Source organism: Nesoenas mayeri, assembly GCF_963082525.1.
Source record: "Nesoenas mayeri genome assembly, chromosome: 9".
NCBI classification, from domain to species: Eukaryota; Metazoa; Chordata; class Aves; order Columbiformes; family Columbidae; genus Nesoenas; species Nesoenas mayeri.
The window spans coordinates 17,489,954-17,562,042 of NC_137557.1; positions in this window are offsets into that span (position 1 = coordinate 17,489,954).

Here is a 72,089-nt window from a genome sequence, read left to right on the forward strand (position 1 = left end):
TAAAAACAATTCAAGCTCCCTTTTCTGCATTCTGCATGGCAGCTCTTCCACAAGTTAAAGTCTCGAGTAAAGCTCCTCTGTGCTAATGGGCATTGGCTCTGCCAAAAAAGATACCAGCCACATTTTCAGAGATATGAGCAGTACGCTGATGGGGTTAGTATCGTTATCGAGGATCAGATACAAGATTAGTATCATTATCAAAATCAGCCTACCAATACCATTTCCTCCACTTAAAATCCTCCAGTCTAGCAGAGGATGTTGACCTTTATATCAAAAAATGTCAAGCGGCCTATTTATTAGAAAGCTTCAAATTAGATGCCCTAGAAAGAGAAAGCTTTTCCAGAAGCAGCTCTCACCCTTTTCAGCAGGGAGGTGGCCCACGAGCTGCAAAATGCACCGGTGGGTTGGGAAGGCAGCTCCAGGCTCGGGTAAAATAAGTCTGCTTGATTGAAGGAGATGTACTAATCGATCGGGCAGCGCAGCCATGAGGTGTTGTACAATTCCTGCCGAGGACTGAGAGATCCATCCATCATCACAGCTGGCTACGCGGGCAGCAGAGCTTTAAAAGCTCGGTCTTTTTAATGACGCTGTCCCAGGGTAGGAGACGAGGCTTGTGATGGAGTTTGCAATGGAGCAGCATCACACTGGGTTGGGGACGGGATCGTGGTGCTGGGAAATGGGTTTCCCTGCACCCTGCGCATGAGCCACCATCCTTCTGCTTGGGGACCAAGTGAGACTAACTGCCAAAGATCGTAGAATCACAGAATCACCTTGGCTGGAAAAGACCCTCCAGATCAGTGATTCCCCCAGCCCTGGCACTACCCTATGGCCCTGAGAATCACAGAACCCCAGAATGTCAGGGGTTGGAAGGGACCTGGAAAGCTCATCCAGTGCAATCCTCCCATGGAGCAGGAACATCCAGATGAGGTTACACAGGAAGGTGTCCCGGCGGGTTGGAATGTCTGCAGAGAAGGAGACTCCACAACCCCCCTGGGCAGCCTGGGCCAGGCTCTGCCACCCTCACCCCCAACAAGTTGCTTCTCAAATTTAAGTGGAACCTCCTGTGTTCCAGTTTGCACCCATTGCCCCTTGTTCTATCACTGGTTGTCACCCAGAAGAGCCTGGCTCCATCCTCCTGACACTCCCCCTTTCCATATTGATCCCCAGGAATGAGTCCCCCCTCAGTCTCCTCTTGTCCAGCTCCAGAGCCCCAGCTCCCTCAGCCTTTCCTCACACGGGAGATGCTCCACTCCCTTCAGCATCTTGGTGGCTCTCATGTCCGTCTGTCCAACTCTCCAGGGATGGTGACTCCAGCACTGCCCTGGGCAGCCTGTTCCAATGCCCCACAGCCCTTTGGGGAAGAAATTGTTCCCCACATCCAACCTCAACCTCCCCTGGCACAACTTGAGGCCATTTCCTCTGCTCCTGGCGCTTGTTCCTGGGGAGCAGAGCCCGACCCCCCTGGCTCCAAGCTCCTTTCAGGCGGTTTAGAGATCAGAAGGTCTCCCCTCAGCTCCTGTTCTCCAGGCTAATCGGATATTTTCACTCAAGGGATCTCTCATTGAACTCGGCCCCAACGTCCTGCACTGCTCAGCAAAACTCCCACCAGAGTCAAAAAGAACATAAAATAAAACCAGCTGCTCTCTGCTGTCACAGCCTAAGTGCATTAATGTCTTTTTATCTACGTGGGGGCACTGTGGCCGACCCCTGTTTCCATGCAATTGGTGTTAATAAAAATCTCTCTCTCTGCAGAAGTGACAAGGGAAAGATACACTTCAATTGGCATGTTTTATCTGAATTGAAACTTGAGTGCAAGTTTCATCTTTCATAAAAACCCCTGCTGGTAACTCTCATCCGTGACTCTCCTCCAAGACCAGCTTTGGGGCTGATTATTCCCAAAGAAAATGCCCAGGAAACATCTATATAAGGCAGCCCCCAGCTCTGGCTTACAATCAACAAGTCATCTTTCAAACACTTCTTTCAGCCAGTTTAGGTTATTTTTCACTGTAAAATTAAAAGCAAAAAACGTCTGGAGACAAACTATTAAATAGAGCACATGGGAAATAAGTACAGAACACATCTCAAGTCTTGGCATAAAAAAACTGATGGGTTTAAATTGAGGCAGGCATCGCTGAGAGGCAGTAAGTTCAAGTTGGACCTGAGGAAATTAAAGCAGCTGCTAAATCCTTCTTTTGAAGGAGCGTGGACCTTCTAGACAAGCCTGAATGGCCACGTGAGGTCCTCAAGGCACACAGAAATCCTTCTGGAATTATTAATATTTCAGTGGATCGTCTCAGGACCAAGTGTAGACCCAGCTTTAGTAATTGTGTTCCCAACAGCTCCTCTATTTCCCCAGCTCAACCTCCTGCCTCAATCTTTTCTTATTTAATCCTGCTTACATTTTCCTTAGTGCTCTTAAAATGTTTATAGGGTGTTCTATTCAGTTTCGCACCACTCCTGCCTCTTCCCTATAAATGGCTCACCCCATTTTTAATTGATATTAACCATTTTGCCAGCAGCTCCTTCTCTAAGCACGCTGCTATCAGGAACAACTGTATCTGCCCACACCAAATGAGAACACATGATGAATGTGCTTCATCACTCAGGGCAGAAAAAGTGATAGGAATGCGAAGAGACAGTAAATAAGCAAAGCATCCACGGAGCATTTCAAGAGTAAATCAAGTTACAGAAACAATTAAAGGAAATGGAGAATTTGTCTGCAATTACTAGTCATATTGCTTCTCCCATCCATACAGTCAGTTATGCGGCATCAAAATGAAGAACTGACTTACGTTTCTAAAGTTCCAACGTTTCAGCACTGAGAGCAGATTTTTTCCAACTGGGAGAACAGGTGTAAATCTCCCTCTTTTCTTCCCCATTTAGCCAGCTCTACTGGGAGGGAACTCAGCTGTCATTTCAACATTAGATTCAAAAATGGGGCAGAATTGAGGCTACAATGGTTGAAACTGAGCCAAGACTTACCCATCCATGGACCAGAGAGCAAAAAAATGCCCCTTCCACCCCCGCCCTGCTCAGCAAACCACAACTGAAAGAATTAATTTGCCATAAGTTCGAGTTGTAGCAGGTAAACTCCAGTCTACATTAAAGCAATGACAATAATGATTTCTTGATCTGTTCTATTCCAGCCGAACGCACAAACCATAGACTGCCGCCTTGCTATCGAAAAAATCTACAATATTGACTGGAACTGTCTAATTGATCGCGGAAAGCAAGTGATTATAGACTGGGAAAGGCGGCGGGTGATTTGTGTTAAGCTTCACAATTAATCTAATTAATAATCCTCAATTAATTTATTGCTATTTTTCAATAGGTAAAAAGGGGAGGCGTGACCGCTGCAGATCAAAGCACAGCCCAGCAGCTCTGACAAAACCAGGGTGACACCTGCAGCTTGTCACCGCTGTCCCAAAACCCTCCTGTGGGCATCAGGCAAAGGAGCAGCCCCCTCAGAGACACTCCTGACAATAAATACACTTTAAAGTCCTGATGCAGAGGGACAGAAGGACACGTCTCCCCTGCAAGGTATTGGAGCGTGGAAGCCCAGCAGGGTCTCACCTTCAATTCGGAGAATGCCCTTGCAATGCTCTCCAGCTTGCTCAATGTTGTACGCTCGGAGCTGCCGCATCCCTTCCTAGCCACTTCGGGAAACCAAACCCTGCAGCAGAGGTTCTTGTAATGAAAACACAGATTTTTGCAGGGTGTGTTGGACCTCTCTCTCCATAGATGGGCCAGGATACTTTTTTCAGGAAGCATTTGTTGTGGAATTGAGATCATAGAGCAGTTCGGCTTGAGGGGACATTCCCAGCTCCCCCAGTGCGCCCCCTGCCATGAGCAGGGACATCTGCACCAGCTCAGGTTGCTCAGAGCCCCGTCCAGCCTGGCCTGGGATGTCTCCAGGGATGGTTCATCCACCACCTCTCTGCCCAACCTGGGCCAGGCTCTCACCACCCTCAGGGACAACAATTTCTTCCTCATGTCCAGCCTGAATCTCCCTCCTTTAGTTTAAAACCATCACCCCTTGTCCCATCACAACAGGCCCTGCTGAAAATTCTGTCCTCATCTTTCTTATCAGCCCCTTTTAAGTACAGAAAGGCGAAAACAAGCTTTCTCTAGATGAACACCCCAACTCTCTCAGCCTGTCCCACAGCCTCGGACCATTTCTGTGGCCAAAGATGTCTCCAGAGATGGAGAATCCTCACCCAGCGCAGGCTGCGGGAAGGGTCTGATCCCCACGACACGCATCAAGACCCCGCTCCCTCTCTCCCTTTTTAAGGATTTTTAAAGAGCAAGAATAAACTGAGTTTCTTTCACTGCAGCCAGGATGAAAATAATGATTTACACGAGTCAGAAACTGCCTCAAGAGGAGCCCAAGCCCAGGTTCAATTAAGCCCTTCTTAGCACCAGCTCATCCTCACTCTCACCTCCTTTCCTACCTTGCAAACTCCCTGTGGTCACCACGGTCCAAGCCTCAGGGTGGTAACACAAGGGCTCACATCGCTGCCTCGTTATTCTAATCACCTCATTAGGCACCTCATATTTACTCCACCATGAGCTCTGCCTGAGGACAGAGCAACTCACCGCCCCAGGGCAGGAAGGGGAAGACCCTTCTGGAGATACTGCTGTGCAAAGAGAGCCCTGAGAAAGGAAAAAGAGAAGCCAAAAGTGGCTAAAAACCAGTGAGATTAGAGGAAATGATGCAGGATGCTTATGGGAGACACGTGGCAGTGCCAGGCTTTGCCTGGAGCTTCCCCTTCCTACTAAAAGACGAGTAGGGAAGCAGATACTGTTGCTGTTCTGCAACATCAGGGGAGGTCTTTTATGTATTTCCCTCTCAAAAGTCAGACAAAAGGTCAGCAATTCCTAAAATAAGCAAAAACACACAAAAACTCCCCATAATAGTAAGAGAAGAAACTGATGCAGGGATTGTGCTGTTCCAGCTTGAACCAGGCAAACTTCAGCTCATCTGAACGTCCCAAACAGCTTTTAACTTAAAGAGAATATTTTAAACATCCCAGATTTGCTGGGTTTGAGTCTTTCTGTTTCAGTCAAGTGAGAAAATTCGTTTTTAAAGATAATTCCCTGGCAAAAGCAGGTTTTCAGCGGCAAGCTCCTGAAATGAACAACTCTTTGGCAGGTTTCCTCTGAAGAGAAAAGGGCGTTATGTATTTTTTCATTGAAGTGGATGGGATCTGTCTGCTTTCCTGATGCAAAAGATCGGTGTTTCTGGACAAGCTCTGAGCTGGTGTGGAGGTTGGTTATAACCTGCCCAGCTCCAGCGAGGAAATTAGATGAGGAGCCCAAAACTCGTTGTGCTGCTGCCCGCTTAACCAACTGGGATGTAATGGAGCTTCCCCCAATCCGAGATTCAGAATGAAATCAAGAAAAAAAAATCAGTTTTATCTTAAATTGTGATGGTGCAAGATCATTTCAGAGTTGGACACTGTGCATTTCCACAGAGCCATTTGGAGTCATAGGAATGGTAGTTTGGGATTGTCAGACTATGGTTCATTTAAAGCAAAGAATTGACTCAAAACAAAGCTCTTCCATGTGGATTTGCTCCAGTTGCCTTTTTTTTAAACTGTAAGCTACAAAAGGAAAATTACAGCAATTGCTATGCCTGTGTAACCAGCACTGCAGTGGAAAATTCCCACCCGGTTCTGGACCCAAACAGAGAGCAGGTCCTGCAAACTGCATTTAAGAACCAAATGGATTTTCCTATGAGTTATCAGGAAGCACTAATGAAATACCCTCTTCTGGAATAAAAGAAACCCCACCCTGCTAACTCCCAGAGAAGGTCCCAGCGTTAAAAGGCTTCATTAATGCCAGAGCTTTGCCCTGCCAGACAAGAGCCCTGGTGTCCTACCACTGCAGTGTTGTCTCTGAAAGTGCTTCATTCCATATGCTTCAGAGGAGAGAAGAGGGGAAAAAAAATAATTAAAAGGCTCTTAATGCATCTGGCCAATTAAATAAAGCTGTAAATGGTGAGGAAATAATTCCTTCCTGACCCCTGCAGCAATCAGCTGCTGACCTGAAGCATGAGAATTGATTAGCCTTATCTTCCTGCAGCATGTATAACTACAAATGTTATTACTGGCCATAAAAATCACCCAGCCCTTTATGGAACCCACTGGTGGCATTTGGCTCCGTGACCTCCCAAACCATGAATTTTGCAAGTTGGAAGGAACACCCCGATGGCGGGAGATGCCCCGTTCTGCTTCCCTGGGAAAGTGGGGCTGGGGGAGATGGTTTCTGATGTACTTCCCCAGTTTGCCCCTGTCCAGCCCCCAATAAATTCTCAAGTTGTGCCAGAGGAGGTTGAGGTTGGATGTGGGGAACAATTTCTTCCCCAAAGGGCTGTGGGGCATTGGAACAAGCTGCCCAGGGCAGTGCTGGAGTCACCATCCCTGGAGGGTTGGACAGATGGAGATGAGGTTCTCAGGACATGGGGCAGTGCCAGGGCTGGGGGAACAGCTGGACTCAATGATCCTGAGGGTTTCTTCCAACCAAAGTAATTTTATGGTATTTGTCTCAAAAAACCCTTCTCCAGAACTCCTACAGATCACATTTCCAGCAGCCGGTTATGGCTCCTGTGTTGAAAGAAATCCGTACTGAGTGCTGCTGGAAGGATGGGACAGCACCTTGAGCTCAGCCAGCACTTCAGGATAAAGAAGTTGAATAGCAAGCAGGGTTTTACTGCTCCTGGCAGTCCTGGCTTAGCAAGTCGGGGAGCCAGGACCCAGGGCCTGGATCTGGCACTTTCTGCATCAGAATCATGGGACACGGGGTAGTGCCAGGGGTGGGTATGGCTGGACTTGATGAGCTTGAGGGTCTTTTCCAACCAAAATAATTCTATGGAATTCAGTAATGCGCAGGATTTAAGTGCTCCCAAGGAGAAGACAAGGCTTACAGCAAGGCTGGTGTCACTGCTCACCGCCGATGGCCATCGAGCAGAGCCCAGGCTTCGCCTCGTCTCCTCTCACTCCATTAATAACGTGCCTGTCAGCACCAGGATAAGGGAAACTTCTCACATTTTCCTCAGAGACAGCAAAGCCCCCGGGGTGGGATCTACCCTTGTTTTCCTCAGCAAGAAAACCCGATCCCCCTGACGCAGGTGCTCACTCAGCATCTGCCCTGGAGCAGAGTCCTCTGGCCAAACGCCACCTGCACAAGCTGGAGCGTCACCTTCTGAGCTGATCGATAAGTCATTGCTGGCTCTCTCACAGCACAGAGCAGCGTCTCCATCTGTTGTGCCTCCCTCTGCTCCCTCCCTCGACCTTTTGCACCCAACTAATCACGTGTGGTCTCCAGAAGATCTGGGGAGCAAACTGCCAGGGGACATTAGGAAGAGAGGACAACTCAGCTCCTTCAAGAGCTGAAGCTGTATTATCTGGTGACCCAAACCAGTAGCGACAGCGCTGATGTGGCTGCTGGTACGTTCAGAAAACCTGAGCAAAGAGCAGCACTTGGTGGCTTTGGTACCCAAAGAGCATGGAGGGTATCTAAGTGGAGATGCTGGAGATTTAGCCCAAAGCTGCAGCCTCTGATAAGTCTTTGCACAGTTCAACTTCTCAAGCCCATTAGAGTGCAGACATCTCCTGTGTCCCAGACAAACCCTGAGGATACAGGCACTTGGAAAGTTTTCATGTGATGGAAATGGAATTTCTTACAGGCATGACACAGAAGGCCCCATCACATTTCAACCATCACTACAGCCCTGCAAGAATGAGAAACAGGGAGTGTTAATGAGTGCTACCAAAACTGATGATGCTCTGAGGACCAAATTGCATTTGCTCTGCATCGAGAAGGGAGTCAAGGAGGAAGCACAGAATCAGGAAATCATTTTGGTTGGGAAAGACCCTCGAGATCATCGAGTCCAACCATAACCCAGCCCTGGCACTGCCCCATGTCCTGAGAACCTAACATCTCTGTCTGTCCAACCCTCCAGGGATGGTGACTCCAGCACTGCCCTGGGCAGCCTGTTCCAATGCCCCACAGCCCTTTGGGGAAGAAATTGTTCCCCACATCCAACCTCAACCTCCCCTGGCACAACTTGAGGCTGTTTCCTCTTGTCCTATCACTTGTTACTTTTGCTCCATGCCAAGGAACATTCCCCCAACACCGACGTTCCACTACCCCCTCAAGCAGCAGAGCCCTCTCTAAAGTCACTTGGATATTGAGCTTCACGCCTCCTGTTCTGAGGAGCGAATTTACATTCATAACCTCAAAATAAAACATTAAAAAAAAAAAAAAACACAAGCAAAAGCAACAGAGGCGAGAGAAGACAAAGGCAAGGTAGAAGGGAAGGGGGACAAAAGGGAACGGGCAGCTGCGCACTTCAGATCCAGACCTGCTTGAACTCCGCTCGCCTGGAAACTCATTTCTTTTGATGACAGCCCCAATTAGCGTGTGGCTGGCTGGCAGGCCAGGCCACGGGGAGCCGGTCTCTATGGAGAGGGGGGAAGATTTCATTCACCTGCACGGCTGGCAAAAGCCTGATGTGCTTAAATCTTTTAGACAGCTGCCTGTGGTCATATTTAACATCACTGCCACATGACTAGAGCTGTGAGAGGTGGTGTCTTGACTCGAGTCGGTGTGAATATGCAGCATCCTGGCAGGATTCTGCTCCGGCTCTTCCCTCGTTGGCTCAGGAGAGGGCAGAGGCCACGAGGTGCCACGAATTTGCAACAGAAGGCAGGACTTGCACGAGCCACAGGTTTTTTGGGGATTTCTGCAATGGCCATGGGTGACATGGGTGGCACTGCAAGGGCCACACTGATCCTCCAGAGCCTTGCTCGTCCTTATGAAGGGGAGGAGGAACAGAAATAGGATTTGCCATCCGTTTTAAGAAGCCTGAAATAGAAACAATCACCTGTATTTTGCTGGTTGCATCCTTCATACCCAGTACCAAGCTCCCCCAGCTTCTGGGCAGGGACACGTCACATCAGGGTCATGTGCGATGGGAACTCTGCAATGCGTGTGGCAGGAGCAGAAGGGTGAGAAGAGCGGGATAAAGAGAGCAAAGAGATGGCAGGGAAGGGATGGGAAAGGAAGGATAAAAAAGAAGTGAACACACAAGGTGGGGAGGGCTACCCAGATCCATCAGAGGAACGTCTCGCCAGCTGCTCCCCGCCTTCACCCCGAGCTCCGCAGCAGCTTTGCAGCTAAGTCTGACAACAAATACCCACCGTACCAAAGAGATTAGCAGTGATCAAACAAGTGGGAGGGAGGGAAGGGCTAAATGGAGAACCACAGGGCTGAGCAGGGGGCTCAGCTCCGGGATGCCGGTGGTTCCTCCACATCCCATCCTAGGCATGGTCCCCCTCCGGTTCACATGTCAGGACCAGGACGATGGATTCTAACAAAGCATCTGATTAAAACTTTTTAATCACTTCCACAAGCTCTAGATTTCAGCTTGTTTTAACCATGTGTGGCTGCACTTGTGAAAGCTTTGACTTACTGGTTGCACTGTCTAGGGTGAAAATAGACATGATCTTGTTCACAAATGTATCACCTGATAAATGCTTCTGCATACCTTTAGCTGCCTAAAATGATCCTTAAAAAGAGCGCTACGCTCATCTAGAAAACCAGAAGATTCAGTAATGAGGTGGCTCTGAGAAAGTCCTGAACAAGTCACGCTAACAAATGAGATGCTATGGTCGGAGTTAAATATCATAAATAACCTTAACTCTGCCCTCCATTTTCAAGCAAAAATCAAAACACGAGACAAGGCTACAAGTACACCGAGATGTTTTCAGGAAGCACGCAGGCTTTGAAAAGCGGCATATGGGTAACAGTACCATTGAACAAAACATAATGAATCTCCCTTATTAAATCTCTGCCTGCAAAATCCACTGCACAAAACACAGAGCCAAGCCTCCTTATTCAGTCTCCCCTTAGTTTAAATCCATCATCCGAACCAAGGCAAAGCTCCAGGACATACAGCTCAAATAAACTCAAGTGTTTCTGGAACATCCAGGACAAGCAGTTTTTGGGATGCTGAGTTACAAACCAAGTTAGGAATATGTCCTGGCAATTAAATAAAACGCTTTTCTTGACTCTTTAATAAGATGCACCTTAAAATAAACAAAAAGAAGAAGAAAAAACCCTAAAAACCTGTTGCTGCATAAGCAGCTAAAACTGGACTGGATGAGTAAGTTCAATTATAGTTAATTACTTAAAGTTCTGTTCATGTTTCTACATCTCGCCCTCACCGATGCCACACAAGTGCAGCCTGAGCATCAAACGGCATGACTGACATCTGTCAATCACGACACCTTCTCTCGCATTCCCGCCCTGACCTCCCCTTTCCACCTCTCCCCACACACAGAGGAGGGAAACCACGCAATGCAGTTTTCTTTCACTGGGATTTTCATTTAAGGGCGTTACTCTTTTACTTTCTAGTCTTCTAAACCGATACTTGACTTAAAAAGGGGGGAAGGTATCACACTTGCATTCAAGGAAAAGCCAAAACGTAGCACTCACATTCTGAACATGGAATTTTTGCATGATGCCACCTTGAGTTCTTGTTGTTCTATCAGTAAATACCATCAAGGGAATAAAACCACCTGAGGCTGAACAAAAGGGCTCCAGAGCAACACGTAACTCACTTTTTAGCAGAGTTGGGTGAGCCCATGGAGAAAGATCCAATAGTCACTTGACTTCATGCTGGAATCCACCAGACCACTTTTTATGACCCACCTGTGCGCATTTCCAAGCAGGGAGATGTAACTGCAAACACATTAAAAGCGCTGCCAGGGATCTTTTGCGCTGTGAATTCTGTCCTAGTGTCCCTTGTATGGGACACAAGGTGCTGACCCAAGGCCAGACTGAAATCAGGTTTTGTGACAGGTCAACACCACGTCTGTGTCATGAGATCTGGATAATTCAACAGAGAGGAAACAAAATGTACGTCATTGGGTTAACCAGAAGATCTCAAACCCAAATTGTCATGAGCCTTTACCCCCTTGCACTTCACTGAACTTCCAACAGGTGAAGAGAATAAACAGCGCACAACTTAATCAGCCCATACTTTGGTTTCTTCTCTCTACGGCAAAGCTACAATGTGGCCAGCATACAGCAACCTGTTATTTTTTTCATTAAACCTAATTGATTCTAAGCAGGAAACGCTTTTTAATTTCCTTTAGCATTAGAAATAATGCTAGCCGCTATAAATGAAATGAAAAGACACTAGCCAAAATGCATTTTCAAATGTTCCCTAAATAGCAAACGACATTCAAATGGGATGCAGGCAGGATTGTAATTGGAAGCTGCAGAGGGTCCACTTTCAGGATTCATAATAATTGCCGTTTCGCTGAAAAGGTTCATGTAATAAAAGCCTTTGCAAATAAGGGCCGGCTTCTCCAAAACACGCGGCTAATTCTGGTCATTGCAGCAATACATAGTGCCCCAAAACTCCACGGACAGTGTCACCGCAGAGCTACAGCGGTAAAAGGCAGAAGGAATACAGCAGGGAAAGGTTCACCAAGGACAACAAATACGATATAATGGCTTCTTCATAAAAAACAGCCCAACGGGTTGGGGTGCTTCAGCCTAGGGAAGAGGCAGGCGAGGGGGATTTTAAAGAGGTTTACAAAGCCTTGAGTGCACTGGAAAGGTGGGGAAAACTTGTTAAACCATCTTGTCCAGCCCAGGAATGAGAGGAAAGTCAACAACCAGGTCCACAGCAAATCCACAGCAGCAGATGCCTGCAAAAAGATGGGGTGCAGAAAGTTTACAGGGGTGCAAGGTGAGGCTGGGTAAGTACCTAGAAAGAACATCCGGCAAGGGTTATTAGACAGACAGGTCATAGCAGACACAGAAAATAGCCTGAGCTGGAAATAATTAGAGCCCAAGAGAGCACTCAAGGAAAGTATCATAACTGCTCGCCTCTCCTGACTGTTCTCTAAGAAAGCAACTATGGCCAGTGGGTTTCTGCAGAGATTTTTGGTGGGGTTTTTAGGGTTTTTAGCAACGGCCTTTACTGGTTCCTCCTACAGCATGAGGTACCAACCTGACCAAGCCAACCCTCAACGCTCTCCTGGAGAAGAAAACGCACAGAAATGAAGCGATGTCAGGGGACAAGACATGGAAAAAGGGAGACAGAGGTGAACACAGATGTATGTAATTGGTCTTACAGCTCTAATCCAGGTTTTACTGATTTCAAGTGAGAGCTGAGCAGCTGTAGTTGGGCTGTTGTAGCTGTGATGGTGTCAGAAGGAAGGTGAAGTTCAAAGGCAAAGGTACCACCTTCAAGTAAGGTACCTGCTCGTGTGGGGAAAGCAGCCAGCCTTGAGGATGTGCAATCACCCTGTATCAAACTGAGAACAACTCTCAAGCATCCCAAAATCTCACCTATTTTGCCCTCACCTGACTACGTCACACTGGAACTTACAAAAGCTGCTACCTCTCCTTCCAAATCTGGCCTCCCCGAGTCTCAGTAAGACAGATGACACCCAAATAAGAATCAATAACCAGGCTGTGACTAAGGAAAGATGGACCGCATAGCAAATGGATACTGAAAAGGGCAAGTTCTAGGGAGGACTAATGATGGAGCGGGGGAGTTTGAGCAGAGAAGATGCTGCTTGGCTCTACATGTCTTCAGGAATGGAAAATTTCGGAGGGATGGCCATGTCAGGAGGAGCTGACGCAGTCAGGAATCCAGACGCCAGTGAAAATGCTCTCACACAACCCAAGTCCTTCTATTTTTCACCATCACAGGGTCGAGCAGCGGCAGGGACAGAGCCAGGAGCGCAGGAGATGGTGAGTTACAGAAACACGGACACTTCGCACTGTTCAAGGTTTGTGCCAGTAACAGACAGCTCGAGCAGAGACTGGAAAAAAGCCAAATCCACTCAAATCAAAGTCCCTGTCTAGCTCTCCTATAAAATCAAAACTCTTATTTTCTTCAATTATCGTCTCCCTGCATCCAGCCAGGTGGCCGTCGTACCCCAAAACCCATCCTTTCAGCCTTGCATCTCTATCGGGATGCAGGGGGAGACAATAAATACACTAAATACACCCTTTCCAACAGCAGCTGCACAGCTTGTGCTAAACACAGGGTGCTCGGAGTGATGTTACCTCCGAGGAGATGATCAAAAGAACCGCACTAATTTTGTAATTCACACCTGGGCCGCTAATGTGAAAGAGCCAGCAATAATCTCTCATGAAATATTACATTGTTTAAAGAGTTCCCAGTGAAATTCGCCCTTAATTGATTTTTGATCTGTGAAAAAACACTACGGAGAGAGAGAGAAGATATTAGTCATACTCCTGTTTTATCACTCCTGCGAGCACTTTTCTTCCTTTGTTTCCTTTGTCCCCAGAGGACCAGCGCGGCACTGAAGAAAGCAGCCTGGGAGATACTACAAAACCAATAAATAACACTCAAACGGGAATCCTGAACAGCACATCCTCCCAAATCATCCTGCAAAAGGTGAAGTGGCCTCCTGGGACGGCTCAGAAATGAGAGAACACAGGTTCAGTGTCCCGAGCAAACCCCACGGGCTGAGTCTTCTCCTCTCCCCAGGACCCAAACCAAGCACTTCTGCAGATGCACGTTTCATCTCAGAACATCACAGGGAACCTTGCACCAGAAATGAATGACATACAGCAAAAGCCGAACGTATCGACTGCAAAGCGTCGACAGAAATTCATTCCGGCATCGGCGTCCATGGCACAAACGGCTGCTGAAGCCAAGGAAACAGGTCGGTATCAACTCCCAAGTTAATTCACTGCAAAGCTCTTCCAAAAACCAGCAGCAAGCTGTCACAATGCAAATGACCAAACACTAAAGTATACCTAGAAAAAACAAAAGGAAATGCATCTATAAACACCACCAGAGACCAAAACTGCTGAGAGACAACTGTAAAACACCAGCTACTTGCTCAGATTTGAAGTAGCATTTACAGCAGCCAGAGCACCCATTAAAAATAAAGAATGTGCAAAGGTTTTCTTAAGAGCTGCTGCATGAAGCCACATCACAGATTTGTCAACCAAACAGGCTCTGTAACACCTTCTGCGGCAAACAAGTTGCGATGGGTGCGATAGCAGGTTTAAATCTGGGAGGCTGCTAAGTGAAGTGCAAGTCCCTGGACACGCTCAACATCTTGAGCACTAAAGCCTTTGATTTCGAAAATAAATAAATCAACACCCCCAGAATATTAAAGAATGAAGGGGCGAAGGGTCCTCCAGAATTATAGAAAAAAACAAGTAGTGTTAAATTAGTAAAAGAAGGATGACCCAGCTGACCGCAGTAAAGGATAAGGTGGTTTTTCCTCCTCTAAGTATGGTTGGTACAGCAGGAATCTACACAGTCCCACGCAGATTTAAAAGACCTTCAAAAATAAAGTTGTCTGGAAAACACAAAGCGCTGGTAGCACCCAGCAAGGAGCAAATGGGACATCCTTCACCTGCCATGCAGCTGGAAAGCGTGACTGGGGCTACAGCTCTACCAGATGGAATATCAAGAGCTGGGACGGTCACAGAGAACATCAAAGTTCTGGGATAATTCACTAGTTTTCCCATCTGCCTTCAGAGCTATTTTCCAGACTGGCACCCGTTTCTTCTCCAAGTCCTCCATCCCACATCCAAGGGAATTTGTCTCTCCAATTCACATCTGTCAGACATCAGCAAAGCGAGGTGAAAGCTTGGCAAAGCCACGCAATAACAAGGGAAAAGACCATTTAGCAAGTTACTCATTTGGATGAAACTCACTCCACCCATACCCAGATCAAATATTTAGCTTGGGGGAACTGGATCGGAACAGCAGCTGAGAGCTGGAGGGACGTCAGATGAACCCTGGTTCCTTTGAGACTCGGCAGAAATGGCTACGGCCGATCTCGCTTCACTTCTGACGTGGGATCTGGCCAGGCAGGATGGCTCGAGAGCAAAAACCTGATCCTATCTGCAGCTTCTGCACGGCAGCCCGGGCAAGGCTTGAGCTGCAGCCTAACAGAGCTGAGCCCAGCTCAGACAGCCAGAGCCCTCGGAAAGGAGCAGCTGCAGATGTTGCCAGAGCACCCAAGACACCGAGACAAACTGGCTTCCAGTCAGTGTTGCAAGTGCCTTTATCTGGACATGGCCAAGTCAAGACTCCCTCAGCACTGGCACATCCTAGCTTTTAAGACTGGTGCTTACTAGTTTAATTAATATTTTTATTGATTAATTATATTCAATTATATTTTTGGTTTTTCTTTTTAATGATAAAAAAGTACCCAAGCTCCCATGTTACTGGGAACGGTTCAAGACATTAAAAACTTACAGCAAATTTTATATGCAGCTATACTAGTTAACCTTGGATCCAGCAAAGCTCCAATATAATAAGGCAGTTCAAATTACTATCATCAGCGATATCCTTGGCAGGTGGGAAGACACTCCATACACAAAGGACCTTCAGTTACCTCTTCTGGAACTAGTCCCATCTGCACATCTTAAAAAGCACAGAATCATAGAATCATTTCAGTTGGAAGAGACCCTCAGGATCATCAAGTCCAACCATACCCTGACTCCAGCACTACCCCATGTCTCTGAGAACCTCGTCTAAACTCCTTTAAACCCCTCTGGGGATGGTGACTCCAGCACTGCCCTGGGCAGCCTGTTCCAATACCCCACAGCCCTTTGGGGAAGAAATTGTTCCCCACATCCAACCTCAACTTCCCCTGGTGCAACTTGAGGCCGTTTCCTCTGCTCCTGGCGCTTGTTCCTGGGGAGCAGAGCCCGACCGCCCTGGCTCCAAGCTCCTTTCAGGCAGTTCAGAGATCAGAAGGTCTCCCCTCAGCTCCTGTTCTCCAGCTGAACCCCCCAGGTCCCTCAGCCGCTCCCATCACACTTGTGCTCCAGCCCCTCACCAGCTCCGTTCTCTTCTCTGTACTCTCTCTAGTACCTCAATGTCCTTCTTATGATGAGGGGCCCAAAACTGAACAGAGTGTTTAAGGTGGGGCCTCACCAGTGCCGAGCACATTGGCACAATCACTTCTCTAGTCCTGCTGGCCACACTATTCCTGACACAAGCCAGGATGCTGGTGGCCTTTTTGGCTATCTGGGCACATGCTGGCTCATGTTCAAACACTGTCAATCAACACCCCCAGGTCCTTTTCCACCAGGCACTTTCCAGCCACTCTTCCCCAAGTAGAGTTCATGGGGTTGTCGTGACTCAAGTGTTGGACCCGGCACTTGGCCTTGTTGAATCTCATACAACTAGCCTCAGCCCAACAATCCAGTTGGGCCAGATTCCTCTGTACGGCCATCCTACCCTCCAGCACATCAACACTCCCACCCAACTTGGTGTCATCTGCAGACTTACTAAGGGTGCACTTGATCCCCTCATCCAGACCACTGATAAAGAGATTAAAGAGAACTGGCCCCAATACTGAGCCCTGGAGACACCACTTGTGACTGGCCAACAACTGGATTTGGCTCCGTCCACCACAGCTCTTTGGGCTTGTCCCTCCAGCCAGTTCTTCATCCACCACAGATACACCATCCAGGCCATGAGCTGCAGCTTCTCCAGGAGATGTTGTGGGACACGGTGTCAAAGGCTTTGCTGAAGTCTAAGAACACAACACCCACAGCCTTTCCCTCATCTACTAGGTGGCTCACCTGGTTGTAGAAGGGACATCAGGTTGGTCAAACAGGACCTGCATCTCTGCCATCAGGTGCCTGCCCCATCTCACAAGCACAGAAGCGAATGCACAAGGACACACAGTGATCCCAGCAAGGCCACCAAGCCCAGTGACAAAGACACGACCAGGAACCAGGTCGCCCAGATCCTACACTGCTCCATCCACTCCGCCTGGAGGTGGAGGCACTTGTTTTGCCATTTAAGGTATAATTTAGTGTACTTCTTACCTGATTCTTTTGAATATAACCATCTATGCTCTCAATTTATTTTTCTGCCTTGAAAATCTGCTCCTGACTAATTCCCATTCATCTGCCTAGTTCTGCTCATTCCTAGTACACTGTCATTTTTCTAACTGCAACGCATTCAGCTCCATCATCCCAGGCATTTTATTTGTGTGGTTCTGCTCTAACGGCCAGCTTAGCTGTTTCAAATTATGCCTTGCTTTCAGTTTTGCTTGAGTGTAAAAATGTCGTGTAAAAATGAACTACCCTCTGATGAAGGCTTTCAGACTTTCCATTTGAGGAACAGCATGCGGCTTTTTTTTTTTTCTCTTCTGGAAGCAATGGGAGAAGGATCAATCCAGCTTTTGTTTTACAGATTGCTACAATAGATAGCTTCCCCGTGGGGAGTGTTACAGAACTGTATTATGCTTATATAAAGGGTAATGACTAGGAACTTGGAGAACTCTACCCTTAGGAAGTGCTTGACGAGTGAGAACAGCGGGTGTGGAGGAAAGAAGAAAGCCTGAATGTCTTTCTGTCCTGACTTCCTCTTCTTTTTATGTTTGGAGACTCAACTCGGTGTCAGAAGCAAGGCGGCTCCTGCAGGTACATGAAAGCGGAAAGGTGTGAATGTGGCAAGAAAGAGAATCCAAATAAACAGGGGAAGCTGTTCATATCCGATCCCTGAGCAGGTGAAAGGGGATGCGTTCAGCACCAGGACGCTCTTTAGCTTGTAGAAATTACATGAGGGGTTGGATAAAGGAGGAAAGCGACAGCAAACACGCTTAAGGTGCAGCGGGAAAAGGCGGCTTCGTATTCCAGAGCCTCTGGTCACATCAGCAGCAAACAGAATAAAACACACAAAATGCTGTGAAAGCTCCACAAAGCCATTTTTGACCCACGTGGACTTCGAAATACAAAAGGTGTCATCTCTGTTCAGGTGGACCTGATGCTAAATGTGCCTTTGTGCTGCTAAACAGCCCAATGAACCCGCCACAGGAATAAACCTCAAAACAAGGTGCCCTTTGTTTTGTGTATGGTAGGCTCAGCTCAAAGCCTGGCTCAGAGCTGTAAGGGGGGATTGTCCCTAATTTGGGGTCACACCTGCCTGGATCATATCCATTCACTACGTTGGTGTGTGTTCAGATCCATGATGCCCAACTTTAGATGGCATTTCAGGCAACTGAAGTAAATGCAATTAAGTAAAAAGTAGCAAGAAGTTCTCTGAATGGAGACTTGTATGAAAAAACTGAGCAACACAAAAACCCCCTATGCGTTACACCAAACATTGCAAATACAACTGCAATACAAAAAGCAGCCTAATAAAGGGGCAAGAAGCTGCTTGGACGGTGCACATCCTTGCTGTGAACATGGACTGCAACAGCCCAAGGATAACATCTGCATCCCTTTCCAGGCTGAGTTTAACAAAATCAGCAGTTCACAAACAAGCAGGCAAAGAGATGGCGAAGCTGGACAGCAAAGACCTTCCCAAAGGAAGGAAACAAAGATGTAAATGAATACAGCCAAATTAAAATGACTCTACCAGTCACAACACCACGAAGACAATGCAAGTCATAAGCTGAATGGCCAGGCAAACTACAAGAGACTGAAATACTCAGCAGTACAGCTAGTGCAGGAGCTGCTACCTGAGCCTAAAATACAACTTGATCCATGAAGCTGCCACGCAAAAGCTGCAGGAAATGAATATAAAAGAAGATGCACATGCAGCAAGGAATGGAAAGAGGGAGTGACCTCCACAATCCCCACATCATCTCTGCAAGAGAGAATATCAAATGGTATTTGAAGGAGTGGGATGGCTCTCAAGCACACTACAATCACAACTGGGTAAGAGCAATATAGCAATACACTACAAAAGCAATATATAGAGGGAATACACTGTATTGAAAGAAAATCATTATGAGAGTAATAGTTATTTCTGGTCCAGAAAAGTCACCATCACGAAATAAACAGCATGGCAGAGGAGTCTTGCAAAACAAAAATTAAAATATTTGCATGCCACCGAACAAATTGAACCACATCCAAATACAAGCGACTGAGGAAATACTAATTCTTCTGGCCAAAGGACCCAGCAAAGCCCAGCTCTGGAAGCCGAGCACACTCAAACCGTGCACCTCGGAGCCGGGAAACTGCAGCCTTACCTGTCATCCCAATGCTGGCAGGCGGAGGTGAGGGGACGGGGACGCTCCAGAGATTCGGTCTCAGGGCAGGATCCCCAGTGCCACCAGCAAGCTGCACAGGATCCTCCATTTGATCTCCCATAGATGGTTTAAGGTCTGGACTAACTCCTGACTGCTGGCGACAGCCAGAAAGGGAGAGCTAAAACCGAGACAGAGCATCACACACAAGCAATTCCCATCTTCAGGTTACAACCCCATCCCACAAAGCAAGAGCAGAACAGCTGACACGCAAAGATATTAGAGCGACTCGGAGATTATTAAGACTTGTGAAGGATCTAATAAAACATCCTCCCAGTCCTGCTGTCCCCCAAAGGCGATGCCTGGACAAACACGCATTACAGCTGCATTAAGACAACACACCTGCGACATAAAACAAGCAGCTTTTTCCGAAATGCCACGATGTGAAGGAAGGTGAAATCAAACCACCTGATGGCAGGGAACAGGGGCCTAAGTCATCTCATATAAAACAGCTAACACCTGCGGTTATAATAATCCCTGGAACAAGTCTGTCTTGCTCTAGAGCCTGCATACAAAAAGAGACGCAATATATATTCAAAGTCAGTAAGGCTTCACGAAGGAAACCTCAAACCACTGCTGAGTGTGGTTTTTTTAAAGCCACAGTTTGTAGTCCAAATATCTCCTGTGCTTCCCACTCAATCTCAAACATTGGTGCTTTGCCACGTGCTGCAGAAAGAAGGGTTTTCTTCACAGGGATGCTGAGATCTTCACCCCAATAAGAAGTTCAGAAAACCGCCCCAAGGCATGAAAAGTATCAACGTGGGTTAGTGCCAGGGTTGGGTTATGGTTGGACTCGATGATGTTCAGGGTCTTTCCAACCAAAATGATTCTATGAAATATATACTGGCCTTGAGAGACCTTACAGCAAAGTAGGAAGGATCCTGGTACTAAGAACACACCTTATAATTAACCTCACCTCTTCAGCCTTCCAGAGAACCGTCCAATAGGGCTGCGGGAGGCTCTACAGAAAACACAGTGAAGCCGCTTGGCAGCAGGTTAATCCCACCACACGCTCCACATTACTTGCTGTGCTTTTGTACCATTTACCTGGGAAAGGAAACAGAGCCAGATCATTAACAGTGTGCAACAGCAAGAGTAGAAAACAGTAATTCGAATAGCTATCAATTAGCTAAAGGAAAGCAGGAGAAAAAGAACAGGGATGCAAGCCAGTGCTCCTGCTTGGGCCATGCAATATGTCTACATCCAGCATCTCTCACTCTTGTGTGACTCCGCACTGGGAAGAGTCACAAGAGATAAAGAAGACGTGTAAGTGACCATCAGTGTTACCGCAAAAAGCAGCCTCAGGTCCCAGAATTACAACCTGCCAGATCCTGGGAAAAACCACCTTTTTCCCTGGGACCAGGAACCCATGGGAAGCAAGCTGAGGTAGAACACACAAACTCCCACTCCTGAGACACCCCAAGCTACTCGTACGTTCTCCGTCACGATCCTAAGACAAAAGAAATTAGTAGTGGAAGCTGAAGCACAGGCGGTAAGAGCCAAGCAGAGGGAACAGAGGAAGAAGAACAGGTTGACAGGTCTCCCACAGATGCTGGCAGAGGCTGTCACAACCGACAGGTCCCACGTGTGACAATTTCCTTCCACCCCAGGGATAATGTTCCTGTCCCAACATCGCACCACCTGCAAGCGAGATGCTCTCCCTGCAAACACTGCAGGTGACAAGACACATGCTGCGAAGTGCAACTGGAGCGCCTCGCACAGATGGAGCACTTGGGGTTCCAGCTCCCACCTGCCGTGCCGCAGGAAAGCAACGGTGCTGGGACAGATGGCACAGGGCGCTGGGGTAAACCGGGACAGCGGGGGGACCAGCAGACTGTGGAGTTTCTGTATTTGACGATCAAGAGAACAAGACAAAACCTGTCAGGGATAGTTAAGCAACGTTGCTCTGTTTGGGGTGCGAGATGTTAAAAGCATCTTCTTAGAGAGAAATTCCACAGAGCCATGAAGGCAGCTGAGCTGTGATACCCCAATGGAAGGTGCACCCACCTCCCGCCCCAGACCTTCTCACCCATAAAGTAACAGAATAATTTTGACTGGAAAAGACTCTGATCGAGTCCAACCGTTCCCCCAACCCTGGCACTGCCCCATGTCCCTGAGAACCTCATGTCCGTCTGTCCAACCCTCCAGGGCTGGTGACTCCAGCACTGCCCTGGGCAGCCTGTTCCAATGCCCCACAGCCCTCTGGGGAAGAAATTGTTACCCGAATCTAACCTCAACCTCCCCTACACACCAGGTTCCTCAGCCGCTCCCATCACACTTGTGCTCCAGCCCCTCACCAGCTCCGTTCCCTTCTCTCAACTCGCTCCAGCACCTCAAGGCCTTTCTTGGTGTGAGGGGCCCAGAACTGCCCCCCGGATTCACGGTTTGGCCTCCCCAGTGGCCAGCACAGGGATGGTCACTGCCCTGGGCCTGCTGGCCACACTTGTACTGACACAAGCCAAGATGCTGGTGGCCTTTTTGGCCACCTGGGCACATGCTGGCTCATATTCATCCATGCACAGGAGCAAGATGTGATGATGGAGGTTGGTCCCAGCTGTTCCACTGCCCCAAGCCTGGCTGCTCATAGGGAGCAGCATAAGGAACCAGGGACGTCTCCATGCACGGAGCTGCAGGAAGAAACCCCCTGGCTGCTCCCATGGCCCAGATATGCCTGGACATAGATTTAGCAACATAACATTTCAGACCCTGGGTTTCCATGGCCAGGACTGGGACGGTGGTGGGGATGGTTATTCCCATTTGCAAGCACCGACCATGTGCTCACTGAAGCCAGAGCCACGTGAAGTCAATCAGAGGTGCTGCCAGCGCGGGCTGGAGTGGTTATTGATTTGCTACGTGACCTTGGCTAAGTCACTTAACCTCAGCTCCCTCATCTGTATATCGGGAATTATGGGACTTGCAGAGTGCCACAAATTCATCAGAGGGAACTACTTAAGAGCCCTATTATGATTTAATGGGATTTCCCACTTCAAAATTACTCCTGTGAGGATTGAAGCAGCTGGACTGGGATATTCATAACCCTGACTCCCTCTGTAAGTGCAGAGTATTTTTTTTTAATGATTTTCCCCCATAAAAACACCCATGTAAATCTTCTAGCTAGAAGCACACAGTCTAAGCGTGTCCAGGTTCAAGGCTTTTTACACTTATTTAAATGACTTTGGCCTCGTCAGTCATCTCTGCTAACGAGCCCATCTCCTTGCCCGATTCATACGGTTCCAAACACACGGAGCTCCACACAGCGAGCTGTTGTGCTAAGATGCTCAGCTGGGTTCTTATGGCATGAAGTCTGCTCAAATTAAGCTGCAAACCGTCACGTAACGGCTCCACGGAAGAAGCGAAAATCCAAGGGATCATCTTAAAAGCTAAAGGCAGCAGCAATGCGCTGGTTCTGCCCAGAGGGCCAGGTCCAAGGTCCAACTCACCTGTGGTGCAGTAACTGTGATCTCACCACCCATTACAAGGCTTCCATCGCTTCGTACTCATCTCAGAACCAAACCCACCTCCGAGCTGCATTACATGCCCCGGCCTGACATAAAACAGGGATTGACGCTTCCTAAGAACAACCAGTGCAATTCAAGAGACCTTGAGGACAAGGCAGGCTATGCCGTGAGAATCCGAAAACAAAAGGTTTCCCTATGGTGGATGCTTTCCCAGGGAAACTAAAACAAAAATAGACAGTGTTTGTACATTAGTACAACTAGTGCTTTATAAGCTGGCTCACAAACCAATACACAGCTGCATTCAAGACCACAGGACTAAATCTAAAGAGCTTTCCTACGCTGACTTGCTCTTCCAAGGGGAACTTAAACACTTCAGAGGCTGAGGAATACCTTCTTCTGTGCCGTCACACTCCCCTGCTCCTTCCTCACCCTTCCCCTCCTCACCCACACAGTCACTCGGTATTTATTCCCTTCTATTTTATTTGGATTTCCTCTAAGCACAGCCATTAATCTTCCCCACAGATGCCCAGCTCTGACAGCTGAGGTCTTGACACCTCCAGTGCCAGCAAAGGACATTCTCATACTTTTTTCTTGTTTTTTTCCTCCCCCTTTTCTCTTTTTAAAGCAACCCTTCATACCTCACCGGCCACGGGGTTTTGATGAGAAGGGTCATGCGAACTGGAGACAAGGGGGCTGTGGGGGTGGAAGGCGAGGGGAGAGGATGCGAGTCCCCCAAGGAACTCCCCACGTCCCACTGAAAAGGTCAGCGTGCTTTTGAGTCATCCGCGCTGCGCCCCAACACAAAAAAAATACACTCAACCCAGTGCAGAGATACTTGATAAAGAGTCTAATGAAGTGGAAAGAGTGTTGTAGGAGAAGAATAGTCCTCTCTCATCCTGACATCCCATGATGCTCCATCGAGTTGCTATGGAGACTTAAAAAAACAAGGGGGTTTTGTTGTCTTGAAGGGCCTTCTCCCTTCCCAGTAACCTTGACCTTTTCCAGGTCTGTGTGTTTGTGTGTGCATGTGTATGTATTTATAAAAAAAGAGATAAGGAATTCCATTTCTTCTTATCTGGTCATGGCTCACTGGCTGGCACTGATGCATGTGGGGGGCCGTCAGCTCGCCTCAGCGCGCAGACTTGGAGAGGATAAGAGCAAGAAAATACAGAGGGGAGCAGTTAATTAAGGCTGATGTTGCAAAGGACATTGTTTGCTGAATAACGAATTCCATATGCTGCAGAAACACAAGTGCAATTAAAGGTGTGAGAGATGAAGGGCAGGAGAAGAGCGACGGGTCACCTATTACCGTACAAAACGGCCCCACTGGCCCTCCAAAGCTCGGGGTTCAAGCAAATAAAACCCACCCTGTATTACAACCAGTGATTATTTCTCATCAACATGGCAGAGGTGTTGCTGCCAGTCTCCACAAGGTGATGAAGGGTTACCAGCAGCTGACAACTATTAGTGAGTGATGTGAGAGTCATTTAGACAGGTTGAACACGGCTTCACGCGATACCCAAAATATGATGAATATGGAGTTAAGCAGACAGTCTAATGTAGAATGATGATGCATGCAAAAAGTTAACGTTAATTCCCTCCCTGTTATCTAAAAAGGCTCCCTATTTTCAGCCAGCCCTAAAGTCAAACCAAGTGATGCTCGGAGATGGGGATGTCACTAGGAGCCACTGTTTGCATCCTCCATTGTCCCTCACAACACGTGTGTCCCACAGAGACACTCTCCACCCTCCCCATCTCCTTCTCAAGGGACAGGCGGACACCTAGTACTGTAGTTTGTGCCTTCAGTTTAGCTCCTCTCCTGGCTCAGAGGCCACCACAGATCCTGCTGCTTGCTCCCCATCCAACATCGCAAGCTTCCACATCCCATCGTGTCACAGCACAAGTGAGGAAAGAGGATAGAAAAACATTTTGTTTTCTAGGATAAAAGCCACAAAGCCTGGCTTAGAAAACTTCAGTATCAAGAGTGGAATGCAGACGTGAACTGTCCCCTGCCACACTGTCTACGACAGAAAGCCAGCCGATGGACTCTATGCAGAGAACACAACGTCCTCCAGGAGCAAGGCCTGGATTTGGATGGAGCGTTGCACAACCCCGTCTTTAACAAATGAGGCTAATTTGTGTCATAGAATCACAGAACCATTTTGGTTTGAAATGACCCTCAAGCTCATGGAGTCCAACCGTTCCCCCAACCCTGGCACTGCCCCATGTCCCTGAGAACCTCATGTCCATCTGTCCAACCCTCCAGGGATGGGGACTCCAGCACTGCCCTGGGCAGCCTGTTCCAATGCCCCACAGCCCTTTGGGGAAGAAATTGTTCCCCACATCCAACCTCAACCTCCCCTGGTGCAACTTGAGGCCGTTTCCTCTGCTCCTGGCGCTTGTTCCTGGGGAACAGAGCCCGACACCCCTGGCTCCAAGCTCCTTTCAGGCAGTTCAGAGATCAGGAGGTCTCCCTGCAGCTCCTGTTCTCCAGGCTGAACAGATAAGAGGATCGGAATTTGACACCACTTTGCACCTGTTTTGCCTGCGTTATAGACTAATGAGAATCTGATGTCTAGGATATCTTTGAACTCCTCTCAATTAAAAGCAACAGAAAGGTCCCAGGGTCAGAGTTTTAAATCCTTTGGGGATTTAGCCTCTGTCCCTAAGGAGATTTTGGTAAGGTTTACAGTCACCACTCACCCTGTGTCTATGCACCCCCTAAATTAACACAGCACTGACCCGAGCAAGACAAGAAATTAATCTAAATGAACTCTGCGATGAGTAACCTTGGCAGCTGTCTGCTCACCACCCTCCCAGCGTGGCTGAGCTTTCTCCACTTGTGACTTGAAGCAATTCTACTCCACCGGCTGGTGCCAACAGCTCACCACATCACCGCCCCAAGTGAGATCAGAGTACATAAGAAAAGAAAAATCATTAAAAAACATATTGGAAAATATTTCTCTTTTAGCTGCAAGTGCTGTCGATACAATCGCCTTTTCATTTTCTGCAAGTCCACGTGTGCACGTGTGTGTGTCTCTCGCCACAACCCATCTCTCAAGCTGACGATCTGAACGGTCGCCTGGGTTTGTTTGTCCATTCCCAGCCTGCCAAACCATCCTCAACCGTAAGATCCATCTCCTCCCGCTCAAGGCTGCATTGTTTTCATATCCTTGGAGATCAGATGTCTGTTCTCCCTTTTATCACTTGAGCCGCACGTGTTTTGATTGTAAACACCCTGATAACGCTCTTGTTAGCCCCTCGCAAGTGCAATAATAACGGATAGATAACATTTCCAGCCATGATACTTAGACTGTCATCCTACACTGAGATAACAAGGAGCAGCCAGCCTGTGAGTCTGTCTTACTCCGATAAGGATCTTGTCACCATAGATACAAAAAGGAGATAAACTTACTAAAATAATATCCTTGTTCATGTCACTTTGCTTGAGTTGGATAACACATAGTGCAATTCCTCTCCCTGCCCCGTGCCAAGGGTACTTACGGTTCCTACATCCCCATCACCAGTGGAACAAGCCCTTGATGTGTTCTGGGACAGGAATTCACATTTCTCACCTAGGTGAGAGCAGCCGACAGGTGTCATCTCGCAGCATCGCGTTTTGGGCACATCCAGTGAGAAAACGGCTGTGATTCCCAGCCAAACTGCACAACACCCCTAACATTTCTCCTAGAAAAGCGTCACCCATCGCAGCCCAAACTCAGGTTATCCATATGCACAGACCCGCTGCATCCTCGTTGCCAAAAACCCACCTGGCGCCAGCGCGGTCCAGCGCAGAAGCAGGTGACAACAGTCAGAGCTTGTCTTTGTACAGGAACGACAAGAGATGCTTGACATTTCTGCGCTGAAGCGTTTCTCAAACGGAGGGCAGCTTCGCAATCAAAATGAATACGTACGCAGAAAATAACGTCAAAGTTGCCAGGCTTACAAATTGGCAGCCGAGTGTTTCTCTAATAAAGGAAAACAAAATGCAATAAAATCAGAGCGGTTACTCAAGGAACACACCTAGCAATTCAAAACTGCCGTGCTTTTTTTGTTTGGTTGGGTTTTAGGCAAGTACTTCTAAATACTTAATAGAAGAACAAAAACATCCAAAGGAAATGTTTCTAAATTGACATTTTCTTTAAAAAGAAAGTGAAGTGCTTGTTGGTAGTCTACCCTATTTAGCTGTCTGACTACAAATGGCAACAGGCAACGCCGAAGCACCTGACATTTTAGTGGTGACTGGTCTGTATGGTCTTCCCATCGTAGAAAATATAAGGATTTATTCTCCTCATGGTAAGTATTGACCCTGGCTTTGCTTCACTGAATATTTACCTCTCAGGTCAATAAATCATCATGTTCATCTCAATAGAAGTCAGTATCTGCTTATTATTATATTAACCTTTACAAGGCAGCAAACAGTTGTTTTTCCCCCTATAATAAAATATTGCACAAATTGGATAACCAAGAAAGATTTCTTTGCGATGGCGTTTTTTTCACTACCGACATCTTTTGCTCCATCTCAGGCACGTAAAAAGAGCACACCTTTAACATATCGGGAAGATGACCTATTAGAGAGCAGTGTAGGGGAAAGGGACCTGGGGGTCCTGAGGACAGGAGGGTGACCATGAGCCAGCACTGGGCCCTTGTGGCCAGGAAGGCCAATGGTACCTGGGGTGGGTTAGAAGGGAGTGGTCAGTAGGTCAGAGAGGTTCTCCTGCCCCTCTGCTCTGCCCTGGGGAGACCACACCTGGAACATTGTGTCCAGTGGTGGCCCCTCAGTTCCAGCAGGACAGGGAACTGCTGGAGAGAGTCCAGCGCAGCCACCAAGATGCTGAAGGGAGTGGAGCATCTCCCGTGTGAGGAAAGGCTGAGGGAGCTGGGGCTCTGGAGCTGGACAAGAGGACACTGAGGGGGGACTCATTCATGGGGATCAATATGGAAAGGGGGAGTGTCAGGAGGATGGAGCCAGGCTCTTCTGGGTGACAACCAGTGAGAGGACAAGGGGCAATGGGTGCAAACTGGAACACAGGAGGTTCCACTTAAATTTGAGAAGAAACTTGTTGGGGGTGAGGGTGGCAGAGCCTGGCCCAGGCTGCCCAGGGGGGTTGTGGAGTCTCTTTCTCTGCAGACATTCCAACCCGCCTGGACACCTTCCTGTGTAACCTCATCTGGGTGTTCCTGCTCCATGGGGGATTGCACTGGATGAGCTTTCCAGGTCCCTTCTAACCCGTGACATTCTGGGATTCTTGGATTCTGTGAAGATAAACACATAGGTGTCTGTCTTCTGGCCAACGTGATGAAGTTGCTGCATCGCTGAGTTCTCGTGAGCAGCTACACATAGTCAAGCTTTTGCCCCACCCAGGCATTAGCATGAAGCTTTACAAAAGCACAAACTACAGAAAACATGGAGACCTAGCCAAAATTTGGGAAGAAAACAGCTATGTGAATTTGTGAGGAAGGATAGCTAGGCAGAAGGACAGATCAAAAGCACGAATGCAGAAGGAAAGATGCCTGACACGCAGGAAAAACGTGAATTTTCATTATGGAGAGAGACAAGGCTGAAGTTGAGCCCAGCCTCACTCACCAAAACGCTGGAATAGTGGGGAAAATATCAGGAGATACCTGGCGAGGCAGCACTCGCCTCCCTCCTGTCACAAACGTTTGTAGATTAAAGCATGGCGCTTCTTCACGAGGCCTCACATCCTGGCAAATTCATCCCTTCAATAAAAATTAACAACTTCCAAGGCTGCGTGTGAGATACGGCTACACATACGGTTGGCACATTTCCCTACATATTGCCTGAACTGCCACCATCTACCTTGCTGCTTTGTAAAGCAATTTCAGATACAGCTCCTTAGCTATTAAACTTACAATATAAAATATAATTCTCCTTTATGCCGTAAGCTCAAGAAAAGCTCCTTTAAATATGATATATGCACTTCTTCAGCGAAATCTAGATTTTTAACTGTGCTTGCTCCACATGAAGGTGCTGCCCACAGACACCATCCAGGATTCATACATAGAGGAAACTGAATAGCGTGCGTAGATTTATTATAAGTTTCATTAGAGCAGAATACAGTGGAATAAAATGTTCCATGAACGTGGTGCTCTGAGCAAACCTGCCCAAGGAAGGGTGGTTGGCCTTGGGTAGCAGCTGGGAGTGAGATGGGAAAGAGTTGAGAGGGAGAAATTTGGAGCATCTATGAAAAATGAGAAGGATATTGGGAAAGGGAGTAGAGCAGGAGCACAAAATCCTCCCCATAATCAGTACAAAATATCACTGGAACCTGCTGATTGCCTGTGGGTCCAAACGCCATGTTAAGCATCCCTCTCTTCATAAACACTCACTTCCAAAAGCTTCCAAGCAGCTGAACAAAACCAAACTCCAGCGATGATATGGGACACAGAAAAAAAGCTCCATTTAATGCTGCAGCAGGAAGGAAGCCTGGGACAGCAAATATAGAGCCCTAAGGGACAGAGACCACAGAAAACGGGAGGAAAGGACACTGTCTGGCATGGCATGAACACCTATGGCCAAGGAAAAGCTCCACCAGGAGAACCGAGATGAGCTTTCAGCAATACCAGAACTCCCTTGAAAGACTCTGGGTTTTTACAAATGAGCCTGTCACCTTCAAATCTGGGATAAACAGCTGGGGGTCACTATAAAATCCAGCTTAATCCAGGCAGATTCTGGAGCCCCATCAGCAAATGGCAGCTACAGAGAAAAAGCAGCCAAGAAATAACTGTTCTTCCCCTCCCACACCAGGGCAAAGCCTGGCTTTGGAGTAATCCCACTTCACCCAAGGTACTCAACTTTTCCAGCTAGGAAAACTCCTCCAGAGTAAAGGAGACGGGCTGAGTTTAGCCCAGCTCAGCTAAACTGAGACTAACTTGTGCGTCACCCACTGAGTAGGTGCTCCGAAATCCCAAGGTGAACAGCTCAGAGGGTGGAAGACACCTCTGCTCAAGGGCACGTTTAATTCTGATGGTGCTTTGCTGCAGAGGATCCCAAACCTTGGGAAGGCAGCGGGAGAGCAGCACACACTCCGCAGCAAGCGGGCTCACACCCAGTCCAAAAACTTTTGGCTCTTTTGGTCATGTTTTTCATGTGGTGGAATGGAAAGATTTCCTGCTGCGCTCTGGAAAGGGCAGAAACAATAACCTTTGCAATTAGCACTTGGCAGAACAAGCTCCTGTCCACAATAAATTAACAGAACCGATTAGGGGAGGAGGGGAGAAAAAACAATCGGATGCCGTAAGGTAAATCACGCTTCTCCCGGTGATGAGCAGAGGCTGTTGTGGAGCACGGTCACGCTGGGACATCCTGCTGCGTCCAAGGAAGAGAATCAAGCCTGGTCCCAGTCACAGGAGGGCAGGAAAATCAAAGCACACTGCTTTTTCAAGCCTCTCATATGAAATTTATTGCCTTGCTCTCACCTCACCCATAGCAACCACACCCCAACCACAACCCCAACAGAACAAGAAGAGTGATTTTTCAGCCCCTATCTAGTCAACATCCTCTGGTCCTCCACCCAACTCGAGCAGAAAATTGTATTTTACCTGAAAAAGGCATTTGGTCCGGCATCCCGTGGAACATCACTCTGATGCTCCATTTCGACTGGTTTGGACACGCCATGTGCTTCAGAAAGCAAGTGAGGAACCGTAAACCAGGCAAAATGATGAACGGCAGCTTGTCAAGATGGGGAGATGTGCCTGGTGTGGTGCAGCGGAGATCACTGTCAGACCTGCCTTTTGTCACCTCTTCATCAACCACCTGGAAAAAGAAGCAAAAGGCAAATAAGAAAAAGAAGGAAAGAGCAAATAACAGAACTGGCAGACCAGGTGAGATTAAGGAAGTGTTGCCATCACCGGGGAAGGAGAGGAACATAAAATAAATTAGGAGACAGGTTAGTAATCAGGGTAGAAAATAAAGAACAGCAAAGAAAAATGTCTGTCCAGACAGATTTACAGAGGGGATTCAAAACCATTCAAGCAACCAGAAATTCTGCTCTGCAAAGGCTTTTGGGATTTCAGATTTGTAGGTGTTGTTAAACAAAACCCAAAACTGTCCCCAGAAGAGAATGCCCAGGGTTATACGTGTCAGATGATTAGTTGCTGGGGATCTTTTCTGCCTGAAAAGGAAACTCTCAGAAAGTCAGAAGCTCATGAACATCACAATGGAGACCTAAGATCTGCCCCATGGACATCCCCACAACCACCCCATGGGAGTCCAGTCCCATTGCTCAAAGCCTGGGGATGGGTGACTGGTCTGATTTCATAACACAATACAAATTTCACCCCCAAGCTTCTTTTTTCCCCCTCAGCAGCCCTTTTTCCTTCAATGCAAGTTATATAAACACTCCATTCCCACAATGAGTGCTGTAAGAAAACATTAATTCTCATAAGAGCCCCTTGCATCCCTCTCCAGCCAGCAGCACGGGATGCTCAAAGGAGCCAAACAATGTATTCATGCACCCAGAAAAACATCCAAAGATTCTTAAGCAGACCCTGGAAGCGCATGCAAAGAAACCACGATGAGCAGCAGACTGGAAGCGTTGTTTTTAAAACCACGCTTAAACCGCAACACCGTGAGGTGCACTGACAGTTCACTGCAATCTATCTGGATGTGGACACAACACAAATGGCAAGATTTAAACAAGACAGACGCACACACCAACAGGAGTGGGAGGGCTGAACGTATACAGCTCTGGCATTCTAGTGCATATATATATATTTGTTTTCATTTAAGTACACGTGCCATATTAGATGGACCTGGAGATACTCAGAAGTCTCTGAAGACGACGTGATGAGCTCTCAGTGTGAAAGATTCACTCTGCCCCAAAATTATTCCTCGCTTTCTCCTGGTGTGTTAGAGCGACAGCACACTGGACTACAAATGAACACCCAGCCAGCCCTGGCCTTCTCCCAAGCCTTAAATTGTTTATAGCCCATTCCATCTCCACTTACAGCCTTGGGTCTGCTAATCAAATTGCATCTTCTTTCAATAGCTGGACATTTTTTTCCTTTTAAACACCAGCTTATCTAATCTGCACCATTTGCATTTGGTGATGTCTAGATGTGGTACAAGAAGCCAGTACACCAGATTTAATACAGCAAAGTGCTCTTTATCTAAAGCTCAGCATTTTTATTTTCTTTTAAGCATGGGTACGTACCTAAGTAGGGGTTTGTGAAAATTGTTTTGGATCATGTTCACTTCCCAGGAGCCAAAGACCGACACACCATCCCTTTGGGTCACTTGCAGGCTCCTGCAACTGTTTTCTCACTTATAAACACTTTTTCTCCTTCTAAGGCTTATTCATGCATCAGAGAACACCCCTTTTCCCCTTTGAGCAATTACTTAGCGCAAACCTTGGCTTTTAATTGCAAGATTAAAGAACGCATTGGAAAAGTTCTTAGAGAACGCAAGCTAAGTCTGCACCTTGTTCTCCAGCCCTCTGCACCTTGGTGGGACATGGCTGTGTCACCTCTCCATGTCCCAGCGCTGGTTAACATCACCCAGGAGATATTCAGACGTGTTCTGTTCAATATTCAACAGGATCCTCTGAAAGAATCACCCCAAACTGTATCAAAAAGCAGAAATCTGCTAGACCAGGGTCATCTCACAGGAATCCTACGGGGTTCGAATTTCTAATAGCGGCGCCACAGCTTTTGCGTCTTGGGTGTTCCGTGAACAGAAAATCCCATCCATGAGTCAGGATGAGGCCGAAATACAGATCTGAATCCGCTTCGTGTTATTTTACCCAATCATCAAACACAAAATGGAGGGGAAAACACCTCACATATACAACTTACCCACAGACTCATCTACCACAGCTAAAATAATGATGCCCCAAAGCCACCAGAACCTTCTGCTTGAGTCCCGTGATGGTAACGGGCAGGTCTCCTCCTCCTCCTTGGAGAGCTCATTCCGAGCTTCAATTAAAGCGCATTTCAATAGACTCAAAGCCAACAGGCTTCACAATTATTCCCTTTTCCTTTCTGCACGCGTTTGGTCACCGAGCCTTGTTTCTCTCTGCAGGGGAGTCTGCTCGCTAAACCTACTTGCTTATTTAAAACCCAGCAGCCTCAGCCCACTCCCATTTTGCCACCTGAGACCAAAAACCTGGAGTCCTCCAGTCATTAAAAGCAAGATGCAATTAGCGCCAACACCGACTGGCTCGCTCCCTCCTATTCCATGCCCGTGTCTGAAGCTCCTTCGCGAGCTCTAATGTGTGTTTAATGTGCAACTTAATTATTTGATTACAATGGCGTAATTATGTAATTGTAATGTATTGTGCGAGTTGGCTGGAAGGAGACGGGAGACATTTGCTGAGTGACGTGGGATAAATAGAACAACAACATCATCGAGGAAACAGAATAAATCTAATGAGATGATAATTTGGAGGAACAGTTAAGAAAACAGGCGCTTCGGAAAATTAAAAAGTAGCTGGAATTTTTTAAAAGATCTTTCTAATTAATTTATTCTTCCCTCCTGTCCCCTTTGTAATCAGTGAGCGATTTGCCTCCCATTGCCAAAGCGAGTGTGGCTGTGCCAAAGAGCAGAGCCAGGGCTGTCCTGTCCCTGTCACACTCGTCCCATGTCCCCGCTCCCAGCAGGACAACGGGAACACGCACCCAGGTTGTTCTGAGCTGCCCAGAGCCACGTGCAAGTCGAGGAAGCCAAATAACCTCCATGGAAATCGGGGCAGCTGCCGAGTGCTTCGCGGTGATTTACTGCCGAGCAGTAACTCAAGTAACCTGGATCCGCCCGCTGGGTCACGTCAGGGTGACAGACTCACTGTTTGACAGCTGGGCTTTGCATCAGAACGTTCAAATCTATGGCCTGCGCCCAAAAACGAGGAGAAAAATACGCTCGAGGTGAGTGGAAGACACAGGGGAGCTCATTGCAAGCACTGCAAACCACATCTTGGAGACAGACTTTGAGTCCAGCTTTGTAAGCTCTCTGGTTTCTCCTTCCAAAGACTAACAACCACCTTTTCCCCAGCAGCAAGCACATTCTTGAGGAGGCCACATCAATAAATAAGACTACCAGAAACCTGGACAACCCGCTCAGCGTACGGTCTGCCTGCAGCCTCCCCAATTTCTGTGGGAGACACAAGCCCATGGGGAGTTTTTCGGGGAGATCTCTGACCCTGTTTCCCGTCACTCATTAACTGGTAGCTGGCAGAAGGTTTGTCCCAGTAAAGCTTTCCATAGCAAGGGTTTCTCTGGTCACAGCTCAGCTTCTACAAGCGAGCGCTGGAGACTCGTGTACCCATCACTTGGCAGCTGCACACACAGCGCATATGCTGTTTTATAGGTGACACATTTATATACATTTCTATACAACCGGGGTTACACTCATGGCTATTTCAGCCAAGTTTTTCCTCTTGTTAAACCGCTTTCCCAAGCCAGACTTTGGTAAATGTGAATTCTGACCCGTTTCGGTTTGATCCTGTCAAACTCTCGAGTAAGTAACAACCGGAATCGTTCTGCTATTAGCAAAGCAAACAGAGGCAAGGGCAAGTACTGCTGATCTATCTGCCAGCTATCCAAACACTATTAACCGCGGAGCAAACCCTGCGATACACAAGTCAAAGCACCCCAGTAAAACCAAGCTCTTGTAAGGACGCCAGCCAGGGAGAGACCAACAGAACCCAAACAACCATAAGTATGTGCAGACCCAATCTGCCAAAAGTTGCATCGCTACCTCCTACGCAAGACCCCATTTCAGTCCAAGGCATCTATTTCTCCCTGGAGTCTACAGGTATCTTTACATCAGGATTAACTCCACGCTATTACAATTACAGTATAATCAAGCTTCCCTCCCCAATTTGGCCATGGAAAAAGCTGCAGGAGCTACTCGGAAAATTCTCCCCCAGGCTCCATCCCTTCCCAGAAACAGCATTTTGGAACGTGCCTCCTTTCTGAATCAAACACCACAACCCTCAAAAATGCTGCCCATCTCCTGACTTGCACCGAGACAATGAATTCTTTTCCATCCAAATAAGAAGTCAGCACTTTGAGACAACACTTCAGAATAAAAATGTTTGCTCGGCAGAGCCTGCTTTTTACAGAATGTCATCTGAAGCCAGAGTAAAAACATTTATGTTTTAAAAATTAGGAAGAAAATCAAGATTTGTATGCACTCTCAGCTTCCAAAGGAAAAGCCCACACATTCCATTGTGTTACTTTAGAATAAAAATGACAAGGAAACTTTCTGTGATTAAGATTTCTTGCCGTTTGGCTGACTACAATGTAAAAAAGGGACAGCAGACTGCCTTGGGCCCTCAAGGACTTCTAGAGCATCCCTCTAAAAAGCCATCTGGTCTATCGGCTTTAAAACCTCCCACGGAATCCTTTGCCATTACAGAAAAACACATTAACGTTTTGCTCCTGGAAACAACAACAAAAGAGGTGGTGTTTTGCAAACCTGGGTCCCCAGCAGCATCCATCACCCAGCACGTGAGGTCTGAAATCCCCCTCCTTGCACCAGAGTATTTGCATTTCCAAGTGTTTGCGAATTATTATGTTGCGTGAATGCTTGTCTAACTCTTCAGGGAGGCCGCACGGACACGTTGTATATTCAACAGACGTGCAATAAATGCAATTTAGCACCGCCTACCCACCTCCAAACACTCGGCTTCTTGCTCGCAGGGAAGAAAAAAAACTCCAAACAAAATGTTAATAATGCATCAGCGACGGTTTTGATTGTTATTAGATTTGCAGATTCGCTTGGGGTGGCACGACATTCATTACGCATACGCACACCCCAAGCAAGCCGCCATCCCAACGGTGATGGACAGATTGACGGGGAGGAGAAGGGCACAGGGGACAGAAGTGGGGTGACAGCTGCTGCCCGACACAAAAACAACAAAACTTGGGGTGCATGGGGATGAAGAGACTTGTTTTTTGAAAGGAATGAGCCTCGCACCCGTATGCTGGTTTAGAGTTTCCTTCTGTCATGGAAGGAAATCTGGATTAACGCTAATTAAAAGAGATTGAGAATATGATGGTTACAACTAAACATCATCATCTTTAGTGGTTAAATGCATACAGCATGTCCCAGTAATCTAATTAAGATCATATAACACAATATGAGCTACAGTCTAAAAATATGCGTCAAACACCCTGGATCTCCATCATCCGTCTTCACATCCTTCACACTTACCCAAAAACCATTAACGTTGGCATAGGACCTGTCGCAGGTTTTGGACAAAGTCTTTATCAGCACTGGAGGATCTGCAAGGCAAAGGGACCCAGATGCAATACATTGATTTTAGCTAAAGAGTTAATGGACCTCAAAGCCAGGGAAGAACAACAATATTATACCCTGGGAACACAAGTCAGGGAGTCTTTCCCATAGGGGTGATGGCGCTGGAGCCAAATATTTCAGAACCTTTCTGTAAAAGCATCAAACATTGCGGAGACTCCACTGCCTCTCTTGGGAAACGGTCCAGAACTCTACAAAGCCCATGAAAAAAGTTCCTCTAGGACAATTAGACACAGAGGTACCACCTCTGGACTCCTGTATAGGAGCTGGCATATTGTTTCTGGGTTGGATTTTCTATTGGTTCTCTCTCCTGTATATAGACCCCAATACAGGTGTCTTAGCCCATGCATGGCTATGAAACATTGATTTTTTTCCCCTTTCTCAGACAATTACTGTTGCTTTCTGGCCCTGACTGGTTGCATCCCATCCTCTTCTCCCTCCTTCACCAGTGTGAGATGAGCCCCTTGTCCTCTCCTCTGCCCAACCCACAGGTGAATAATTGAAAAAAACTCTGTTTCTTATAGACAACTAGCTTGCCATGTAAGCATTAAATATCAATTATACGAGAAGCCATGCAGAGCTTTAATTATAGTCATGAAAAATCATCCCATTAATCAAGTTTCTAATCAGCTAGTTTCTCGCAATAAGGTGGCGACTGTTATTTTATTGATTAACTCTTAACAAGCCACCGAGATAAATCAATTCTACATTTTTTTGCATATATCCCATTTTACAACAGGAAAAATTCTCAGCTTTATGAGGGATTTGGCCTGAGCGCAAAAATTAAGCTCTTTGCTGCTGCTTTTCCCTGGGGCTTCTTGGTCGTGGCCGGAAAGTGGGTTCCTTGCTCTGGCACCCACCATCCCAGCCCTGTCATGTTTCAAAGCCATGATTTAGGGGGCTGGGTCTGCTCCAGATCAAAAAGAGCTGCAAGAAATAAAGGGTGATATATGAAACAGAAAGCATTGCCTTTTGAGAGGAGATGAAAAGAGCTCGGCTCCCTTAGTGTGGCAAAACAAAAGCCAAGAAGGGACACGGCTGCGGTCTAGAAATACACGGAGAACCAGAGCGGGGAAAAAAGGAGGGAGGAAATAAGGGTGAAAAAGAGCCATTTGAGTCGAAGAACAAACAAGAACAAAGCAGCTGTGAATTCATATAAGCTGGAGTTTAGAAATACACGCTAAGAGGCTCAAAGCACAAAGACACTCTAACAGGCTTCCCTTGGGAGTCACTGGGCAACACCTAAACAAGGGGTCTGCAGAACTGGAGCTGCGGATGGAAGAGGCGTCATGGCAGGAACACAAGAGTCCGTCCTGCCTTCCAAGAGGCGTTGCTGGGACACACACCCAGGCCAGACATCAAGCCACTTGCTTAATTACTGCCTCTGCTGACTTCTCCCACTTACTGCTCCGCTCGACGTCAATTATTCAGCATCAGTTTGTAATAACCTATTAAAGGGGTACCGCTTTTCATCTGCATAAGCAGTTTCAGCCAACGCAGTCTGCTGAGACAGAGCATACACTGAATATTTAGTGAGTCTGACGGCGTTTTAGAAGCATGTGCTAGCGCACAATTGATGATCATGTGTTTCTCGTGTTTCCTGAAGCTCAAGACTAACACAGGACAGAACTGAACCCAAAGTTGATGGGAGCAGCATTTAAAATAAAAGGAAAATGCAGAGTGTTCCTAGGTTTAGATGTAGCTCCCAGAGAATCCTCTTTAGCAATAACAAAGTTTATACAGAACTGAAAAACTACATCCAAGCCCCTCAATCAGGAATAAGGGACAAGTATCTTGCTCCTCCTCCTTGGAAACGTGCAACAAGCTACTACATTAAGGTCCAAATGTGGCCTGACCCACAAGCTCAGTCACAACAAGCCACATGTCATCCCCACCCTGCTGTTCCAGCCTGGCAGGCGGCTGCGTTACAGCTTTAGGAGCTTGCTCAGGTTTCGGGGAGACCTGTTCCTTGTTTGGTTTGGCTACCAAGTACCCACCAACAGAGAGATTTGCGGACCTATGCATTTTTTTGGCTGCTGTGACCTCTCTTCCCACAAAATGCTAAATATCCCTGCAACTGGGGTGCACCAGGATCAGCTGATGCCGGAGTCCCCATGTGCCCTTTCCTCTGTGTCAGGGCTTTTTTCTTGGCTCTTGTTCAACACATCCCATGACTGCTTGTCACCAGCCCACTAAAGCATGCTACACTGGAAAGCTGCCCTGGGAGGAACACCCGGCAGCACACAGCTGGCTGGGCTTCCTGTGGCGTTACACAATCCATTTTCAGCTCCAATCATAGAATCACAGGATGGTTTGGTTTGAAGGGACGTTCCCAGCTCCCCCAGTGCCCCCCCTGCCATGAGCAGGGACATCTGCACCAGCTCAGGTTGCTCAGAGCCCCGTCCAGCCTGGCCTGGGATGTCTCCAGGGATGGTTCATCCACCACCTCTCTGTCCAACCTGGGCCAGGCTCTCACCACCCTCAGGGACAACAATTCCCCTTTATCCAGCCTGAATCTCCCTCCTTTAATTTAAAACCACCACCCTTTGTTCTATGAAATCTTACAGACTATTTTGGGACCTAACCCCTTGCCAGCAGTCTATATAAACCTAAAGAGGTCATGTACAGTTGGCAAAGAACATCCATAACCCTCACTCCATCTTCTCCCACCCTTACCGATTTCTTCCACGCCATTAGGCACTACGGTAATATTATATGTTATATATTACCCCAACATTAGCAGTAACACCCTGGACCAAAACTGAGGCGGCAGTTTTGCTGTTTGGGCAAACACAGTCAGAAGGCATATTTACATCAAAAAAGCAACTCCATACTAGTATGCACCCAAAACAACAACCCTGCCCTCTAATTTTATTTCTACCTGATACAAAATAGGAAATTTCTCCCTGCAGATACCTGGTAAGCTTTCAAGGAGCAAGGACAAATCTACACCTGTTTTTACCCAAGTCCTGCGTATGCTACAGAGCTCCCCCATGCACACACCTTCTGCACCAAACAACTTTCAATATACTTGATGAACTAGAAGGAAAAAACCACAAAACCACCCCAGAGCAAATTTTTCCCCGACCAGCACGAGCGCCTGATTCTGTACAGAATAATAAACGGCTCCGTTGTGCCATTTCCACCACTCACCCACCCCGGGGAAAGCTCGTTCAGCCTCGGAAACGCTTTCACGTGTGTGGGCTGGGGAGGAATCACCCAGCGGGGCATTAAACGGGGGGGCAGGTCTGTGGGGAGGACAATAGAGATGGGGAAAAGGGCTGAGAAAGCTCCCGAGTCCGCCAGGCATCATCACTCAGAGCTGGATAAAGGCAGAGCAACCGGCTGGCTGCACGCATCGGCACAGCAAGAGCCGCTTGATTTATTCTCCGCCGCGGCAATTATTTATTCATAAATAAAGCAAAACAAAAAAATAAAGGGAACGTGACCGGATGCCCGCTCAGAGGTGGCATTTTGGGAGGAAGGAAGGACCAAGGACCCACGCAGGATGCCTGACTCTTCTCCATCCCCCGCCTGCAACCATCACCTCCCATTTAATTATCTCAACTGGGAAAAAATAAGGTAGCAGAGAGAACAGGCACTGTTTTCTCAGTCCAAAGTCCAGCAGCAATCTCAGGCTCCCTGGGCATCGCCCTGTTCTTCATCCTTTGGGGAAAAAGCTGCATCCCGATGGGTTTTTCTTCACCAGCAAATGGAAAGCCTGGGACACACATCGCTGCTCAACCCCCAGAGGGAAGGTGCCTCCCCAAAGATGCTCCCCAGTGCTGGACACTCTTGATAAGGCTGAAGTAGCAGTGTCGGGCTTGTACGCCAAAAAACGTCTGAAAACACCCAAGGAAACGAAAGAACAATTAAACGCAACAGCTCGCTACCCCTGAGATCAATGCCATTGAATAACACATTTTCAGGCCAAGCCTTGTGGGTCTCAGCAACAGCCTTAACAAGCCAAAGAGAATTTGGGCAGATGTTCGGCATCAAGGAACCCAAGCACAGCCTCCCAAACTGCTCCGTTTTGCTCCAGGAGCTGAAGACAACGCGCTTTGGAGAGCGAGTATTGCCTGCTGGCTCTTTCTTGCTCAGGAATCTCATTTTCCACCATGTCAACAAGGTCAAGGGGGCTAGAAACGTACATTTGCTTCTTAGTGACAGCCGAGCTGCGTGAAACCTGGCTCTGGGGCTCTAAGAAAACACAGTAAATACTGTTAATGCTCGCAATAAAACTACTCCATTGCAACAGAAGGGTTTGGTTCCTCCAACTTCTCTCACTCATGCCCAACCGCTTTGTTTGCCATACGGATGCTAAATAAATGCTATGCAAACTACAGCACCAGGTACTCAGCACCTTCCTTTTTCCACCCAAAACAGCTGTCGGGACAGACTTTCTCGTATCCCAGCAGCAACGGGAGTTAACCTCCTTCCCCATCCCACTCTCCATCACCCTTCACCTGCGCTCGTGCTTGATCGACGCTGCCTCTGGGTCACCGCGTGTCTCAGCTCCAGCCATCGCAAAGATTTAAAGATTGAGCACATTTAAATATTAAACCGGGGAAATAAATAATAAATAGAATGAAAAATATTATTTCTCCCTAAATGGGGACATCACTCACAAAAATCAAGGTGAGCCTGGTCCCCAAGGCTGTAAAACACCAAGACAAGTAATGTACCCACCTCCACTCTGTTGTCCCCAAATACAGCGTTTGTCACGCTTCCATCACTGGAGAGCACAGTGAGAAGGCCTCACTCCCAAACATCAGTAAGTCACCCCCACAGAGGCACTGAAATGCAGTTTTTGGTCCATTTTTTAAGCACAGTATAGATGGGAACGTACAGCCCCTCCATGCCCGGCAGGATCTCTCTCATCAGCTCCTGCAAACAGCTCCCCAAACTTTAGTGACAGCATAATTGCGCATTATCTCCTACAACTTCACTTTGACTATTTAGGGGACAATACAAAGAGCAAAGAGATTGTAATATTCGTATTGACATTTCCCCAAAATGCCTCCTTTCCTGATAAAGCCGCTGCCTTATGAATATGGAAAGCTTGCCTGGAGGCTTTGCTTAAATGCAGTTCCTGTTTAACGGGAGGAGGTGGAGCAGTAGCGACCCCTGCACAACAATGGCCCGGCGCTTTTTAGGATGTGCAAGACGTTTTTTCCATTTTCATGGGCAATTCTGTTTACAATCCCTCCTCTAAAAGGGCTTATAAAAGATTCACTCTGCCTCGGTATTTGAAACAAGAGTTAGTGAGAAAACAGGATTTCAGCTCCTAGACCGTCCCGTGGGAATTTCTAATGAAAACCATTTTTTGTCTAAACTTCTCTATAAGAAAGATTTTTTTCTTCCTTGGTTTCAAAAGAAGTGAAAACTAGAATACTTCAGCCACAGGCCAACATATCATGGACTGAAGTGACTACCAGAGCACCCAACCAGAGCTGCGATGAAGAGCCAGAGCAGGGAAACAGTGTGTTCTACAGACTGAGTGCTGGGCTACCAAGAAATCGTTAGGAAACCACTTTCTGCAAGGCCAAGAATTTCACACATCTGTGCCTTTGGGTGCGCATCTCTCAGGAGTGAAGAAATTGAATTTTCTGGAGGTGGGTACTCGGCATCTTGTAAAAATCAAAACTGCTGACAACCAGTAACTTGAATAAATGCTTGGGCCAAACTTGGAGAAAAAGATGTTGCCTTTTTTCTTTTTTTCCTTTTTCAAGGATGAAATCCATAAAAGTCTGTGGGATTTTGCCCCAGACTTCAGCAGAAACACGACTTTACATGCTGTTTCTCTTCGTGTTTCATCTATCTCCACGTCCACGACGGACATTTGGCACCACCATGGTAAGATGTTCCCCCTGGCTCTTCAGACATAGATACCAGCAACCAACTGGTTTCCTTTAATGCTGCACAGAGAAAAAGTCTGATTTTGACAGTTTTATATTTAGGCTCGCCTACTGTTGTATTTTTTTAAGGATTTGCATTTACCTTCTGGACAGAGCTCCAGGTTCTCCCATAGAGGCAACCATCGAACCGTGGCAAACAACAAAAAAGCAAAGGATGTGCTAAAAACAAAATCTATAAGAGCTGTAATACCTCAATTAAGGGAGCATAACTATTGAAGCCTGAAGTATCTAGAGAATCTAAAGCCATTAATTCTGACAGCAGAAGGTGCCACTACCAGAGCTGGGAGAAAATCTTTGCCTTTCAGCTCATGAGCAGGGAATATTTCTCTCCCTGGAAAGACAAAAAAAAACTATACAACAGTAGGATTTTCTGCTGAAATCCACAAGTTTGGGTTTATGTTCTACTTTCAAGTTTTCTATTGGCAAAGCTCTTCCCGATCGCGTAAATACTCTGATTTTGCAATATGGCTGGGAAGGTTGAAAATCAAAGTTTGTTCTGCTTCCAGAAGCTGGTGGGCTGACAGGCATCCCAGTGTTTTGAGCACAAAAGGGGTAAACAAACTTCTGGTCATGGTCCAAATCTCAGAGAGCGGGGCAAGAAAATCTCTTCATGGATGACACCAATGGACTAGAAAACACCTTTGAAGACAGTCAAACACTTAATCAAAGAGGCTGGGAATGGGAATTATGTGCAGAAGCTGCAGTTCCGGAGCATTTTGCTGTCAGACGCTCTTTCGCTCCAGTTTCTCCCTCTGAGCAGCAGCAGAACAGACAGCATTGGTATTTGGAAAGCCCTTTGTTTCTCCACCCACGAGTTCCCCAGATGAGCCCCCTCCAGGAGCTCAATCCTTCCATTTGATGTCCTTCCAGGTCACCGGCCGATCTGTCACATCACCCCCGGTGTGACCTGGCTTTTTCAGGAGCCAGGAAGCGATGGGGATGCTCTGCTTTAATGTGTGCAAACGGCAATACAGCAAACCCACCATCCGAACAGCACAGCTGCTTCCTCGGCCACCGGAGGTTTTTGTCCCTGTGATGCAGTAAGATGGAATTGTCTTTTTCTTTATTCCTTTTTCCCAGGCACGAGAAGCAGATGAGCAGGATGCAGTGGGCGGCTCGCTCGCCAGCTCCAAGGCCAGGACAAAAACCTCCTGAGAAAGGGCACCACATGTCACTGAGAGCACAGAAACGCCATCGGCCTCCAGCATCACAAATGCTTGGCAGCATCCCCTAAGCCCGGCTCAGCCCTACCAGGCTCCCCACAGCTCACACCTCCTGCTCCAGGCCAGGACTTTGGCCCAGACAAAAACATTTCTGGGCTGTGCTGGACCCAGAGGGACCTTTCCTAATTGCTTTTCCCAAGGGAAGGTTAGGCCTTCGCAGCAGGGAGGGATTTTGCCTCTTGCTAAGCCAGGCAGGACATGGGGACCATGCACCCAAGCAGAAGGTACAAGCTGGAGCTGCCCAAGGCCCATCTGTCAGAACAGGAAGGACCAACCAACCAACTCACTGTGGAAATAATTAGGATCTGCCTCGTAGGCATTAATCACATTCTCATCCGGCACGAGACAACATCTGCCAGCCCAGGACACGGGCTCCATCGCAGAGACGTCCCGCCTAGGCGAACAGAAAGCTTGCAACCAAATGAATTTACTCCAGCAGATGTTTTTGCTACAACCTTAATGCAATGATCGACACCATGTCCTCTCTTGTCGGGGGCAGGTACAGCAACCTCAGCGTCCCCAGAGGGATGTCACCTGGGCCACCCGCACCTCCAAGTCCCCAGCAAAAGGGGACAAACCCCTCATCCCATGGGCACAGCCTCACACTGGGGGCAGGAGCTCTCACAGAACTGTGCTGAGACCCCCCAGCACCAGCCAGGTCCATCTGTCCATCCATCGCAGCTCCTCAGCAGCAGGTTTTGCTAAGCCGTGGGGAACCCCCTGGCCCTCAGCCACATGGGTTAGTGCTCCACGATGGAGGATGAACTCACGAGCCCCAAGCACAGCTTCATTTTATTGTAATAAAGAACTGAGTGATGACAAGCCAAGGGGTGAGCGATGGGCTAACGGGCGATCTGCCACAGAGCAAAGCAAAACGAGACCCTCTCTGCTCCGCACCGCCTGCACCAGTGCCAGACGTCACCGAGAAAGCTGTCGGACAAAGCTGTCGCCGAAAGACTAATTCACAGGTGCTTCACAATTTATGCCCGGCCTCTCAGCACTGCCTCTTCCTCCAGCTGCCGCAATTAATGGCAGCAAACCTCTCTAGCTGCTCCTTACCTGGCTGGCCAGAAAGCATCACTCCTTTGAACCCCTCGCACTATCAATACTGCATTAGCAGCAGATACTTCTTTAATGTGGGTGTAATCGCCGCTAAGGAACATTGCCAAAGGTCCTGCCTACACACACCTCTGGCATGGCTCGGCTCCGGGGGTTTGCGATGGGACAGGTGAAATTCTGAGGTTTGCTGGCAGGATGGTCTCCCAACCGCATTTGCAACCACTTCGCTCCCACCTTTAGCTAAAAACAATTCACACCTGCCTGCCCAGCAGTGGGTGACCCATGGATTTAAATGAAGACCTACTGGCAATTCAGGAGGGCACGGCTTCTTTTGAGTACTCTGTCAAATTAACCACTAACAGCAAAGCTGACATGGTTTTACAATGCCTTGGCCATGCTGATTTTTATGGTACTGCAGGCTTGGCCCTATCAGCATCCCAAAAAAGCTCATTTGACCACTTACCAGAGCCACCTCCTGCCCCTCTCAAAAACAGGGCCCTTTATCAGAGCTAATACTGTCCCAAAGTCACAAAGTAGTACACGCACCAACGCAGGAACACCCGCAGACTTCAGGGTAAAAATACAATTCCGCTCCCTCTGAGATTGTTTTAGCTGGGATGCTTCTTGAACCAGAAACCACAGAAATAATTGCCCAGTGAGAAACTTTCAGGTGCATTCCGGGTATCCATCCTAATTCAATTTTCCCGAAGAAGCAGAGTGTACCAGGACAATCAGAAAAGCAATATGTAGTTTTCCATCGGATGCCTCACAGCACTCCTAACCCAAGAACTGCAAATTAGATATTCTCTCCCCCCCCAAAATCAAAATGAGCTTCTAGCAAAGCCCAACTCAACAACAACAGATAAATGAATACACAGCTGGTTCACACCCAAAATCCCCATATCCAAATTCTCTAAGACACACGGGAGAACCTGCTTTGTAACCAGTGGGACTCACACCACGCTCTGTAAACAGCCAGGCCAAGCGCACCAGACCTTAAAGGGTCTGAGAAAGGATCTGACCCTCTCTCCTCCCCATAGTCTGTGTGTGTTTCTGATTTCACTCATTCCGTGGCATCTGGGGCATGGATGAAGAAAAAGCTGACGAGCTTGGATTGTCCCTAATTAACTGTGATAATCACAGCGGGCACAGCTGACCAAAGAAAAGGACCACGGAGAAAGCGGCATCATCCACCACAGGCCCTTGGCACAGCGGTGCTGGATCCTCTGCTCTTGCCCAGAGCGGAACCTCGGAACGGGACAATGCACTGCCCCATTTCCGTGGAAGGGGAATCACATTCAGATCAGGGAGCTGTGATCACAGGAGCCAGGCAGACACGCAAGAGCGAGCGGACTTTCACCCCAAAACCTCATTAAATATAAAAGAGAAGTCACCATGGATGTTAATATATAGCACCAGGATTTATTCCCCCCTTCTGTTCTCAGCGTCACGTGACAACATTAATTGAATGTGTTGCTGACCCTGCTGGGCTTCTTTAAATATTTGCCATTCTCCACGAGCACTGTTTGGTTAATGAAATGAAATTAATGAGCTCATTAGATTGTGCCGTAATCTTTCAGATGCGAGCCCGGCGCTCAGAATCACTGTTCCCTTTCTCTGCTCCTGCGGTTTTCACTCGACGCATTCAGCTCCAGGAGCAAGAGCCCAACAGCGGAGTAATCAATTAACAAGGCAGCCGGGCACAAGAAGGGGACGCAGGAAACGCGAGGCCAACGAGACGCGGCTCGCCAACTTTCCCACGGGAGCCGGTCCTGCAGAGCCCGTGACGAACATACCTTCGTTTGGAGGATGCTTCACCAAGGTGAAGACCAGCCAGAGGAGTCTGAGATGGTGGGATATAGATCCATGGCTACAACCACTCTGGTTTGTACGTGAAAGCTGAGAGACCCTGGAAAAGAAGAGCTCGGGTTTAAAACTTCCAGACGTGATGCTTAAACGCAGCCCCCCGGGTGCTGCTGAAATACAGGGTGTTTCAAAAAGATGGACCCAATCTCTGCAACCATGAACCGCCCAAGAATGAAACTCTTACAGCTTATACAGCAGGCAGAAGACACATAGAACATTTATAGAAAGGTTACTAAAACTTAAACCATCCATAAATTTTTGTGTCATTATAACAGGTTGGGTCTATCTTTTTGAAACACCCCATAGAAGAGATCTCACCCAAAACTACAGGAGGCCACGGAGTTGGATCTCTAAAGCATCTGAGCAAGGAAAGAGCACGTGGTCCACAACCTTCCACCCGAGCAACTCCCCATGGTCACTCTGATAATCTCTCGCCCTAATCAGCCCCCAGGTCAATACAAACAACCCTCACGCAACCATTTTTTCTCCCAAATATTCCCCCTGTCCGGAGCAGCACCCACAGCTTGGTGGCCACCACCAGAGCAGTCAAGAGGACTCTTTGCCTTCGGGCTTCACCACTTCACCAAGTGATTTCCACCTTTATGTTGAGCAGGAAGGATTCTCCCCAGAGCAGTGCTTAGTTCTATAGTCTTGTGAAGCTTCGTCAAAGAATTAACTTGGATCAAAGAGTCTCTACAGCAGCACAAAATCCTCTGATAGGGAGGAAAAGGAGGGAGGGGGGTGGACAATAACATGAAAAACGCTTCAGTAAATCTCTTTCCAAGCAAGCAAATAGGTGTATTTCTGCATGTGTATAAGCCCCACAGTTCAGAGATTGTGTTAGCTATGGTGACTCCTAATAGCACCGGAGGAATTCAGGGTGGGAAATGTATGCAAATCGAATTCTCTCTGCGGCTGTATTTGCCAACAGATTGGATCGCAAAGCTTTATCAAGCTCTCGGTCCCCAGGCTTTTGTAATTTACCTTTTAGCCTAGAAGTCACACGATGATGAACCGGGGGAAAAACAAGGGGATGATGAGCACAAATGGAGAGGAAGCAAGAGGAAGGCATTTACTCAGTGACATGCTGAGAAATGGTAAGGTTAAAAAAAGAAGTGATACCCCAAGTCTTCACAAAAGCCTCAGGGAGAGTAATGTCACAGTCACTATTGTAGAGCACATGAAAAAACAATATATATCTTTCCACTCGCAGGTGGTGGGACCAAAGCTGGAAAAGCCCAACTAGCTGCGTTCCCACACTCACTGCATGCAAAGGATGATCTCAGAGAACCTGAACCATGTCCCCTCCGCGACTTAAAGGATTATCACCTTAGCTTGAAAAAAACCCAGCATCGCCTCTATCTGCCTCCACCAGCTCTGAAAGCCGGGATCGCAACAACCAAACACGTCCTGGTTTTACAACCCTGCAACGTCCACGGCTCAGACGCCCAACAACCCATCTCACAAGGTTTGACTTGTCTCTCGTTTAAAGGATTCCAACATCACTCCCTTTGTGACTGGTGATTAAAGCAAAGGGGAAAACTGCAGCTATCATTTATCCGTGACCTTAGCGGGGGTGCCAAATACTACTGGCTCACCGACGGCAGGGCCCTCGGCCAAAAAGCAATGGAGAAGATCCCAAGGGCAACAGAGATGTGGCAAAAGCAACAGGCAGCACATGGCAGCATTGTTTAGCTGAGCAAAGCCATGAGCTGGTATTTTCTGAGAATGAGTTACTTCAAAAGGGAAAGCAAGTTAGCCTTTCTACACTTAGGGTATTGCAAACAGCACCAGTCACCAGAGAATCACAGAATCATTTTGGTTGCAAGAGCCCTTCAAGATCACTGAGTCCACCCATTCCCCCACCCCGGCACTGCCCCATGTCCTGAGAACCTCATCTCTGTCCATCCAACCCTCCAGGGATGGTGACTCCAGCACTGCTCTGGGCAGCCTGTTCCAATGCCCCACAGCCCTTTGGGGAACAAATTGTTCCCCAGATCCAACCTCAACCTTCACTGGTGCCACATTTGATGCCACCAGGATGCATTTGCCCTGATGGTGTCCCAGCTCAGCGCTGGCTCTGCTGAGCTGCTGCTGACCAGCACGCCCAGGTCCCATCCTGCAGGGCTGCTCTCCAGCCCCTCCTATCCCCATTTATGATCAGAACTTGAAGTTCTCTTGTCCTTCAATACAGTCAACAGCACCTCCCAGTTTAGTATCATCAGCAAACTTACTAATGGTGCATTCAACTCCTGCATCCAGATCATTGATAAAAATATTGAAGAGAACTGGACAGGACTTCGCCTTTGTGAACCCATGTTGACTTTGCCTGATAATTGCATGTTCATATATATATAAGTCTATGTTTAATAACTGAATCCTGCATTCTGTCTTCCTCCGGGGGCGGCCATGGTGCTACCTGCAAAAACTGGGTATCCACACACCCAGAGCAAACCTCTGTCCACCATACAACAACACGAGGCAGAGCGGGGCAAAGGACCCCAGTGAGCGGGTTTATGCACACGCAAGGGTTCAATGACATGAACCCATTCTCCAAAACGCAGCATCAGCCCCATGTGCTGGCCTGGAGTTCCCTGCATCACATGCACAGAGCAGCCGTGACCCACATCGTTATCCTGGCTTAGCCCAGACCCCAGCTGATGCAAGCAATGATGCTTCCACAGCAGTGGTTTATTTAAAAGCGGGCGAACAATCTCCACCTTTGCCTAAAATCAAATCAAAACTCAACTTTCAGCTCAAATAATGTTTACGCCCCATTCAGAAATACAAGACACATTTCTGAGGATAACTTTCCTTGGCTTGCAGCAGGTGTGCAACCACGGAAGCAAAGACTTCAACACAGGCTCTGCAAACCTGCTCCTTGTTCAGCATCCAGCTGCTCCCAGCACCAGCATTTCCCCGCTGGGGTTGCGCTTCACGCCACTTTAACTCGCACAAGACCAGCTCCTACAGCAAGAGCAAATAAACGGGAGTTTCTCTCGGCAGATGACTCCGGCATCACACCCTGTCCTCTGTTTTCTCCCGTGGGCACATGCACAGAGCCAGGGACCCGCAGGGACGCGTGGCAGCCCGTGCAGACGATGCCTTTTAACTGCAAACAGAGCCCAAAGCCCCGGGGCTGATTTGGCATACGTTCTTACAAATACAACCGCATTTTCAAAGTGTATTTATACCTTATCTATGCTGTTTACCCGTATGTTCAATAAATCATTATTCATTATCTGATAAGGTGCTTGCACTGAATTTCTAAGCCGGGCTTACAGTTACCACAGCACGGGACACGCTGGGAATACAAATGGGAAAATAAATAGAGCAGCTGCCTCCAGCGAGGCTGCTCTGCTACCAGGGGACGCTGGTGACACAGCCAGCAAGGAGACCAAAGCCTGGGTCACTGGGCCTGCTGAGCTGGATACAACAGCCTTGTGTTATGCACAACAGCCTCTTTTTTAGCTAATTACACGTCTGAGATCCCTTCCAATGACAGAAGTGACATTACAAAACAAACCATGTTTCCTCTCTTCTGTACCGCATTCATCTCTGCCCTGCCCAGACCCTTGCGACAGCCCAGCACAAACAGCCTCTGCTCTGCGGTACCCACAGGGTCCCCACAAAAGCCTCAGCCCGGGAGCAAGGAGGAAAAAGAGAGAGCTCAGATCTGAGACCTGCAGCTTGAACAGACAGGAAAACTCCTACTTGTGCTGCCTGTGGCCCAGACATAACACCAGAGGAGTGAGAGCAACGCAAAATCCAAACCTCTCCCAGCTCTTTCCTTTCCTTTTGCCTGTTAGAGCATGAAATGCACAGATGGGCAGCACCTCGAGATGATGCTCCATGTGCATCCCATCCCCTTTTCTCTCCCCTTCGAAACAGAATCACAAAATCACTTTGGCTGGAAGAGACCCTCAAGCTCATCGAGTCCAACCATAACCCACCCTCGGCACTGCCCCACGTCCTGAGAACCTCATCTCCATCTGTCCAACCCTCCAGGGATGGTGACTCCAGCACTGCCCTGGGCAGCCTGTTCCAATGCCCCACAGCCCTTTGGAGAAGAAATTGTTCCCTGGAACCATCCAGGAACCAAAACCGGCTCTATTTAGGCCAGAGTTTCAGCACAGCTTTCAATACAGCCCAGGTCTCTCTCACCTCTCCCAAGGATCAGCTGTGTTGGGTGGAGATTTCCATGGGAAATAGGGAGAACGTAGGGAGTCGGGTTCAAATCACGTGAAAAGCGGCTACGCCACATCTTAAAACCAGGCTACAAGGAAGTGTGACATCCAATTACTTGGGAAGGGGAGGCAGAACAGTAATTAAATTTTCTGATCTTGTTAGCCAATTTCTCCAATCACTGCCCCTGAACTGGAGAAGGGGAAGGGAGAGGGGAGACGCTTGCGTCAGCGACGCTTGTGAGGGAAATTAGGTTTTCACGGATTATTGGGTTAGTTCCACTTCTCCTACTTTTTAATTTATTTGTCTGTATGTGCTGCCGAGCTGAAAGGCCGAGATTTTTCCCCCTTTATTTTTTTTAATTAAAATCTGTAGTTTTGGAAGATGAAAACTTAGGAAGGGGGGGAAGATTACAACAATACAACCATGTCAGCCAGAATCTGCTTCCCTCACAAACTTCTGGTGATCCCTCTTCAAAACAAGAGCCTAATCAGATATCTCATTAGAACTCCAAAGAGCCTTTGGATACTTTTACAGAAGAAAAAATATCAATTAACTTTGTTCTATATTAAGAAAGAACAGAATTCATTTACTTACTGCTCCTCGCAGGTCAGGTGGGGTTTTTTTAAAAATTTTCCCTTAATGGCACAAAAGAAATTTAAGAATCGCTGCCTGCATAACCCTCTGCCTCTATTATATCACAGAAGACAGTAACACTATCCCTCTTTCCAATTTCCTTTGAAATAGAAAAAGACGACTAAAATGTGCATATCAGCAGCGTTCAAGTGAATTATCTGTATGATTATTTCCCACTGCCTGGTGAGCGGTTTCCTAGGAACAATGCCAAGGGGCTATTCCATTTAAGCTTTATGAATTTTGGATAAAAGAGAAACTGAGTTCCATGCGGGAAGACCCAAGACCTGTCGCTGAGACACGCGTTCTTCAGGCTTACCCGCGTTTCTGCAGCTTCCAGCTTTCCTCTAAAATCAAGAGATGTCATGAGCTTCACGGCACTGGACCACTGACCCGTGTACTGAAGGATGAACCTGCAGGAGAACAATATGTGGAACCAAAGGACAGCGGTGGAACCAGAAGTGCTGGTGAATGAGGCTGCATCCAGCTGGCGGCCACTCACTAGTGGTGTCCCCAGGGGTCAGGGTTGGCTCCAGTCCTGTTTAACATCTTCATTGATGATTTAGATGAGGGGATCAAGACCATCATCAGCAAATTTGCTGATAACACCAAGTTGGGAGGGAGTGTCGACCTGCTGGAAGGCAGGAGGGCTCTGCAGAGGGATCTGGATAGACTGGAAAAATGGGCTGATTCCAATGGGATGAAGTTCAACAAGTGCCGGGTGCTGCACTTCGGCCACAACAACCCCCTGCAGCACTCCAGGCTGGGCACAGAGTGGCTGGAGAGCAGCCAGGCAGAAAGGGACCTGGGGGGACTAGTGGACAGGAAACTCAACATGAGCCAACAGTGTGCCCAGGTGGCCAAGAAGGCCAATGGTATCCTGTCCTGTATCAAAAATAGCGTGGTCAGCAGGACAAGGGCAGTGATCCTTCCCCTGTGCTCTGCATTGGGGAGGCCACACCTGGAGTACTGTGTTCAGTTCTGGGCCCCTCAGGTCAGGAAAGACATTGAAGTGCTGGCGCGGGTCCAGAGAAGAGCAACAAGACTGGTGAAGGGACTTGAATACAAGCCCTATGGGGAGAGGCTGAGGGAGCTGGGGTTGTTTAGTCTGGAGAAGAGGAGGCTTAGAGGTGAGCTCAGCACTCTCTAGAACTACCTGAAGGGCAGTTCTAGCCAGAGGGGGATTGGTCTCTTCTCCCAGGCAGTCAGCAATAGGACAAGCGGGCATGGGCTTCAACTCTGCCAGGGGACATTTAGGCTGGCTATTAGAAAGCAATTCTTTGCAGAGAGAGTGATCAGGCATTGGAATGGCTGCCCAGGGAGGTGCTGGACTCACTGGCCCTGGAGGTTTTTAAACTGAGATTGGACATGGCACTTAGTGCCATGATCTAGTAAACGGACTGGAGTTGGACCAAGGGTTGGACTTGATGATCTCTGAGGGCTTTTCCATCCCAGTCGATTCTGTGTATGATTCTGTGTGTAACTCAGCTTTGCAATTATTCAGCAATCCTGTGCACTTGGCAGAGCAGGGTTATTTTTTCCCCTCTTTGCTCACTCAAAGGATGCTCAGCATCCTGTCCATCCATCACGCTGCCACGTGGGACACCAACACCCACCTCACGTTGCCAGCTTTACATAAAATCACATTTAGACCCGTGACTTTTGACAGGGAGGTGCGCATGGATGAGAGCCCTCAGTTGGGATAGTCAAGAGGCCAAGCCAAGATCACACAAACCTTCCAACCAGCTTAATATTCAGGACCAGACTTATCCCACCCAAGCACAGCTATACACAGAGTCTGGTCCTTTTTCCATGGAGAACAGAGAGGACCTACCTCTAGGCAGCGGCAGAGCATCCCACCTATGTCTGGCCAAACACAATTTCTTGAGAGTCTTTAAAACAAGCAAAACACACCAAAAAAAGCACATCCCACCCTTCCTTCCTCATCACGGACAAGGTCCGAGCCGACCCGCCCTCATCAGGCTTTGCAGGTCAGAAAAAGCTAACTGTGATGGCACTGGAGAGGAGGGGAATTCACTCTGCTCCGCCATGACCTGGGTTTCACAGCCATTCAAAAGGAACAGCCATAGCCATTAAAAACTTCACTTTACAGGCTGAAGAGGCTCATAAAGAGAGCGTGAATTCACGGAGCGCTGGCTCAGAAAGCCTCTGCCCCGGGTGTCCCGCAGGCTGCTATTGTCTGAAATATGGAATAAAAGGGAGGTTCATATTTTACTTCAGACTTATTTCGCTCTTCCTTTGTTTTCTCTGCAGGCCAACTAAAAAGGAAGTGATTTATAAGGGGAAAACCAAGGGGAAGCGGTTCTAATTAATTGCCCATAACTGTTCCAGCTGTACTGGCATCCAGCAAAATACAGGGCAACAGTGCTTACACAGAGATGCAGTACCACTGTAAGTTTCCCCAATAACCCTGCTTCAAACCAGAACAAAATGCTTTTTGCCCTCGTGGTGCTGGTAGAGACCCCTTGTACACGGCTCCTGGGACCCAACCTGTCCTTCTGCATGAACCGGGGACTGATGGGGTCTCCCAGATTAAAGCTCTGCTTGCAGACCCTCCAGAGAGGGCTCAGAGTTCATCCTCACATTAGCTCAAGTTCAGGCTGCAGGGAGTGAGTCTAGCTGAGGAAATCTCCACTTCAAGCCCAGGAGCGAGAAGTTTGAACTACCTAAAGGCTGTGGCCTCTTGCTTATTTAGACTCAGCCACCGTGCAGCTGTGAGGAGAACACGGGGCTCCTGCTGCACTGCGGAGCCACAGAAAAAGCTTTTTTAACGTCCAGAAATAAATGTGTTTGTTCTGCTTTCACCAATGCTATAGCCAAGAGAACGGGTCCCCGGGGGACAACAGATCACACATTGCAGGTGCCTGGTTTTAGGAGGGGGAAACTCTCCAGCTTTCCAAAGTACACGTGCCAGGAGTTCTGTAGCTGAAGTTCATCTTGACCCCAGCGGGCTGGCCCGCTCCGTGGGAGGAAACAGAAAGCCTGGGCATAATCAGAACAAGCTCATAATTAAAAGCTCTTTTAGCCTTTACGAGTTCCCAGATCACATAGCTGCAGTGAAACAAAAATGTTGTTTTTATTTTACCTCATTACGTAGGGAGCAGCGCAACGGTAATGAGCAGCCTGGCATTTGCTGGAGCTTGCGGAAAATGAGCAGCGACACCCAAGCAGATGTAAATCCAGCGTGCTGCACCCTGGTTAACTCCTGGCATGAGGTTACTCCCCCCATGAGTCTCCACAGGGGGATTTTTATGGGTAGAAGGTGTGGGAAGCAGCTAACCAGGACAGCCTTTAATGCTGGAGTCAGGGAAGGAGGAGTCAGAAGTCCAAAACGCAAATAAGAACGAGGTTCCCTGCTTACCCCTCTGCAAAATCTTGTCCTGAGGTGCTCCAGGAGAAAAGCCAGGCTCCTGCCAGCCCTCCCGCAGGGACAGGCACTGTAGCTGTGCATGACAAGCTCCAGTTTCTGCAACAAGTTAAATCAAAAATTAAAAAAGACACCAATATTTGCCCAGCACTTAGCTCTGGCTGAGCGCTATTATTCTGCGCCATGCGAGATTAACACAAACAGACTGCTTTGTGGACTCGCTACTCAGTGACATCCCCAGGCAGACATTCCTCTGCCTGCTTTGAAAAGGGTCTCGGGACGTGAACTTGCATCTAGCAGGCAGCCCGAGCCGCTCTGCGAGACCCGTTTCTTCCCCGCCTGGGATCCAGGTGAACCACAACCTTTCCCAGGGAGCCTGTCTGATCATCCGCTCCATTTGGGACCACGACAGCCTCAGGGATTCGCCTTCCCAATTCCCAGGGCAGCTTGACATCTTCAGGAGGAGGTGGCAGACCCCTCTGCAAGCCACCAATTCCACTTCCAGCCAAGACTCTAGTAAGACATGGGGGTGTGTACGTGCAGCTACAAAAAGCAACTTCTGCACTAGTTTCTGCTACAACAGTTGAAAAAGCAATAGCCACCCGAAAGAAAGAAGGTCACCAGACCTAACTGGTGGGGTGGTATGTTTCTGCAGAGCGACAGGTACAGTGGGATCCATGGGGAAGAGAGGAGATTCCTCCAGATGGAAGAAGCCCAGGAAACTGCTGAGGACACTGGCACAACCACTAAAGGCTACATCATGCCACCACGAGAAAGGAGACTTTGAAACAGCTAGGAAAAACAAACAAAAAAAGGCAGGAAAGGGAATAATCAGTGTTATCCTGCAGGGACAGCCCTTGGCAGCCTGTGTCCTGCAGCAAGAAAGATGGCCAAGGCACCACTGTGGGACAAGGGACAAAGGGATGCTCAGGGGCAGATATCTGAGGGATGACCAGCGAAGCAGCAGGACTGCACTCTGTGCTGCTGGTAGGAAAAAGGCAAATTTATCTGAGAGCTTGAAGGAGACCAAGAACAGCACAAAAGCAGCTGAAGGACAAGCCCTCCTCTCTCCCGCTCGGCTAAAGCAGCTCCATATGGCCACAGCTCGGGAGCAACGGGACGGAGACCTTGTCAAGGCAGGAGCGGCGGTGCATGACGTTCAGCAGACAGCAGACAAATCCCGCTGCTTTTGGATGTGGCCAACGGGCCATGTCACAGACAGGTGCAGAGAGGGAAGCATTTAATCCTGTTTTCTGCAGAAAACTCATATACAGTGCCCCTGTTGACCACTGTGAAGAGCAGCCGGCCTATTACCAAACCCAAAGTATCCAAGCCACACGTCAAGTCCTCTAAAGCTGAATGGAGGAATGAAGTCAGGAATACTTCTGCATCAAGATGGGGCAGCCACTGCTTCTGGGAGGGACAACACCACCAGCCATCCACCCCGGCCACAGGCAGGGGCCGTATCACCAACCTGAAGACCTGAGGTACCACCTCAGAGCCTCAGAAGGGAGCAGAGACGGAGGGGACGTGGCGAGGAGGAGGGAGGACAGCCGAGCAACGTGCTCACGCTGCGCCGTGCTCCTGTGTTTGTACAGCTGGGCCCAACGTGCTGCTAAACCGCCGCCGCGGGGGAAGGCGAGACATTTTTGCACGGGATATTCATTCCTCACCCGCCGAGCTCCGAGTAGAGGTTTCCAGCGCTCAAGTGCACACTTGAGACTGCACCTGTGGAGCCTCATCCCCTGCGTGTGGGAGGGAAGACAAATTCTGCCAAGACGCAGCTCTTGCTCCTTGTGCAGAACAATGTGATCGGGTCACGTTGTGATGACTGCTAGTAAAGGATGAGCGAGCCACGGCCGGCAGAGGAGCCAAGCACAATAAAATCACACTGTCCCAGGCCATGAGTAGCCTTTAAACCCACAACCTGCCCCAGGCAACAGTGACCTTCACCCTGAACACTCCTGCCACTGAGGCCCCACAAACGCCAGGCCTTGTAAGGCCTCAATTGCAAACAAGCACATCTAAAACATGGTGCACAGGTCCCTTACACAGAGGTTCAAGATGTGAATTCAGATGGACGTAGGTCCCTTACACAGAGGTTCAAGGTGTGAATACAGATGGATGTCTTTGTGACCTACCCCTCTCTGCCACCCAGCACACAGGTCGCAGGCCACACGACCCATCCACACAAGGTCCCTCTAGCACAGGGAAGTCCAAATCTCCTTCCAAATAAACCAGTTTTGGAAATGATGCGAAGACTGCTTTCCTATTAAGAAATAACCTCGAGGTGGTAGTCTGAGGACATTTCAAGCTGTGAAAGTGCCTGTTCCAAAGGACACACCATGGCCCATTTGAGCGTCCAGCTCAGAGCACCTCAGGAAGCAAGATGGGGTCAGCCACAGGCGCACACTCTCCCAAGAAACAACTGAAGTCATGAAAGGCTCTGCTAGGGCAGAACTGAACCATTTTGCCTCAAAGTTGTCACCAAAAAAAGACTCAAGCAGCAGACGTGCCCAAAGCAGCTAAGGCCTTGACCTGCACAGCCCTGACTCCAGCAGAGCCCCCGCTAAACAGCAATGGCTGCTTCAGCGCTCACACAGTGCAAAAACCCAGGGGAGACTGCCCTCACGGTGAACAAGGGTCTGGCTCACGCTATAGAAGCAAGAAAAAAAGCGATTCCAAGCTCAAGATGCACCAGAGCAGGCAGCAAATAGATGACAGACCCCCAGGACCCTGCACTGAAAGGAATCACCCTCTGCAACTCTCTTCATCAGCTGCCCCTGCTGATTGAGCTGATCAGAGGAGCCTGGCAGAGCGGCACAATCAAATCTCACTGACAGCACTTATTTTTCAAAAGGGTCTGGACATTTAATACCATTTTGATCCCCCACTTTCCAAACATTTTCTGTAATTCCTGGAGGCTTTCACTTCACACTAACCGCCCCAGCAGAAGGGTGAATTTTCACCTTCCACAAACCAAGCACAGCCCCGAGCAATCCTCTGTACAAGATTTCATAGGCACCAAGAGTGTGTTTGGGGCGGGGAACGAATCTCCCAGTCTGAAGCATATTCATAACCTTCTAAAACATCTCTTCAAGACCTGCTTACATCAACTGAGCTGTGGTTTATCAAAACACACAAGCCACGGGGCAAAACCAAGGAGAGATGTAACTCACTTCAATCAGACAGGCAGCCAGTGAGTGCCAACAGCCGCATGTGACACAGCTTGTCCTGGAATTGTGTATAATAGTCCACAGAGATGAGATACTCAAAACACCAACCCCAGAACAAGCCTATTCCCAGCCTGTACGGAGGAAATTGAATCCCACCCTGTGTTCAGTTTTCTGTTACGTGCAGCACCACCAGCGCTGATAATACCTGTTTGTTATTGGACTCCTCCACAGGGATGGGGCTACAGTCTAGTTGGAAGGGACCTAAACCCAACATTTCATCCAACTGACCACTTCAGGGCTGCCCAAAAAGTAACACCTTTTATTAAGGGCGTTGTACAAACGCCTCTGGAACACTGAAAGGCTCAGGGCATCAACCACCTCTCCAGGAAGCTTGTTACAGTGCCTGACCACCCATATTCAAGTACCTGAACATCTTTTTTTAAATGGTGGGGCCCAGAATTGTGTACAGAAATCAAGGTGGGGCAACACCAACGCTAACTGCCCTCCTGTCAAGCTGCTGCCAACCAGCACCCCCAGGTACCATCTTGCAGGGCTGCCCTCCAGACCCTCCTCTCCCCATCTGTAATTATAACTTTAAGCTCTCCTGTCCCTCAAGGCAATCAACAGCACCTCCTACTTGAGTATCATCAGCAAACTTGGTAATGGTGCTTCATCCAGATCACTGACAAAGACGGAAGTGGACAGGACTTTCCATTTGTGAACCCATGTTGACTTTGCCTGATGGCACTGTCCTATAAATGCCTTTCAGTAGTACCCACTATCACAGAATCATTTAGGTTGAAAGAGACCCTCAAGATCATCAAGTCCAATCGCTAACCCACCCCTGGCACTGCCCCATGTCCCTGAGAACTTCATCTCCGTCTGTCCAACCCTCCAGGGATGGTGACTCCAGCACTGCCCTGGGCAGCCTGTTCCAATGCCCCACAGCCCTTTGGGGAAGAAATTGTTCCCACATCCAACCTCAACCCCCTCTACTTCCCAGGTCCCCTCAGCCGCTCCCATCATACTTGTGCTCTAGCCCCTCACCAGCTCTATTCCCTTATCTCAACTCACTCCAGCACCTCAAGGGCTTTATTGTCCTGAGGGGCCAAAAACTGACCCCAGGATTTGAGGTTTGGCCTCCCCAGTGCCCAGCACAGGGGGCTAAAACCTTCCTACCCTGACATCGCTTAGAACAACAGTGTCCCTAATAAGGTGGTTTAGAGCACCATCAACACATCTGTTTAAAAAAAAATGTGAAATACAGGTAAGGTAAGGAATCTCATCCCCGGGGAACATCCATGGACTACGGTGGTCCAAGCAAGATACAGCCACGTGAAGAGCAAAGCCCTGATTCTGCAAGGTGTCCTTGGAGCCTTGTTATCTGTGATTAATAAGGCACGATGCAAACATGTAGTTAAGTCTGATTAGATCAATAGCACGCCATGAATCACTTCTATAGGTTTCCTATAATATTTATATATACTGCAGTTATCAGCGAGACTCTACTGTAAAATCATCTGCCTTGAAATTTATTTGAAAAAGTACCTTTTACACTCTATTAAAGAAAAGCAAACCAACTCTTTTATTCTCTCTTCGAGCTGAACTTACCAGGCAAAAGCTCAGGGAAGCCTTCTGAGACTGTCCTGTGTGTTTTATTGTCTCCTGGAACGGGAACGCCACCTCCATCCCTGTTTTCCCCCAGCCTCCACACCAAGCACACTGCAAATAAATACAATAGAAAGGTTTCTAACCATGGTTTGGTTTTGGTAGGACACAAGCAGGAGTGCAACAGAGACAGCGAGGGGTAGGGAAACCAGCACACTTGTTCAGTGATAACAAAAATTACCATGGCAAAGACCTGCACTGGGTGTCAGGAACTCCTTCTGCACTAAATCAAGGCAGAGAATTTACAGCAAATTAATGAAACTAATTTTCTGACTGGAATCATCATCTGTGAATTATCATGTCTTCACTCATTAAATAAATTATCTGTGTCTTCCAAGGCATTAAGAACGCATCATAAATTACAGCCCTTCATAAATAATTTGTTTTTGCCTGGGTTTAAGTGTAGAGGGAGAATAAAGCAAGAGAAAGAAAAGAACACAAAGGACGAGGGAAGCAAAGAAACAAAATGCATGAAGAGAAGGGAAGAAAGTAAAACAGAATTAAATAACCAGAGAAAATAGAAAACAACCCCATCAAAATAGAGACATACAGTATGTCCAGCACGGAAGGGAAGGAAATGAGGAAGGAAAAAGGAAGCAAGGGATGAAAGAGAACAAACAGGACAAGTGGAACTGTGAAATCTTTCAGGTCGCTGTTAACTGCAGCCTGGTGAATGTGGCAGGAAACGAACTGCTAATATCCAAATCCTCTCGCCTCTTACAAACGATTCCAATCCAGCTGAGCGTGTTTCATGTCAATGAACACAAACAGTCTGTCCAACAGAAAAGGGATGCCAAGGAGAGGAACGCGCTTTGTCACGGAGCACTGACGGTATGTGCTGAAAGGGGCCCCAGAATTTGTAAATGACAATAGGAAGGTGACAGCAAGGACTGAGGATCAGGGGACACAGCTCCCCCAGGGCTTACCTGCCAAATGAGGACGGCTTCTGGGCCATCCCCTCTGTGCCAACAAGAGGGACAAGGAGGTGACACAGCAGTGCAGACCACGTCCCATCATCCAGCAGTACTTCTGACCAGGTATCATCCAGGAGAACAGCACTGAGCACTTAACAACGCTAACACCTCACTAAGAGCAAGGCCACCTTTTAGAACTTTATTAGAGAGCCTGGTGCTCCAGGCAGAAGCTGAAGTACCAACTAAACTGATGTCCAGAGTGGCCAGAGCAGCTGCTTTCTCAGCCAGAGCCTTGCCAGCTTCTGGAAGTTGGGTGCCAACCTTAGTTCTAGTGCCAAAAGGACAAACCCATGTTAGCATCATCAGCTGCATCCCAGGTTTCCAGTCACAGTGCAAGAAAACTAAACATATTCTGGGTTTGGTGCCCGTTTGCCTGTACACAGCGAGAGTCACGCTGCATGGAGACACCTCCCATGGAGCAAGATCCTTGTCCTAAACAGTTCTGATTTAAGGCTATTTCTGATGAGAAGTGCTGAGCTGGATGAAGTTTTAGCAGCCACAATGGTGCTGAAGAACAAGTCCCTTGGCCTTTTCTGCAGGACTCAGCACAGCCACATGACTCTTCCCTGAGCTCACTTGGAGATGGCCGCAAGTCACGCAGTCAAACTGGAGTCCTGCCAAGCACAAGCCACGTACTCGGCCTCTTGGTTAAACTCGGTTTAGGTTTAGCTTAGTTAGCTCAGAGCCACAGAACTGTAGCCGCAAGGACGTTTTTTCCTGGCCAGCTCAGAGCATGAGCACACATCTGCCTTCAACATCTGACGTGGCCACTCCCTTGCTAAATCTCTCAAACCAGATGTGGTTTAGGCCTTTAACGTTGAGTTTCTTGTCCTTCATCCCAGGATTTGGCGGTGTCAGTACTGGGCTTGGGGACAGGGCAGGGTCACAGCAGCTGGACCAGCTGTGGCCTCCCAGTTCACACTGGGGTGTTCCTGCAGGAAACTGGAGGGCAGCCAGTGCTGGGAGCTCTTGGAGAACCAACACCACAGCAGCCGTTTCCTATTTGGAAGTGGAAGAGCTCTGGTCTCAGCCCATGCGAGTCACTCATCAGGACGAAAGGAATGTTTTCCCTCTTCTTTTTCAAAGTCAAAACCCGACCTATGGTACACGTAGGCTTGGAAAATCTGCTGTGCTACCATCAAAACCACTGCATAACAGCTAACAGCAATACAAAAGCAACAACAAATGTCAAGCCACAGCAGGGTAGTTTCCAGAAAATACATTAATACCATCAGTCCAAGCAAACATCTCTGGGAAAGCCCTGGCTGGGTGACAGCACGCATGCCGTCGTCATTGGACTTGGGCTTAACGAACCAGCTGAAGGTTTTTGAGAATCCACCAGTTGCATTTGAAAGGCAGCTCCCTAAAGCTGGGCTGTGGCCTTCGGTGCGAAAGGACCTCCTTGCTGTGAACACAAGAGCTGATGCACATCTGTACAACTTTCATGGCACTAACACACTCAAAACTGCTTCTGCACCAACCTGCAGGCGCTCAGCTCTGTGTGCCATTCACTGGACATTCCCAAAACTTGAACGGCTTTGGCACGACTCTTCCCACTGTTCACACTGACCCGATTTGAGGCTGGAAATAATTTCCCCAGCTAATTTCATCATTAGCGCGGCAGCCTGCCAAGGATCCAACAGCAGCGACAGATGCCAGGTTCGCTGCCTCAAGTCCCTGCTCGGGGACCCCATACGCTAAATCAAACCATCTGAGTGTTCGACAAGTTCATGAGTAACGCATCCAGGAACAAGAGGGAAAGAACAACAGAAACATCCTCTAGCAGGAAAAATGAGAGAGTTTGGCTCCAGTTCTTTTTTCAGGGAGTTTTGCTGGGTGATTCCTCAGCCCCACAATGCTGAGCAGAGGGGATTCTGCAGAGCTGAAGCTCACCAGCAGCTCCCATCTCCTCCCTGGTCTCCAACCAGCCCTCCCCACCAGAACAATGACAATATAGAACCATATAAGCTCTTCTCGGGGGGCAAAAAAAGTCTTTGTCTGTCCAGACTGCCACAACTGCTCACCACAGGGTCACAGCACACAGGCTTTTCACACCTCTCTGAAACAGCACAATTCCCTCCTGCTTCCGTCTTGGCTGCTTCTGAAAGAAATGAGCCCAAATACAGTACAAGCTGCAATATAACCCCAGGCTGCCCTTTCCATCCTTTCCACCCCTGGTGCCAGCCAAGCATCTCCTCTCCAGCTGCTCTTCCCACAGGTATCCAGCCCAAATTCTCATCACCTCCTACCCCAGGGTGCCGTGACAATCCTGCTGTCACAGGGGGGAACATCTCACTGGCTCCCATAGCTCAGCAAAAAGGCTGATTTGTCACAGAAAAGCCTTTCCCAGAAGCCTCCAGCTGATTTTAGAAAAGGTCAGAGCAGCCAGCCTGGATCCCGTCACCTCCACACTGCCAGCGGCATCCCTGGGAATATTTATTTCCCTTTTCCTTGGGCAAACAACTCACTTGGTTCAGTTTTCTGCATACAGACTCTGCAAACACCTCTTTTTCCACCACCAGCTTAGACAGCTTCAAAACCCAGTTCAAAAGAGCACTGGGCCCTTGTGGCCAGGAAGGCCAATGGTACCTGGGGTGGGTTAGAAGGGGGTGGTCAGTAGGTCAGAGAGGTTCTCCTGCCCCTCTGCTCTGCCCTGGGGAGACCACACCTGGAATCTTGTGTCCAGCTGTGGCCCCTCAGTTCCAGCAGGACAGGGAACTGCTGGAGAGAGTCCAGCGCAGCCACCAAGATGCTGAAGGGAGTGGAGCATCTCCCGTGTGAGGAAAGGCTGAGGGAGCTGGGGCTCTGGAGCTGGACAAGAGGAGACTGAGGGGTGACTCATTCATGGGGATCAATATGGAAAGGGGGAGTGTCAGGAGGATGGAGCCAGGCTCTTCTGGGTGACAATCAGTGACAGGACAAGGGGCAATGGGTGCAAACTGGAACACAGGAGGTTCCACTGAAAGAGGAGAAGAAACTTGTTGGGGGTGAGGGTGGCAGAGCCTGGCCCAGGCTGCCCAGGGAGGTTGTGGAGTCTCCTTCTGTGCAGACATTCCAACCCGCCTGGACACCTTCCTGTGTAACCTCATCTGGGTGTTCCTGCTCCATGGGGGGATTGCACTGGATGAGCTTTCCAGGTCCCTTCCAACCCCTGACATTCTGGGATTTAAATAAGGGGATTTCCATCAGCTCCCACAGTAACAAGTAAGTGCAGCCAAGTGTGAAGCAGGTCGGTCTCCTCCTTCGTGGATTTTCGCGCTGTGCATTTTGTGTCAGGGCTGTGATGAGACCGGGACTCAGGGGACATTGGAGTCAGCTGTTTGCTAGCAGCCTCCCTGCACACGCCTCAGTGTCTCCAGGTCCCTGCCCTGGCTCTCCAGCCAGCGCACATCTGTCCCACAGCTGGCACGACACTCCCTCCTCACCCAGCCGGAGGATGGAGAGCCAGAGATTTATGTACTCCGTGGTTTTTATGTGCTCTCCAGAAGGCTGCGGAGGGAAAACTTCGCCGCTCGCAAAAGCCTCCATCTGCGAGTTTATTTATCCATGCTGGGAAGGCTGTTTATTCTGTTTCTGGGTGGAAACTACACTGGGATCGTGGCTTAATTGTATTGTTTGTTGAATTAATTGCTCTGTTTGATCGGCCTTTCTCCCACAATGCTTGGGAATGAGATGTTTTTGCTGCAATGTGGGAACGGAGAGGCTTGAAGCGGCGGCTTCTCCCTGGCAGATGAACACAGTCCAGCATGCAGCCAGCAAAACGGGCTATTCTGGGGACAGCACAATGCAAATATTGTTGCAGAAGGTGTTCAACAAGCTTTGGCATCCTGGCAAAAGCATACAGGGCAAAGGCAGGGAAGCATATGATGTGTAGGATACCAGGTTGGTGTTTTACTTCTTTTTCCAGCTGATGGCTGCCCTCCAGGATCGGTGCACCCAAAAGGACCTGGTGCCAGGGGTCATCTCCTCACCGCCACTGGCCGGGGGCCCGTCATCTCTCCAGCCATGAGAATTGACACTGTGGCTTTTCCAGGTCACCTGGTGAATCACGGGATGAAGAGCAGACACGGCATCAGCGTTATTTTCATATTAGAACATTTTTTCCCTCACTTTCATCCCCGGCTTTTTTTCCTTTTTACATTCTGTCAGCAAACACACAGCTCAAATGAACTCCTCCTTGTCTCAGGCGCCTTTTTTTTCCACTTTCACAATCCAGGTTTCGTCCCTGCCTCTCCCACTTCCCACACACGCTTCCTTCTGCCCGCTGGCCTTTGAACGGAACACAATAACCAGCAGCCGTGGCTGACACGGCATTTCCCACACACATGCTTTTTCATTTCCCCTCTTCCTCTCTGCAAAATGAAACCAGCACTAAGCCTCCCAACACCCTGGAGTCACCGCTTGTCCACCAAGGCACGGACACCGCTTTACCCTGGGCATGGTGGACACCTCCCCGTGAACCACACGTGCCTTCTCTACGCGACACAAGAACCTGGAACTAAAAATGACGATGTGGGCAAAGAGATGACCAACTTCCCACCATGTTTGGCAGTACCTCAAGATAGGCAAGAGCCTGGTTTCTCCCACAAACCAGTTATCCCACAAAATCACAGAATGTCAGGGATTGGAAGGGACCTGGAAAGCTCATCCAGTGCAATCCCCCCATGGAGCAGGAACACCCAGATGAGGTTACACAGGAAGGTGTCCAGGCGGGTTGGAATGTCTGCAGAGAAGGAGACTCCACAACCCCCCTGGGCAGCCTGGGCCAGGCTCTGCCACTCTCACCAGGAACAAGTTTCTTATCATATTTCAGTGGAACTTCCTGTGCTCCAGTTTGCACCCATTAGCCCTTGTCCTATCACTGGTTGTCACCCAGAAGAGCCTGGCTCCATCCTCCTGACACTCCCCCTTTCCATATTGATCCCTATGAATGAGTCACCCCTCAGTCTCCTCTTGTCCAGCTCCAGAGCCCCAGCTCCCTCAGCCTTTCCTCACACGGGAGATGCTCCACTCCCTTCAGCATCTTGGTGGCTGCGCTGGACTCTCTCCAGCAGTTCCCTGTCCTGCTGGAACTGAGGGGCCACAGCTGGACACAAGATTCCAGGTGTGGTCTCCCCAGGGCAGAGCAGAGGGGCAGGAGAACCTCTCTGACCTACTGACCACCCCCTTCTAACCCACCCCAGGTACCATTGGCTTCCTGGCCACAAGGGCCCAGTGATGGCTCATGGTCACCCTGCTGTCCCCAGGACCCCCAGGTCCCTTTCCCCTACACTGCTCTCTAATAGGTCATTCCCCAGCTTACACTGGAACCTGGGGTTGTTCCTGCCCAGATTCAAGACTCTACATTTTCCCTTGTTCTATTTCATTAAATTTCCCCCCCCTCAGCTCTCCAGCCTGTCCAGGTCTCTGATGGCAGCACAGCTTCCAGTGTCAGCTGCTCCTCCCAGCTTGGTGTCATCAGCAAACCTGCTGACAGTCACTCTATTCCCTCATCCAAGTCATGGATGAACATATTCAATAGTACCGGTCCCAGTACCGACGCCTGAGGTACTTCACTAGATACAGGCCCCAACTGGACTCTGCCCCATTGACCACAACTAAAGAAAGGAAAGTCCAGGGAGCACCTCAGGAAGGTGACATCCCCAGAGGACCTGATCCTGCCCCTTCCCCTCTGCGTGCTCTGGCAATCTCCTTTCCATGGCAGATCGGGAGCTGCTGGAGACAGCCAGATGTTTCCATCAGCACATCTCTCGTGTCTGAGTCAGACCCGTTCCTCGCTGATAAGGCATGAATACTGTCTGTATCTGTCCCGGTGCATGCCTCTCTCTCTTTTCTCCTTCATAAAGCTGTCAGAACAAAAATAACATATTAGTGGAAGAAAGGAATGTCAGGTGTAATATAATAACGCGATCAGGAGGCTGGGGGAGCGTGCATGCCTGTCTGGCTGACGTGCCGGAGTATGAACGGCTATGGCTCCGGAACGCCTTGCACTCCTTTGCGCCCCCTTCTCCCAGTGCCCGCATCGGACATGGAAAATGGGGTGATAAATACAGGGAGCGCTTACTCAGCACCATTCCCCCCCAAAGAACACCTGTGTTTGACACTAGAGCAGATCACATCCCCACACCAGAGACTGAGGAACACAACAGGAACGGACAGAGCGCACCAGGCTGCAGAACACCCTGTGCCCGTGGATCTGCCAGGGAAACAGACACATTAAATTAGGCAAGAACCTCCTGTGGTCTCCACAGAACCATTCTGGTTGGAAAAGCCCCTCAAGACCACTGAGTCCAAGCGTTTCCCCAGCCCTGGCACTGCCCCATGTCCCTGAGAACCTCATGTCCGTCTGTCCAACCCTCCAGGGATGGTGACTCCAGCACTGCCCTGGGCAGCCTGTTCCAATGCCCCACAGCCCTTTGGGGAAGAAATTGTTCCCCATATCCAACCTCAACCTCCCTTGGCGCAACTTGAGGCCATTTCCTCTCGTCCCATCACTTGCTACTTGGATGAAGAGACCCTCCACGCTCCAGCCTCTTTTCGGACAGTTGTAGAGAGCTGTGTTTTAAGGATTTGCAAGGACAGAAAAAGCATTGTACACCTTTTTGTATGATGCAGCACGATGCTGCACTGAAGAGTGAGAAACCCCAGGAGAGAGAGTGCCCATCACAGCTCAGAGACACAAGGAAACATGAGGATTTTGAGGATTCCTGCACACTTGTCAGTACGGGTCAGTGCTGTCGCAGGGTTCTTAGAGGTTCTCTGCAAGCTCAGACCAGCAAAAACCAAGTCTAGTCTGCTGCAGCTCTGCACAGTTCCCAACCCCCCCTGAGAAGGCATAAAATGGCAACAGCTTCACCCACAAATAACTAGGCTGACCAACATAAATCTTGCCAACTAGCGCCACAGTCCAGCCCACCGCTCCCCTATTAATGAAAAAAACCACTTAATTTACCCGTTTTTAACACAGAGAGGTATGTATACAAGGTTCTCAGTGGACCGCTGGCATTAATTCACCACCCAGGCAGGCGGCCTATGCCCCAAACCGCGGCTTTTACTCGTTTTAACTCACTTTGCTCCCCCCACAGAGGCATGAAAGGGTCAAGTTTCCCCCCTTAAAGCGGGAGGGGGGGTTTACACTTGCCAAACCGCTTTTCCCCTCCAGCAAATTCCCCCCTGGATGGGAAATTCGAGCCCCGTTGGGAGGCGTTCGGGCCCCCAGCGCCGGATGGCCGGCGCTTCCTTTGTGTCCCCGGGAGGGGGGGCCCGAAAACTAATTAATTAACGCCTCGGTCGGCGGAAAGGATCAGGTTCCTGTTGCGCGGGGGGCACTCCGGGCCCCCTGCACCCCCCGGCTCGTCCTAACAGGCTCCGCTTCTCCCGATCTGCGCCTAAACTTTGTCCGCAATTCACTAAACTCGGGACCGCACAGACAACAGCCGGGGGGTTCCCGGCCGCACGTTTTTCCTCCTAAATCCTCCCTTTTCGGTGCTGTTTTCGCCAGGGTTTCCCCAGATTTCGCCGTCCCGATCCCTCGGGATTTGCACCCGAACACCGGGGGGGATACGGGGGCGGCGCCATCGCGACCCTTTGTTCCAGCGCACGTGTCCGCTCCCCCTCGCTTTAAATTCTACCTTTATCCCCCATTATCTCTCAGAATTCTCAAAATTCCCTTTTTTCCCGTTGCTTATGGACATTTCCGCAGGCGCGACCACGCCAGGATCGAACCATCAATCTGTGTGCTGCCCCCCCATCTAACTCCTCCATTTTTTGGCACCGATCCACATCTCATGGAAGCACCCCAAAAATTAATCTAGGCGAGTGGTAAGCTCCAAAGAGACTTTGTTCTAACTAAAAGGGGGTTATCCAAAATTATTCAGCACTCCGACATTATAAAACACACATTCAGGCACCAGCTTAATTGCTACATAGCTGAGTCAGACTCAAGGGATCCCAAAACTCAAGAGTGATGATTCACAAAACGATGATTCACAAAATGTGCACCTATCCACTCTCAACATAGAATCACTTACCAGTTCAGCAAGGTGTCTCCGTCCTCAATTAAATGTCCCTAGAGAGCATCCTCATCTAAGGAGGAACCTCTTCCACCACAGAACCATCACTCCGACCATGATTAACTCAACTGGGATCACCTGAGCTGGGCTCATTTATGGCAGTGGCCTAGAAACTTCTCTGATCTAAGGCATTTCATTGGTCAAGGGCGCTGTCTGTCAAGCAAGAGGTGGGTACACGACCATACTAGTCCATCAACCTTGAAGTTTCTGGTGCTTTTTTTGTGGGGGAAAACCTGCTACGCATTTGTACTAGGGTTGATTGCATCTACTGGTTATCTGTTTCAGCATACACATACTTTTTTCTGCAAAGAAAAAGAGGAAATACATGAAGAAGAAAACATGTCTTGCTCTCCTACAAATGTCTTATCTTCAGCTTGAAGGGGTGGGTCTCATGGCACCCCTGGGAAGGACCCTCAGGTACGAGGTTCTTCTCACACACCTTCTCCACCGAGTATTTCAACACTTTCCAAAGAACACAATGCTATCACGTTCTACAGTGGTGGCAGATTTTGCGTCCCCCAGCTCCGCCTGGAACGATGACATTAATTGAACCGGCTGCAGAGCTGCCAGGGCTGAGATCCAGGCCCCAGCTCCTCTGGACCTGCTGCTGACATGCTCCTCTTTGCTATTAAATATTCTCCCTACTGCTCGTTCCTTTCCATTTCCTCCACCCCATCAGCACTAATCCAGGACGAGGGGAGCTGCCAGGCAGGAGCATCTTGCCCGCTGTCCAATTTGGGGACATGCCAGACCGAAGTATAAGATTCCTACCAACAGCACACATGCAAATCAGGTCTCCTTCTGCAGCCTTTAATAGCCCAAACCTGATTTAACTCTTCAAACACAATGAGCAAAAATCCCTTTAAAAAACGTGCGCTACTGTTCCAAAAATTCTGGCTACTTTTGATATGCAAATACCGACCCAGCCTCCTTACAAACCTTGCCAAGTTCTTGATTTCATTTTCTTAATTTCATCCAGTAGCACCATGTTGCACAGAAAGACAAGAAGTGTTTCCTTCTAATTAATTCAACAACTGGTCCCTTCTGTTCTTTGGTTTCTATCCTACTCTGTTTCAACCTGGTCAGTTGTTGGAGGTATCTAAGGTATCCATGAAAAGTAACGAGGCAGTAAAGCCACCGTGATGATTCTTCAATTAGCTGTACAAGGATGTGCACCATCGCAGAAAAATGTTTCTTCTGCTAATGAGAACTAACGATCCCATACCTGGGGGATTCTGCACTCTGATCAAAAGAGTCCAATCAAAACCTCTGCAAATTTCCCATTAAACCAGACAAAGGAGGGGAGGAAGGCACCGAGTCAGATGCCAAAGAGATAATAAAATTCGCTTCCACTTCTCCTTCCCAGAAAACGGTAAATCTAATAGGCATGACTAAGCAGCTATGAGGGGAGACATGAACAAATTTGTAAAGCAAAGGGGAGTTTAAAGTTCATCTCATTTTCCCCTTCTGCAGCATCGCCTGCAATCTTATTATGATTTAAAGGCCACCTTTCCCCCAGCGGGAAGCGGGTGAGAAGGGTGGGATTCAATTTTGCATACCAAATGCGATGGGAGAAGGAGAAAGGCCAGGAGGCACAAGCAGAACAGCCACATCCCTTTGGCACTGTTAAATATGTGTTGCTTTTTCCAGTTCCTCGACGTACAGGGGAAAAAAATAATGGCACGGTGGCATTTTCTAAGTTTGTACATGGAACGACCGCACCTTTCACTGCTGGGAACAAGGCCAGAACAAATCCTGATTCAACCAACACCAGCCCCGTGAGAGCCTGGTCGGCCTTGAGAAACCTCCTGGCAACCAAACTACCATCCTGCGCTTTTCCAGGAGCTGTGGCCGTTCCCTGCAGCGTTCCCAGCTCGCCAGAAAATGCTCCTGCTGCCGTTGGTTCACACCTTCCTCGCTTGAGGATTAACTCATCTCCATGTCACAGGATGTTCCCATTTGAGGGCACAGAATCATGGGATGGTTGGGGTTGAAGGGATGTTCCCAGCTCCCCCAGTGCCCCCCCTGCCATGAGCAGGGACATCTTCACCAGCTCAGGTTGCTCAGAGCCCCGTCCAGCCTGGCCTGGGGTGTCCCCAGGGATGGATTATCCCAGAGGCTGCAGAGGAATGAAGCCAAGCAGCATGTCCCACTGCCTAGGGATGCTCTGCCTGACCCTCCTGGCCCCCCCCATCCCTTGGTAAATCACATTTTTCCAAGTAATGTCCAATCATAAAGAAGGCTTCACATCAGTGAATGGATGCAGTAGTGTTGACCCATAAGAAGGGAGGTATAAATGGAGCAATGGAGCTGTTTGCAGCAGGGGAAAGGCGTGGAGAACTGTCACCAGCCAGATACAGCAATAAAAGTGCTGGTGAAGGGGATTCAAGAGTCAGTTGCCCCATTTAAGAGCAGCACAGATGTGGACACTGCTCCTTCCTCTGCCACTGACCTTCTGCAAGTCCATGGGCACGTCGCTTTGCCAGGGTCCACTTTTCCTGTGTGGGTTTGTCTTACGAGCAGCATGGCCCAAGGCAGGGGATGTCTCATCATGTCCAGGAACAGCTCAACTTGTACAGATGTGTGATGGTCAGAGTCCCCAGCGCCCACCATCCTGCCGGGCTTTCCTCCAAGGGATGCTCAGAGAAGTCACCGCCGCGCCACCAAGAAGGCAACACCAAGAGCCAGGCACGGGAGAGAGCAGCTCACGCTCCCTGGCTCCACACACCTGTATCCTCCAGTTCAATAAAATGTCATAACAGCAGAGAAATTCCACGATAAACACAAATAGATCAATAGCATTAGAGCTACTCTTAATAGCTGCCTCAGGCTTTTCATACTACACCTTCAAAAATGTCCAGTAGCGAGTAATTAATGACCAAGCCAAGTAATTACTTTCTTGATTTTTCTCAAAACTAGAATTCACTGAAAGAACCTTGAGCTTTACCAGGGCTACATAGCAAATTAATTCAGTTAAGTGCTGATATTACACGTCTGGGCTGCCTGTTAAAAACCAGCAGTGCTGCAGAGCCCGTCTTTCCTTGCTGGCTGCTGTAACCCTTTGTGTGCTTCTCCAGCTGCCCAGGGGAAAGCAACTCAACCCTCGATTGCTCTGCACGTCAACCTTCACAGATGGTGCTACGGCACTCTCAGGCCAGGTAGGAGGCAGGTAGTTAGTTTGTGTTAGAGGACCAAGGAACTGATCAGAGATGCCATCTGTGAAGGCAAGGACCTTTCTGTCTCCAACACACCACTCCTGGAGCCAGAGGATGGTTGTATGTCCAGTTTCTTGCCACCTCTCTTCTTACATGTGCTCGATTTCTGCTAAGGGTGAGATGTCACCTCAAGCCTATCCATGGCTTGTCATCTGTGTCTGCTGACCCACCCAAGAAAATCAGGACACAGCCGTGGCACACCTGAAATAACCTTCACAAGATATTTTAACAAGTCCGTTTCTACTCTCGTAGATTTATGTGGCTTCATCCACCAACTAACCCAACGCCATGGGAGGAATTGCATGTAGGGCTCTTCCATAGGTAAACGGAGACACAAAAACTTGGAGCTATATTCAGACTGCCTGCTTGGGATGCTGGCACCACGTTGGGCACCATTGCAGCATCTCAGAGAAAGAGGATGATGAGCAAGTCAGGCCACCCATTACCCAGAGCTGCCAGATATACCCCAGAGAGAAACACACACAAAACTACAGGACCTCGGGTGGGAGGAGGAATGTGAGTCTGGGTCTTCCAAGACCTCTGGCCTTCCTCACTTGGCCCGTCCTTGTCCCTACAGGGCATCTCAGACAGCAAACTATCTAAACAATCCTCAATTTCAATCATCTGCAGCATGAGATGCTGATAAAATGAGTGTTGCGACTGCTTGTATGTGCCCACGTGAGAAAGAATACAAGTCAATGAGCAAATTACTGAAGTAATCTTTCCATCCCTACCGGTAATGAATTATTGTTTCCCTGCTCCCAAGAGCATGGTTGTAGCTTGGGAGCTTAACATTCAATCTGACACAGACCTCCAGCATGCACTTTTAATCCCTCTAAGCTCAGTGACAGCTCACAACAAACCCCTCGAGCAGGGGAAGCGCCGCGTTTCTTCCCCATCTTCCC